The 68,759-nt window shown below is 35.1% G+C and overlaps 2 protein-coding genes across 2 annotated transcripts; both read left to right on the top strand.

Moving 5' to 3' along the window:
- Positions 1-524: 524 nt before the first annotated feature.
- LOC105090957 (sulfotransferase 1 family member D1-like) lies at positions 525-16,547 on the top strand. Its single transcript, XM_010982367.3, is given in 7 exon segments — positions 525-674; positions 3,419-3,544; positions 4,375-4,472; positions 8,797-8,923; positions 11,280-11,377; positions 14,199-14,379; positions 16,397-16,547. Coding segments are annotated over 7 exon segments (891 nt in total). The 5' UTR covers positions 525-526; the 3' UTR covers positions 16,510-16,547.
- Positions 16,548-34,137: 17,590 nt separating this feature from the next.
- Positions 34,138-50,267, top strand: SULT1B1 (sulfotransferase family 1B member 1). Its single transcript, XM_064485151.1, has 7 exons — positions 34,138-34,411; positions 35,317-35,445; positions 38,537-38,634; positions 40,368-40,494; positions 41,133-41,227; positions 44,568-44,748; positions 47,594-50,267. The coding sequence occupies exons 1-7, from the start codon at positions 34,264-34,266 to the stop codon at positions 47,704-47,706; spliced, it is 891 nt and encodes a 296-aa protein (XP_064341221.1). The 5' UTR covers positions 34,138-34,263; the 3' UTR covers positions 47,707-50,267.
- Positions 50,268-68,759: the final 18,492 nt, after the last annotated feature.

The following is a 68,759-nucleotide window of genomic DNA, read 5'->3' as shown; positions in this document are numbered from 1 at the left end:
ACAGTCGAGCGCTGCGTCCCTCCCCTCCCCATATGCCTTCATTCCTGTGGTCTGTTGTAGATAATTTAGATAGAATAATTTACCAATCCACCCTGTGATTTCAGGGGAGGAAAGTACTAATTTAGATCAGCCCTGTTTTTACAGTTAAGATGGTCCAGTGCAGTTACAGGACTTGTTCAAATACACATTACAGTGAGTTGGTGGAGTGCTGTGGTTAAGCCTGTCTCTTGATTCCAAAGAATCCAAATAATAACAAAGATTCCAAATAATAACAAATAACTTTGTTATTATTTAACAGAAGCAGTACAAATGAAATGATTTGTGCAAGGCTTCTTTAGTCTTTGTAATACCTTCTCTCATTCCACTGATTCATAACGTACAATACTGTGATCTATGCTGCTAGTCTAGAGTAATGAAATATTAATTTATTTAATACAATATTGATTTACTTTTCAATTTTATTGATGCTATTAAAACAAAGACTATTTTGCGTGCTCTCCTTTGTTTAAAGTCTAGTTTTTCAAAAATGGACGGCAAGCTGGATATCTTCAGGAGGGAGTTAGTGGATGTTAGGGGCGTCCCCCTCTTCTGGAGCACTGTTGAGGAGTGGTCCCAGGTGGAATCATTTGAGAGCCACCCAGATGACCTTCTGATCTCAACCTACCTGAAATCTGGTAAGATTCTTTTATTTATTTGTACTAGCTGGCTAGTTATTGATCAGTATGTGTAAGCCCAGGGATCTGCAGATCACTTGACAAGGGAACAAGGGAAATGTGTAGGAGTTATGGGACAGTTTTGTATTAAGTTACACAGACTCACTTCTTATTTTGAAAGATCTGCAATTGAATGGAGGCTATATCTGAGGAAAAATTAATACTGTTGCCTTTTGTTTTTTAAATTCAAATAAAAATGATTAAAACTGTATATATAAAGGATGTAGGTACATTAGAATATGTATACATATACATTTTCTGTACACTTTAATGTTTAAATATTTTACTTATTTTAATATTTAAACATGTTTTATAAAATAATATTGTATTATTTCAAACATATTTTATAGATTTGTTTGAAAATATTTTGTTATAAATTTAAAAAACTACTGACCTCAGTATATGATCTCAAGAGAATTTAATATGACTCAATAAGAATCAATAATTTGTATTTTTCATAAAATATATATACAACTGAATCACTTTGCTATATAATTTAAACTAATACAATATTGTAAATCCACCATATTTTAATAAAATAAATTTATATTTTTCCAGGTATTTTAACAATAGAGTCTTCCAGTTATGCAGTAAATATCAGATATCAGAGAAATGAAACTCTCTCTTGCCTTTTATCTAATTCATTTACTTGAGCCCATAATCAATCAACTGTTCTAATTACTACACTCTCTAAAGTCAACTTTCCTTTATATTCCTGCCTCATTTTTTAAAGGAATTGAGAAAAAATAATTTTTAATAAATATACTGACTATTGATCTTTTCTTTTTTAGATTATAAATATCAAAATTACTTCAAAGGAATATATAACAAGTTCTAGGAGAAAAGCCCTGAACTTGGGGGATTCTAATGTGACAAAATTACAAACACTGCATGAGAGCATAGGGTTCCTGCTCAGAAGTAAACAAATGTATGATACAGATCTTTGCAGACATGAAAAACAAGCTTGTTTTGGCAAAAGCTGTTTTTTCCTTCTTTTGTTCTACTTGCCTTGCTCTCTGAAGAGTTCACAAAACCCAAATTGTTTAGGACCATAACCACTTCGCATTTCTTTGTTGAGATATAATTTAGAAAAGAAAGGTTAGTCCCTGAGAATGTATAGGCTCTTTTGTTTTTGCTATTTTTTGATATATTAACAAGCAGGAAACCATTACAACAATCTCTGGAAGCAACCATTATACAAATAGTTCATCTGTGGAAGTGATATTTGAGGCTGATTTTTTTCTGACATAGTAAAACCTAAATGGCTACACATAAATTAACATATGCTCTTTGGTCGTATTCTTTTCTTTTCTTTTCTTTTTTTTTTTTTTTTTTTTTGTCCCCTTTACAAGCTGTTGAAAACATGTCTTAAAATTATTAATACATCAGTGTCCTGTTGATTTTGTTATAAAGGATTCAAGTTAATTAACTCCTTATATGACCTAAACCATTTGCCATTTTTTTCAAGTATTATGGAAAATAAGCAAATGTTTATTTTAAGTTCAAAGCGTAGCTAAATTGACATTCCTTTCAATCAGATTTCATTGACCACAATTTTAATCACCCACTGATAGGAAATAAAATGTGTTTTACTGTACTTTGGAATTTAGATCCCTTTTTCTCCCCATGAATCATTGCTTAAGCCTAAGTCAGATCAGGCAGCAAAATATTTAAGGATAGTATTGATTTGATTCATCTTTTTCTTAGCACTGTAATTGTCTGTGTTAGAAGGATGGGGAAGATAGTCCCATACTCATGATTTAGGGACAAGAAGGAGAAAGAGTTGTCCACAAGAACGGACTAAATAATAAGGAAGTCTAAAGTACTCTAATATCTGGAGCCAATCGAAAGGTGCATCCCTGTGCAGAGCATTCTTCAGAAATGTTGCTGTGTGCACAGATTAATTATTTAATTTAATTTTTAGTCTCCACCCATGATTATTCAATTTAGACACTAGCATTACACATTTATTATAAAGGAAGATGACAGAAACAGTTAAGAAGATATTTTTCTCCTAGGCATTGTAATTGATTTTTTTAGCAGTGCATCAATACTCTGACTGAGTGCCACAGACAACTGAGTCGATCATAGCTTCATACACTATAGACCCATTTCTCAAAAGACTGGTGAGGCACAACTGCAGAAAGATCAGAGTGACTTGATCTGTTCTGCTCAGTCAGGGTCTATGGTCTTTTGTATGTGAATGGCACACTGGTCTCCACAGATGCAATCACAAAGTTCTCTTTGTTCATGCCTCACCCCTTCACCAAATGTTGAACATTTTTACTGGAAGTACTCTTAAGTCCCAAAGCCTAATGGTCTTTTTGATTTAAATAGGAAATGTACAAGTTGCCGGTCAGACTCATTGAAATTAGCTGCTTACCCTATCCATTTCACCCAGGAGGGTGTGCTCTCATTACTTATATACTGGCCCTTTTATACTCCATGTTTGCTTCCTTTTCATGTCTTACTTTTCTGATTATTTTAATCATATTTCACACACACACACACACACACACTATATATATACATACAGGTTCAAGGTAGATAAGGATGTCCCCTAGGAAAAGGGAGAAGAGATGAAAGGCACGGAAATGAAGAGTACATTTTTGTTTTTGATGTTACATGGCTTCTCTACCTCTTTTAACCCTCTCATGGTCTTTTTAACAGAAAAGTTTAGAATTCCTCCCATTCTTTTTCCTCAGGAACAACCTGGATCAGTGAAATATTGGATTTGATCTGTAACAATGGGGATGTGGAGAAATGTAAACAAGACGCAATATTCAAACGAGTGCCATTCATGGAACTTATAATTCCTGGAATCACAAATTGTATTTTCTCTTAATGTTCCTTTTCACCATAGGAATAAATCCTCTGGCTTTTTGTGGTGTCTGGAGGAATCATGGTGGAAAATGATACAGAACAACCTTAGACAGCTGAATCATAAGTGTCTGTAATAGAAGAGGAGAAATTCTGTTATGCCAGTAGCTATGTGGTGCTCATCTTCCAGCCAAAGATAATATCTGTATAAGAGAAGATTTTGATGAGTGTATTTTTTTTTCTGAATAGGATGGATGGAAGTCTTCAACATTTAAATAATGTGTGATGATTATATGTAGAAAATTCAGTGTTTGATCCAATACAGAATCATGTCTACTGCTATGTAGCTAATGTTTACAGACTCAAAGAAAAGGAGGATGAGAATATATGACCTTGTTTAAAACTAGCCCTAAGCTTCATGGCTTAATTTGGCTTTGGGATTTGAATATAAGAAAGCTGGAAAGAAATTTTGAAATCCTCTAGTTCAATTTCCTTATATTTTAAGTAAGAAAAAGAAGAATGAAGGAAATAAATGAAGGAAAAATTAGGACATCTTACACTTGAACTACTGCTGTTTCTGCCTCATCAAGGGATTATATCTGAGGATTTTATAGACACTTATGAAGATAATAAGCCCTACTATTTATAAATAAAGCAGCCTAACTGACCAGATGTTACCAGTTTCTATTCTCATTGTAGATTTTAGAAGTATTTGAGGCCAATAAAGCCATAGCCATTTCAAGTCATACTGTTGGGTTAATGTTTACAAAGTCTTAGGTTATATTGCAATTGACCTTTATGATTCCATATTTATAATGTAGCTCAACTTTTGTGCTTGTAGGTGTTGAGGAATTGAATGACATGCAGTCTCCTTGATTAGTGAAAACACATCTACCGGTTCAACTTCTCCCCTCTTCATTTTGGAAAAATAACTGCAAGGTAGCAAATTAAAAAAAAAAAATGTGTTGTGTTCTTTTACTAATTATTCAGAAATTAAGATGACAGATTGCAACCTCTGAATAAATTATTGCAAAAAATATAATGTTTTTCCTGTATCCCAAACACCAGCGGACATCAGTGATATAAATAAAGGACTGCACTCAATGTGCAGGCACTGAGACTTGCTCGGGTTTTCTGTTCTCAAAAATGCCTTCTTGTCTAAACCCCTTCATTCACTGTCTGCTTTTAAACAATGGATATTTAAATACACTAGAATTCGCCGGATAATAAATTGAAGTTTACCAGCACCCCAAAACTTCTGTTCCTGTGCCCTTCCAGGCAGGAACTCCTATCTAAAGATAACTACTATAGCGAATGTTTTCACCATAAAATAGTTTGATTGTTTTGTCTGTAATCATAAATACACTTAAATATTTAACTTATGTCACTTAGCATAACATTTATGAGATCAATTCTCATCATGCTTGTTATTTTGCTTTGTATTGTTTCTGTAATGTAGCCTGCTGGATCACAAACTATGGTATCCTGGCCCAAAGTAGCTTATTAGAGGTGCAGATTCTCAGGTCCAGTTCTGATCTACTGAATCAGAAACTCTGGGTACGGGTCCAGCAATCTGAGTTTTAATAAGACCTCCAAGTATATTTGATTTATACTACTGATAAATCATTTGAGAACCACTGATGTAAGGTGTTCCGTTATGTGTGTGAATATTCCACAAATTACTTATCCCCGGCACAGTAGGACAGCTAGGTTGTTGTTAGTTGTCAGGAGTTAAACTAGTGCTGCAGGGCACATCCTTAAGCAAGTCTTTCATTGCACATATGCGTACACGTTTCTTTTGGTTATGTATCTTGGATAGAATTGCTTGATCTTAGAGTACGTATTTGTCCACCTCTAGAAGATATATTCAAATATATTTTCAAATCATATGTACCAGCTTACACTTTGACCAGTAGTGTGTGAGTTGAAGTTCCTCTACATCCTCAACAACGCAAAATATAGCTAAAATATTTAATTTTAGCCATACCCGTAAATGTCTGGTGACATCTCATTGTGGTTTTACTTTGTATTTCCCTAATGACTAGTTAGGTGAAATGTCTTTACATAGCTTAGATATTTTCTTTTCTGAGGTATGTGTTCAAGTACTTTGCAATTTTTTTCTATAGCAGCTCCTTTTTATTTATTATTAGGGTAGAAATTCTTCATATATTCTGGATGTAAGTCTTCTGATGGGATAATTTAATTTCTTTATATTATCCCATTTTCTTTTTTCTTTTTTCATTTAATAATGTTTTTAAAGAAGTTCTTAATTTTGAAGTTACTTGATTTATCAGTCTTTTTTTTTTCTTTATGGTTAGAGCTTTTTGTATTTGTTTAAAAAAAAAAAAAGTCATGCCCAAAGTCATGAAGACCTTCTCCCTTCTGTTTACGTCTGTAGGCTTTATTGTTTCAGTTACTCCATTTAGATCTACAGTGCTGTTTAATACCTATAACAGAAATAGCAATGTTCTTTTTAAAAATGTCTGAATCACTCTCTCTCCCCACACACATGAACACACACACAGACACACTAACGTTATTTTCCAAGTGTTGCTAGTATATGAACATAGATCTTTTATCTCGAAACCTTGCTAAATTTACTTAATAGAGCTTGTTGCTTTTTAAAAAATAGATTTCACTCATTGTTCTATATAGATGCTCACTCTGTCAGTAAATAAAAAATATTCTTACTTCTTTTTTTCTCAATCTGGATATCTTTTACTTCTTTTTCTTGCCCTCTTGAAATGGTAAGAATCTCTAACGTAATACTTAATAGGAACGGTGAGAGCAGAAATCTTGCTTTTGACTTTAGAAAAAAATGCATGAATATTTCACTTCTAAGAATGATGATGTTACCTATAGGTTTTTTGTGTATGCTCTTATCCAGCTGAAGAAGTTCCACTCTAAGTCCTACTTTGCTGAATTTTTATCAGGAATGGATATTGGATTTTGTCTGTTTTTTATGTCTATTTAGACCTATTGTATGGTTTTCTATTATTTTAATCTGTTTATCTTGTATTTCTTTATGATATATTGTCTTTTTTATATTGTTGGATTCAACTTGTTAATTTTTTAAAATTTTCATCTTTGAGAAATATTGGCCTATAGTTACTTTTTGCTATCATAATGTCTTTGTCATTAGAGAATAATCTCTTTGTTGTTAGGGTAATGCTGGCCTCATAAGATGATTTGAAAGGTATTTACTCTTTTTCAATTTTTTTCCAAGTATTTAGTTGGAACTGGTACTATTTCGTTCTTAAATATTTTGTACAATTTATCAGCAAAGCCATCTAAGCCTGGAATTTTCTTTATCTGGAAGGATTTTTAAATAAAAATTCAACGTATTTAATAGAAATAGGATTATGTAGACAATGTACTTCACCTTACCTGATCTTCGGTAGTTTGTGTCTTTTAATGAATTGGTCCATTTCATTTAAATTCTCAAATTTTTGTAATAAAGTTGCTCATGAAATTCCTTTAATATCCTTTTAATGGCCAGAATCTGGATTAATGTCACCCTTCTCATTCTTTATATTTTTCTATCAGTTATTGACAGAAGGATATTGAAATTTAACTATAAGTTCTTTATTTCTCTTTGGTATTTTATCTGTTTCAACTTTCAATAAGCAAAATCATTCAATAAGTGTATAGTCAGTAAACATCTGTGGAAATGGTACCATGTATGTACCAGATATGATGATTGTCATTATAAATGCAAACACAAGCTATTCTCTGGGATCTAAGAACATGTTACTACAGAGAGAAAAGTATATGCACATAGCCTAACAGATGTGGAAGAGCAAGGCATGTGTCAGATCCCACAAGTGGCTCAGTGTGTCTGGAAAATGAACCTGGAGAGCTGGGCAATCACCGAATCCCTAGGTATGAGAAAGGTGTTTAGAGTATGCCATTGCCACAGCATTTTTCATAAAATGAGCAAAACAGTTGTTGTTTTCCCTTTGAAAAACTGATTGATTATGCTTCCAATTTTGTTATACAAAGGTTTTATATGTGTGTTTGTGTGTAACTTCCTTTATCACTTAAAGTCTAATTAAAGCAAAAGTGATAAGGATGTAAAGATACAGTTTATCATCTTAAATCTAGAAGTAAAAATCTATGGAAGCCCCCAGAAACACATGCCCTTGCTATTAAGAGAACTGGGGGATATATCCTTAGATAGCCTCCTGTCTACACTGAGGCAAGGGGAAACAGACCTCTTTAAGGAACTTAGATGTGATGATGATAGGAAAAGAAAATGCTGATTCCTTACCATAGTCTCTCAGGACTGAAGTAGGAAGTTATTGAGCCTGCTTATAAGGTTTAGTATTTTCTCAAGAAATTCCGTCAAAAATAGAATCTCAATTCTCAAAACTCTACCCTCAAACTTTTGAAAAACCCCTTTCTAGCCACTGCCTTTCTCCTCCTCTTCTTGCCCCAGAATATCAGAACTACTACCAGTGATTTGGGATTATAAAAATTTTCGTTTCCTTTTCCCATCAGTTGGACAAGAAGGAAGCTCAGATTCTACTTAGATGAAAGGAGATTTCTTCCTGAACTATATTCTTCCTTAGATATATATTTACAAATGGGTGGCTGGGGCCTCAGTATTGTTAGTTGTGCTTTAGTGGAGAAGTGGGCTTAATGGATTTCAGTGGACCTAATTGCCAATGAGGCATAGCAATGTCATTTTTATCGGGAAACATGTTCAAAATTCTGCCTCCAGGCAGGCTTGAGGTCTTCATACATAAATTTTATTCTCATGCCAATCATTATAAGCAGCAGTGATTGTTATGTAGCCATGATCATGGACAGAATGAAGAATGTTTAATTTCCTTGATTAAATTTACCCAAATAATAATTTATTTTCAATGAAAAATAAGGTGTTTTGTTAGCTTTAAAAATTTACTTCTTATTATCATTATTAGTTTTAACAAGTGATACAGAGAAATATTCTACATTTAGCAACAACATTAGTTTATTTTTGTCAATTTAATATTTACTATAATTCTTCTTATAATTGATTTTCCATATGTTAAGAGATGTTCTTCTTTTCAAAGGCTGAAGACAAAGCAGGGGCGTGAGAGATGAGAAGTCTTTGTGTTAACATAATATGTAGTTGTGAATACACTACATAAGGCTATAGATATAAATGCTTGGATTAAGAAATAAAACAGAGAAAATAAGCATTTTGTTAAGGTAAGCAAAAGTTCACAAACAAGTCAAAAATATAAGCAAAATGATGGTTTTCCTTATCTCCCCACAGATGGTCTATCTGGCACGGAATGCCAAAGATGTGGCTGTGTCTTACTATTATTTCTACCAGATGGCAAAAATGCACCCCGAGCCTGGCACCTGGGCGGAGTTCCTGGATAAATTCATGACCAGGAAGGGTGGGTACAACTTGTACTTTGATCATGGAGTTCCATAGTGAAAAGTCTTTTTGCAAAAAGGTGTAAACTTTAAATATAAATCTCATATGTATTATAAACCTAGTATGTACCCAGCACTCTACTAACGTATTAGGAAGACGACAGACAAAGCAGAATATATAGTTGTCTCTTCCCATTAAGGACTTTTAGGGGATATGCGACATAAGAGATTTCTCTCTTTCCTTCATTAGTGTAGGGACCACTACGAAGTGCTTTCTTCTCTTACTGTCCATGCCATTGTATTGTTTTGATTTTATACATAGATCTTGGACACTCTTTTCTCTACCACTCCTTCATTTTTTATTACATAAACTGGAAATTCTTGAGTGAAAATTTTATGGTCAAGGTTCTGTTCTTCTATCTCTCAGGGAAACGTATTCATGCCCATAACAGTAACTCTCTTATAATTCTCATATAAATATTCTTCTACAATGACTCTCTTTTCGAGGAAATGCATTTCAATGGTGTCCTGTAAATTGCTACCACTGCTATTGCTTGGACTGTTCTCTGTCCATAGAATATCTACCCATTCTCACCATTATTAAAACCCAACTCTTCTTCTTAGATCTAAATACAGTCTACCTCCTCCACAGCCCTTTCTTAACCTCTCAATCTCTTTGTTTTTCTCTCCTACTCTCCTTGTCCTAAGAACTTCAGTACCACTTACTGTGGCATTTGTGTTCCTTAGTGTCTGCCATCTTGCTCCTGTATTTTTAGCTTTATTTTTTCATAGTTGTATTTGTTTGCTAGGGTCACCACAACAAAGCAACACAGACTGAGTGGTTTAAACAACATAAATTCACTTTCTCACAGTTCCAGAGGGTAGAAGTCATCCGAGTTGAAGGTGTTCTCGGGTTGATTTCTTCTGAGTCCTTTCTTCTTGGCTTGTTGGTAGCTATCTTCTCCCTCTGTCTTTGCGTGATAGTCTCTGTGTGTGCATGTCTGCTTATCCTAATGACCTCATTTTAATTTAATTACCTAAGATGCTATCTTCAAATACAGTCGCATTCTGAAGTACAGGGGTTGGGACTTCAGCACATGAACTGAGGGGCACAAAGTTCAGCCCATAGCACTCCGCATTCTGGCCTCCTAAAATTCATATTCTTCTCGCATGCCAAATACGTCCCAATATCCCCAAAAGTCTTAACTGATTTCAGCATCAACTCAGCCTAAAATATCATCTAACTATCATGAAAATCAGGTATGGGTAAGACTTAATGGTATGATTTATCCTGAGAAAAAATTCCTCTCTAAGCTGTAAATATGTAAAAACAAACAATAAGTTATCTCCTTTGAAAATACAATGCTGGGACAGGCACGTAGGTTAACATTCTTATATGAAAAGAGAGAAATCAGGAAGAAGAAAGCCTGAAGCCTAGCAGGGCAAATCCCATTAGATGTTAAGGCTTGGGAATAGTCCTCTGACTTGATGCTCTGCCTTCTGGGTCCACTGGGGATGCCCTGACCGACCCCCCAGGCCCATGACCTCTGTGCCTGTGGTGACAGTGACAGCCCTGCTGACCCTGAACCTTCTTCAGAATCATTCTTGAAAAATAAAGTATGTCCACTGCCAGATAGCTCTATTGGCTAATTTCTCGTCTGTAGCATCCCAGGGGTACAAGAATCTTCCTGCACTGCATCCTGCCACTGTCCCCTTTAGTCTCAATTGGCAGTGTTTTTCCTGAGATGAGTTATTGGATCCACAAGTCACACATTTAATCTCTTTGATAAAGATTGTCCAGCCACACCCTTGGTGGTCTCTCCAGAGCATGCTTTCTCATATTTTTGCAATATGGATAAGCTGAGAATTTACAGAACTGTGCTCAATATCTTGTAATAACCTTTAATGAAAAAATATGAAAATGAATACATGTATGCACATGCATGACTGGGACATTGTGCTGTACACCAAAAATTGACATATTATAATTGACTGTACTTTAATAAAAAAATAACTAGATAAGCTGAGAATTTTATAAATCTTCAAGTTCTGGTTCCTTTTTGCTCAATAATTCCTTTTCCAATTTATTTCCAAAATCAATTATAGTCTGAAGTACTGGGGGTTAGGACTTCAAAGAATTTTAGGGGGACACAATTTATCCCATAACAGAATTATTTTATCCTTTCCAAGCAGATTGTAAGTTCAGTGAGAACAGGGGTTATTTGATAAACTTTTCTTGTCCTACCACTCCGCATTCTTGAACTAATAAGTAATCGATGTGTATGTATTGATAATGATGACTGGGAATAATGGTTAACAATTCCTTACTTCGTGTAAATAGGTTTAATTTTGGAAACATTTTATCCTTCAATTTAGTGGCCTTTGGTTCTTGATATGACCATGTTAAGGGCTGGTGGGAGAAGAGGAAAGAGTATCATCATATTCTTTACCTATTCTATGAGGACATGAAAGAGGTAAGAGCAAAGTGCAATTTCTTCTTTATTTTTAAAGAAACCTAAGATTCATCTTCTTTATATCCCACTTTTCTTTCTTTTTGATCTATAACTATGACTAATCTACTATCCTATTAGCTTTACCTTGAAAATTGATCTTTCACTTAATCCACTTCTTTCTACCATCACTGCCTCCTACTCTGGTTCAGGCAACTATCTTGACTTATTTGAACTATCTGATTTGCTTCTATGATCCACTCAGAGAGAACGATCTTCTTAAAACCTAACTCAGGGTACGACCAATCCTTCAAATCTCTCAACGGCCTCTGTCTCTAGGTGAAATATAAAATCATTAAGATGATATATTGAATTCAGCATTAGTCTCTATCTCACCAACCTCTTGAGGTGCCTCTTTTTCCTTCTCACCAAGTGAGCCTACCTGAAATACTTTTTCCCACTATTTTTACATTAACCTTTCCTCATCCTTCATGTCTTAAATGTTACCTCTCCAGAGTTCTTCCACAGCCACAATGTAAAATAATTTACCTTGCTGTTACCTATTAAAGTCTCTTGTGCTGCTATTGTTCTTTTCATTGTATCCACCACCATTACTAATTATTTTATGTATGAGTTTCTTTGCTTATTCTTTTTTTGGTCTCCTGTACTATTTATTATGGAAGCTCCTTGAATATAGAAATTAAGGTTATCTTGTTCACAGTTGTTTCACCATGTCACAAGTGCAGTGGGGAAACAATATAATTTCATTACTTAAACTGTAAAACATCTAGCTTTTATTTTTTTTTCTTCTTCTGTCTGATTATTAGCATGGAGAATAATACTCTCCAATTTGAATAAACACTTATCCTTATCTGACTATTTAAACAGCCCATTTAAGGAATGTTTCACATCTCTTAAATTGAATGCCTCTCAACAAGCTTGTCCACATCTAAATTCCTTTAGATGACTTTAACTACCATTCATCTCTTATTTGGGAAATCTGTTCCGTAGCCCCTAGAGAAACCACCTTACCCAACTAAGGTGACCCCTATGGCAGATTCCTTAGTCAAATTCTCAGCTTCTTCTGCATCCTGTTTAAACCACTTAGCACTGGTCATTCTGGACTATGGGGTGATATGCTTCCCTACTCATGGGTCTTGAAGCAACGAATAGTGGTTGGAGTGTGTCTGGAAGAGGATACCTCTTCCACATTATCTTGAAAGGAAACTTTTCACATTAAGTCATTAAAAAGGCTTCAAGGAGAGAAAGCTTAGTCTTCTTAAATACAGGAGAAGTTACATCTACAGTCAGAAAAAGCTCAAAATTGTTCAAGGGTTCCAGGGTCTCTGTGTCATCAGATCCACCACAGATTTTATCATTCTAAGACTGAGCAGTCCAACCTTTCCTCTTCACCTTTCCATTTAACTTTCACATAATAGATTTGGCATAACTGGGAATTCAACTTTCATAGTGATTCTTTCACTTGAATAATTAAGGTGTATGTCTTATTTACACAAAGATATGCTCTGTAGTTACAATAAATAGCTTCTATTAGAGCCACTGTATCTAACAAGCTGTCCTATGCACAGTCCTGATGCACAGAGAAGGGAAATCATAAGAAGTACATTACATAGATCCCTCTTCTTTATCATTGCCTCTTCCTCCTCCCCAGCACTTCTTAGGTTGGAAAATACACATGATTGTATTCTACTGACCTCCTCCTATACTCAGACTATCAAAAAGTCTATTTAAGTATGAGAGGTAGAAAGAGTATTTTTTCCCACTGTAAGAGAATTCTCTGAGATAGGTAACCTATTCTTTATTTTTATCTAGATATAATTGACATATAATGTAATATTGGTTTCTAGTGTGCAACATAATGATTCAATATCTGTCTATATTGTGAAATCATCTCCACAATAAGTCTAGTTGAAATCTATCACCACAGATAGTTAACACATTTTTATCCTCATGATGATAGCTTTTAAGATCTACTCTCAGCAACTTTCAAATGTACAATGTAGTATTATTAACTATAGCTAACAATTATTCCGAATCTTAGAGGAAAAGCCCTCAGCTTTTCACCATTGAGTATGTTAGCTCTAGACTTTTCATATATGGCTTTTATTGTGTTGAGGTATGTTCCGTCTCATTTTGTTAATATGCTGTATCACATTGATGATTTGCAGATGTTAAACCATCTTTGCATTCCTGGAATAAATCCCACTTGATCACCATATATAATCCTTTTAACATGCTGAATATCTTTTGCCAGTATTTTGCTCAGCATTTTTGGTTTGGTGTTCACTGAAGTTATCGATCTGAATTTTTTTTCTTCTACTGTCCTTGCCTGGCTTTGGTATCAGGGTAACGCAAGCCTCATAAAATGAGTGTGTAAGTGTTCCCTTCTACTTTTTGCAAGAGTTTGAGAAGGATTCATATTAATTCTTCTCTAAATGTTAAGTAGGTAATCTATTCTTGATATTAAATATGCTAAAAAATGAGATCAAGGGATTTTGAATATTCCACCTTATGATAATAGTAGATTGCTTTATCACCATCTGTTTTCTACAGATTCTACTTTAGAATGTGAAAAGTTGAGTACTAATCTTTTTTTTTTTTTTTGCTTTTTTTTAAAAGAAATGTCAATCTTCCTTCTAGCAGATGGTTGCTTGGTATAACCAAGAATAGGATATGCACTCTGGAAAGGAAAATAAAAAGTGCACATAAAAATATAAAATCATTTCTTCCACCATGTTGATATATATAGAACCTTATTAGATGCATTGCCTACTTTGTGACTAAAAGGACCTGAAATAATACTTTTTATTTATAATTTCTTTAGGATCCAAAGAGTGAAATTCAGAAGTTATTGAAGTTTCTAGATAAAGACCTGCCAGAAGAAACTGTGGAGAAAATCCTCTATCATAGCTCCTTTGACATTATGAAGCAGAATCCTAATGTAAATTATACCACTGTACCAAAATTTAGTATGGACCATTCTGTGTCTCCCTTCATGAGAAAGGGTAAGAACATCATATGCTTGTTTCTGTACAGCTGGATAGTCACCTAATGGACAGTATATTTGGGCAGATAAGAGCAATATTGTAGTCAAGAAAAAGATTAAGTATGCTAGGGAGAGAAAAATATGAAAAAAATCCTTAGAGGAAATAATTTGTGGCAAAGATATTTTACCATTGCTAAAACTCTAACATGTAAGATAAACTTTCTAATGAAAAATATTTACTCAAGAGTCTATGTGCCGATAAGCATGAGTCTGGGCACCTAATGCTGTATTAGAAAAATACCTTTCATTTGTATGAATTATCTAGATATTCTTCATATTCCTCAAGGTTTTTGCTATGGTCAGTAGTAAGCTTAAATGATGTTGAGAATACTAAAATAATGAGGGGAAAATCTCAACTCCTTGAGATTGTTACTCTGAGTATGGTAAATCATTGCATCCTAAGCACTGAACTCAGTGTATAGCTAGCATCTTACACAAAACTGTCCTTTAATGAATGCATTGCATGTTGAGTGGAAGTGTGTGTGTGTGTGTTTGGGGCCAGGGTGGCAAGACAAAGAGAGAGGCAGAGATTGGTTGATTGAGTCTATTAGTTGTGTATGTATTAGTCATCTTGCTAAAACAAACAACCCCTAGAATCTCAGTAGCTTAAAATCACAAGATTTATTTTTCTTTTAATTCTGGTGTATGTTGGCCACCTGGAGTTTTGCTCAATTCTTTTTTCACTCTGATTAGTCTTGTTTGGCTCTCATGGTCTCAGCCTCTTGTGTCTCCTCTTTCTGAAACCCGGGCTGAAAGAGCTGCCCACTTGTGAGATATGCCCAACATCATGGAAAAGAGGAAAAGCAAGAAAGGTGTTGGAAACTTGCCATGCCCTTTGAAGTTTCTGTTCAGATGTGTTATATAACGCACATATTTGCATTCTGTTCACCAAAACATATCAAAAATCAAAGCCCAAAGTTAATGAGGCAAGGAGGAATCACACAACACATGACAAAGGGCAGAGATATAAAATCTTACAGTGAAGAAGAGGGTAAATAATTATGAGTGTAATCTAAGATGGTTTGGAGAAAGATGTTTTGAGAAGAGCCCATAAAGGGACTATTAAGGATAATTTTAGTTATAATGTGTCTTAGTACAGTATAGAGATTTTTTTTTTCTAAGAAAGTTAGGAAGTGTGCCATGGATAAGTCTTGCTGGAAATATCTGGATCTCAACCAGGTATGATTGTGCCTCCCAGGGGATGTTTGACAACATCTGGAGGCATTTTTGATGGTCATGACTAGAGGGTTGCTATTGATACCTAATGTACAGAGGCCAAGAATGCTGCTAAATGTCCTATGATGCACAGGGCAACCTCCACATCCTTCCCAGAAAATAGCTGTCTAGGTTGAAATGTCAGCAGTGGAGATATAAATATAAAAAATAAAATGCCAAAGGTGAGAAATCCTGGGTCAGATTGACAGTTATTTTGGCATGTTTTCTTCCCTTTTTTTCCTATAAAATTGTGCTTTCAAATGTGTCTTCTAGGTTGCCTTGTGAGAGATATTTAATATATGTAGAATTTAATTTAATATATCTAAGAAATATATTTAATGACATTTAACCCAGTAATTTCCAAATCTTACTTGATCATAGAACTTTTAAAATAAATTATTATTTGACATTGGAAAATATAATTTTAAAATACCTAAAAAATTCTCTGTATCCTTTGTTAACAAATCTCTTGAAGCCAAAAGGTAAACATTTTGAGACACGTCTCCCAGTGATATTTCTTGAAGCTATTTAGGAAATTATTTTTTTTACATAAGATATTGGAAAAAAATCCATGGGGATTTTTGGAAAACTAAGAGGGCCCAGGAGTCTGGGAGTGGGAGTAGGAGATGACGAATAGGGTTGTGGATAGATACGGCATTCTAAAGCTAGAGGTTATTACAATGTGGCAATTCAAATTAAAACTGGTTTTAGAAGGATATTTTATAGTAGTCTCAAATTTACCATCTCTCTTCCTTTTTCAGGTGTTTTGGGAGATTGGAAAAATCATTTCACTGTAGCCCAGTATGAAAGATTTGAGGAAGATTATAAAAAGAAAATGAAAGGGTCTACATTGCAGTTTCATTCAGAGATCTAAGAAATATCCGCTTTTTCCCCACCTCCTTTAGCTGGCATTTAAATTGAAAGATAAAATAATCCCTTCAAATGTCTAGTGAAAGAAAATTCTATATGTAGTGTTTCCTTTTTAACAAATATTAGTTTGTAATAGAATATTCAAAAAATATCAAAGTTTATGTATGAAAAATCAATACTGTCTCCATGATTTTGACTACCTTCTACAATGTTTTTATTATTCTTAAAGACTAAATAATAAAGTGAAATTTAAAATCTTTTTAATTCAAAGCTGCATCATTGGACTAGTAAGGAAGATATTTAAGGTAGTCTTCAAGATGGATGAATTAGAACCATAATATCATCTTAAAAAGGACTTAAAGTCCCTTTGTTGTATGCTTAGAATGATGCTAGTATAATATAAGATCAAAGACATTTTTGTACAAGGAGTTCATTGAAATGTATTTCCCTAGAATATTCTACTATAGATTAAATTTTGGACAGTTTACTAATCATAGTCTTCTGCTATTATAGTTTATAGTTAATAATCTGAAACAGCACCAAGAAAGTAGCCAATGAATATGTTATCAAAGTATTGTTTGCATAATAATTCATTAGTTACTATCAGAGAGAAAAATCAACAGTGATTTATCATAATGTCAAACTTAACAAAATTTATTAAATACCTCCTATGTATAAATAATGTGTTTTAGACGTAATAAACAATGAAACATGGATCCCAGATTCAAAGAACTTTAAGCCAGGTTAGATATAAAAAGAAAATACAGAGAACTAAGTGTAAGAAGGATTAGCAAACACTTGACCCTATCCAAAGCTCCCATAAAACATTTAGTCCATGCCAAAAGGTCCTTGAAATTTAGTCCTATTCAAAATGTCCATGAGCATATTAGGTCTATGGCAAATGATTTTGGACAGGATAAAATATAGGGAATTTTTGACATGGGCCAAAAGTTCACATGGGCATTATGGACAGGACAAAATATGACCAAATTTCAAGAACCTTTCAGCATGGACCAAATGTCTTAATAGATGTTCTAGACAAGATCAAATGTTTTGCAAGGGTATAAAGAACATAGGAAAGAGCTACAATACTAATAGCTGATATTTATTGAGAACTTACTATGTACTAAGCACTGTGCTATACAATCCGCATAACTTTACTTCAATCAATCTTCATTCAGTTCTTTAAAACAGGTATTCTAATTTTTGCAATTTTGTTAGTCGGTAAGCTGCAGAGAGAGTAATTATGCAGCCAACCACTTACGTCAAATATTCAGTAAAAGCACTTAGAATGAGAAAAATGTAATTGAAATGACTTTATGATCTTTTGAAATTTTGGTTTAACACTCTGATTTGGAAATATGGCTCTAAATTAGGATTATTTCACTACTTTGCCTCAGTGATTATAAAGATTAAAAAATATATGTTACTAAAATCAAGGTCTAAATGGAAAAAAAAATGTAAACTTTCCTGTGCTTATCAAATCATGTACTCAGTTTTCAACTTTGTCCAGCATTTAGGAAAAGAGTTCTGCTGGAATTTTGTAAATAAATTTGTATCTTCATGCACTTATGTATACTATGTATGTGAATAAAATATGTATCTATACACATGTGTATATTTATTTAAAAGTAAGTAAATATTTTCTTCTTGAATCACATTTTATTGACTTCAGTGCTCTGGAGTGCATGCATGTCACTTTGGAGACCAATTGCATAAATCATGGGTAATAATCCTCTTTTTATTCTCTGTCTTCAGAGAAAATTTGTCAACTAGTTTCTTCTCACTTCTTTACCATAAATATAACATTATGTAGTTTTAGAGGCTCCATATTAAATTATCTTTCTGACTTAAGATTTTCCCGTAACTCTTTAGTCTCTCATTCTCTTAGAACCCAGGCTTCTGAAGAATGTAATTTTATTACAGCCTTTAAGTCACCATGTAAACAAAGATTACAATTAACTCATTGAATTAATCTGAAGTTATCTTAAGACATCATGTTTTGACATAGGCAATTTAATCTAGTTCACAATGATAACATTTTAAAATATTCTTTCTATCATTTGCCACTTTTTTACTTTTTATGTATTTTTATTTTTTTAATTTTTTAAATGAGGTACTGGGACTGAACTCAGGACCTCATACACGCTAAACATGCACTTACCACTAAGCTATACACCACCCCCCACCCAAGCTCATGATGTTAAAATACCTCATTTCCCCTTTATGGCTAGTCTAGATATATTAAGTTTCAAAAGATTGGGCTAATCCTACTGATTCTGTAGCACCTAAAGCAAGGAAGGTTAGGAAGGTCCCGTTACTTTTATTCTTCATGTAGCATATTGAAACCACTGTAAAATTCTACTCCTGCTGCTGGTGATAATTGCTCACAATATTCTCAGTAATGACCACCTTTTTGTCCATAATATTGTCCATAATATTAGATCCAGATCTCCATGTATAATTACTGACCTTTCAGTCAGACCTCTTTTATCCTTTACCCTCCATCGGGTCCACATCAGAATACACTTGGTAGAGCATTGCTCCCTCTGCCATTAACCATTCTCTGTTGTGGTACAGACTCTTACCCAAGATTCACTAATGAGCAATAAAAAGAAATATGCTATTGATACATAAAACTAAGAAGAATCTCCAGGGATTTATGCAGAATAAAGAAAAACTAACCTCCAAAGTTTAAATCTTGTATGATTCCATATATATAAAATTTTTTTTTAAAAAAACTGAAATACAAAAATAACTAGTGGTTGTCAGGATTTAAGGAAGGGACTGGAGTGAAGCAGGTAAAGCTATAAAGGCACAACCAGAGAGAACTTGCAGTGACAGAAATACTCTGCATCTTAACTGCATCAATATCCTGTGTTGGTATAATACTACAGTTTTGCAAGATGTTACCACTGGGGAAAATTATGTAAAGGGTTTAGGATCTTTGTATTATTTGTTATAACTTCACGTGAATCTACAATCATCTTAAAATTTTTAAATAATAATTTTAAGAAACAGGTTTAGAAAGTGTTGTGAACTACAGCCTGAAGTAAAACCTAGTCCAAGAAAATCCATTACAGTGCAATTTAAGAGGGTTCTTTGTGAATGAAGCTCCAAAGTGGAAGGCACCTGCTAGTTACCGGGCACGTGGCTACCTGCTCATAGGGCTCACTTAGCTCTGAGTCCTGAGGATACAGAGATGAATAGCTTTGTGGTACCTGCTTTAGTGCTTTTTTGTATCAGCCTTCTGGTTTCCATTGTTGTTTATGAAATCTATTGGCAGCCCAACTGTTACTCCTTTACAAGGCATCTCTTCTTGCTTTTAAAATATTTTCTTCATTTTCGTTCTTTGCAGCTTCACAGCTATGTGCCTCCCGGCGGATTTTTTTTCTTTTAATATGTGTCCTGTTTACAATATATTGTACATCTTGATCCTGAAGAGTCACATACTTTATCCTTCACGGAAAATTTTCATTCACCATGTAAGTAATTTATCAGCTCCATTTTTTCTGTTCTCTCCTTTCAGAACTTCAATTGCACATACATTAGAACTTCTCATTTCATCTAATTTTCTACAGCTCGACTCTTTTCTTTCATATTCTCTTGCTATAGTCCTTTTCAGGACTGTTCAGTTTTACTATTTTGCTGTTTGCCCATCTATTGAATTTTTCACCTCAATGATTTTAATTTTTTAAATTTCATTTTAGTGTTAGTCATCTTGATAGTTTAATTTTTATTAATATTTTATTTCTTAAAACATTTATACATAATTAACTTAAATTCAATATCTGATAAATCCAACACCTGACGTATTGGAAGATTTGAATCCATTATTTCTGTTTCTACAATCTCTATTTTATTATGGATTATTTCATTCTGTGTTATGTAATTTTATTGTGAGATAATAATTATGTGAACTTTACATGTTAGAATCCCGAAAGACCCATATTTAAGATAATTTTCCTTAGAGGATATTTCTACTTTCATCTGTGGCCACTATCAACCTGGAAAAATTTTATTGCAGCTTTAATATCTGGGCTCCAATTTGCAACCCTATGTCGATAGTACATACTTAACCACAGAGTCACCTGCTAATGGTTACAAATTCTAATATGGTATTATTATTAATATTATCAACTCAGAGTCTTGTCATGGAGAGGCAGCTTTCATTCTGGGGTTTCCCTGATCTCATTAGCTCTGCAATATTTGTTGTAATAAATTTCATTTTATCATGGAAAGATTTTTTTGAACATTTGTTTGCTACACTTAAAAGTCCTGTTTTGTGTTTTTATTTTTTTCTTCTGATTTCTAGGAACTACTAGTGACTGGAAATTATTACACAATGGCACAAAATAAAATATTTTATTATGCATATTTTATAAAAAATTGAAAAACAAGGACCCCACAAAAACTTAAAAGTGACATTTGTTACAGAACTGGTTTCAGCATTGTGGAGATTATTGATAAATTGTGGTGGTTTTTATTGCAAGCAATACTCTCCAAAAAGTGCCCATGAAACCAGACTCCATTAATACTCAGCTGGAGCAAAATTGGGAAAAGAAACAGTTTTATATTAAGCAAGCTCTAATAATTCTAAAGTCATATGTTCTGCTTCACTCTCAGACCACAAACACTCTTTATTAAACATTAACATTGTGTCCATGTGTTATGGAAATGGCAGGCCAGCCAAGAAACAAGCACCACTCGGAGGGTTGAAGCACTCAGATGTATTACGCCGGCGGGCTCAGAGGGGCTTCTGCTCCGAAGCTCTGAGAACCTCCAAGACGTGTGCATGAGGTTTTATAGGGTTAATTACAAGCTTGGGGTATTCGGCCAATAGGCATGGAACAGCTTTAGTGGCATCATTATCACAAAAGCAGAGGCAGGGAGGCAGCAAACCAACATTTCAAGGCCAGATATGTCTCTCTGAAAATCCAGCTGGCTAGCAAAACAAAACAAAACAAACAAACAAAAAAAAACATGAGCAGGGAATCAGCAAACCAACACTTATTAACTTATATTTACGAGTTAGCCCAGCAGAACTCAGATCAGTAATCTGACGTTTGTTACGCTTAGATTTATGAGTACCCCAGCCCGGCTTTTCCTTCAGACATACAGTTCTGACAGTCAATTTATACTGATACATTTGTGTCCTATTTACATCTTTTGTTAGAGATCTGCAGAAGAATGCACATATGCATTGAAATTTTATATGCACATATAAATATATAGTAGCAGAAATGGACATCTTGGTGGAACTTTGTCAGACAATGGAATGGAAAGCTCAAATGTTATTTCTAGGGACTGACCTGTAAGGAAAATTAGACTTAGCATAACTGAGGAGGAAGCCAGCTGTTGATGGCAGTTCCATGAGGATAAAGTCACTACTGTTGTGGACAAAATTCCGTGAGCATAACTGCATCTGGCTCATTAAGAATTTGAGTAAGTTGCCCATTTCTGCTTAGTCACTGCTTAGAGCATTCTCTATTGTTCTAGCCTATCTTGCTACTGAATTAGAAAGTGAATGCAGGAATAATAACGAAGTTCACACTTAGTGTGACTACCAGTGGAACATTGCACTAAGTGCTTCACAAATATCTTTTGAAATTTACACATTGTCTTTATGAATTTGGCACAGTATTATCATCATATTATATAGGATAAAACTGAAGTACAATGATAGTATGTAGCTTCCCCAATGTCCGACAGTACTAAGATTCAAATCTAGGCAATTCAGCCTTGCTTTAACACCCTACCTCATCCCGACCAAAGTCAGTGCTTTATAAAGTAGAAGATTGACACTGGAGAAATTAAGAACTATTTCCCAGGCTATCCTGAGAGCAAAGTGGCAGAGGCCAGGGTAGAAAGTATCTTTAGTTTTGACCTTCAACTCTAAATCTCTAACATAATTGGCTGAAAATGATGTAGACTAGAAAGGGATGAGTATTTAAAAATGAAGTCATCAAAACAAAAGAATTAATTACATCCTAGGCAAAGGATCACAAACAGTGTGAATGGGGTAGGGGTGAGAGTTTAATTATCATTCTATGCTTTCTATACTTTTACCCCTTATAAGATTTTCAGTATTTTCAGTCTGTCTCAGAAAGTTACAACTCTTTAGGAAAAATTAAAAATAATATGAAGAATAGCAAATGCATGAGCCACCTATACTTACAGAAGTCTGAATCATCATTCTGTGTTTACTTCCTGGTTAAAGTTTTTTTATTACTATTTTATGAGTATGTTGAGGTATTCATAGGATGTGTGTTCAACCATGTCAATTAAAATACTGTACAGCCAAGTGACATAAAATTAACCCTAGAGTCAGCTTTTTATTTCTTTAAAAATATGTAGTACCTTAAAAGGTCTCATAGATCTCAAATTAATATAAACTTTGGAAAGTTCAAGAACTAAAACATATACTATCACCTTAATTTTACTAAAAGCAAAATGAAAACATCATTACTATACCTTGCAAAAGAAAAATAGATGCATTTTATTTTGTGCAAGTAAAGTCAAAACAATCTTTTTTTTTTATATTTCAGATGGTCATAAAACAACTCTTTTAGACCAATTACTCTTTGATATGTGTTTACCTCATCCAGCTATGAAAGTCAAAATTCTCAACAGCATTAACAATCTAACTTCTAAAGCAGTAAATGATGGAATTTATGCAAAAACAATTTTAGTAAAAATCTAGAAGATAGGTGCTTAAAAGACAACAGAAAATTCTTCTTAGGACTTGCTCAGCTATGAAATCATAATTTCTAAATATGTTTCTAAAATTTGATTATACAATATTTTTACTCAGTTGATATATGTTCAAAGGTATATCTCAATCTAAAATACAAACCATTAAATATTCATTTTTAAAAACATACACCAAGCTATGTGTTTGATAGGGACTCTTGCTCAGGCACACACTTTATCAGGCTGAGTGGGTGAGGTCCAGATATTGGCCAAGTGTCTCCAAAGCTGCAGAGGTCAGAGAGGGAGAAATCACAGCGTAAAATCTGGGATATTAAAGTACAAACTACATGCTAATAGAAAATCTCATTTTTACATTTTGCTGAGGCAGCTTATGGCGTCTCAGGCCAAAGATGTACTTCCTTATGAGAGTTTTTGATTGTTTCTTTTTCAAGAAATGTAAACCACAGGAAAAGAATGGGCAGTAAAGGCAGCTGGTCACCTTTCTCAAGCCTAGCACAGGAAGGAAAGAGCCATCTTGTGTTCTACTCACTTCTCTCCCACCGTGGAATAAGCGGCGGAAAGGGCTTCAACTCAAGCCCTTTAACATTATGGTAAACAAGAGTGAGGTTTACCCTCTTGGCATTTGTGTGTGTGTGTGTGTGTGTGTTGTGTGTGTTGAAGGGGGTGTGTATATATGGAAAGGAGGTGACCAGATATTAGATAGCAGACCTTGTTAATTTCCCTCTCCAGAAGCAAGATAAGGCCAGTATTATTTACAAACTCCAAAGCTGTCAAACAGGGCTTTTTTTCTTTGGCAGCTAAGAAAGTACACACTCCTATAGGACCCAAGATTACAACTCTGGTGCTGAGACATTCACTATCTATTGTTCTGAAAACTCACTTTTATTAACAATGAGAAAGAAAGAAGAAAGAATATATATCCATACTCACATCCCCAAGAACCTTGCTTCATCTGACCAAATTAAGGTCCCTTTCTTGAGGAAGAAGAGAATATATTTGATTGGCAGCAGTTGTATACGAGAATTTACTTTACTGCTCATTTTTGTTTCAATAGTGTTTACCCACAAGTAAGTGGGAGAATCTGTGTTTGAACTCAAGTTTATCTTGCAGACACTGAAGTTCATGATCTTATCACTCTACTAACTTCTCATTGAAGCTGACTACTTGGACTTTGGCTCAAAAGAATTATGAGAAAACAACTGTGAGATTAATTACATGCTGGTATTTACCAAGCACAATTGACTAAATAAAATTAATCTGCTCCCTATATCTGGGACTAAAAATTCCTTTTAATATGCCACTAACTCTATGATTATTAACATAAATCAAACAGCCTTTAATTCAAAATGTCTACCAAGTTGATTCTAAGGGTCAGGATCATTGCTAGTCTATAGCACTAGCAAGTACAGTTGTATGTGTTGTGCATTCTACAATTCTAAGAGATACTATTCATGCTGTAGTATAAAACCTGATGTCCCTAAGTAAGACCTTGAAAGACAATTAGTTTATAAGGAGGAATAAACTCCAGGTTTTGCCATCAAGGGATTTTTAACTATGTTGAACAAGCAGATTCTTTTGCTTTTGAAGACATTTAAGGAAAGAAATCTACATTCTGTCAGCCTCCTTTTGGACATTTTTATTTATTTCCTAATGGCATAATTTATATTTATTGTGAATATTTCTTTATCCAATAATGTCCTTTATTGCTACCATCCCTCTTCAATAAAAATGACTAAGTTATACAAGGATATCAATATTCAGATGAGGGACTTCCCTAGTTCTGAAAAGGAAGTGAGGCAAAAGCATTTTGGTGAGACCTGTCAGTATTACCTGCCTTCAGAGAGGAAGCAGATTGATCTTCAACCTAATCCCTGCCTTCCCAGGTAGATGAGCTATGATGACATAAAGAATTTCAAGGAAGTGACTCTTAGCTTGGGGGAAAAGATATCCCTGTGCTCAGGAATTTACAGGTACATACACAGTTTCAAAAATGATTAGCTTCTCCTTTGGACTCACACATTCATAAGAAAGGTAACTGAGAAAAATATTATATATGCAGAAACCACTGGTATAAGAACATAGAAATTTGGAGAACATAGATATATATTTGGATATTAAATTGCATACTCTTAGATAAGGAAAATAAAAAGAAATGTCCTCAAAACATAAAAGAGAATTAGGAAAAACATCATAATCTGAAAAAAGCTATCATCCCTTTTGCCTTGAGTTAAATATCACAAAAATAACATTTCCTGTTCTAACGTTTCTTCTCACTTCCCATGTTTGAACTTGCTCTTTAAAAAATTTAGAACATTTATTCAGTATTACTAGGATCACAATTTGAAGATACTATCTTTATAAACATGCAATAAAAAATAATGTCCAATGTGGTTATTTATGTATGTGTGGCTAAAATTTAGAAGCCCCTTTCCTTACTAATGCCGGTACAAAAATCAAATGTATATTCAGCATTTCTTTGTATTTGCCTTCTATACGCATTTTTTAAAAAAGCATAAGACACATTCTCTGTCTTCAAGTAACTTATCTTCTTATAAGATAAATCATAAAAAAACTAAAATTAGTTAATAAACATCAGGCTATTATGCAAAAGTAAATTGCATGTCACAATTCCTGTGAAGGAAATAAATAAAATTAAAATGGCAAATGGGGAAACATTTGTTCTATTCATGGAAAAAGTAATTCTTTGTCCTTAATATATAAAAAGGCCTCAAACTGTAAGGACATAAATATTTTAACAGAAAAATAAGAAGAGACTATCAATAACTTACCCATCCCTTTTAAAAAACACATTAAATCAGAATAGCATAAAAAAGTCAAACTCTGATGTAACTAAAGAAGTGCTAACTAAATAATGAGATGATAATTTTTGCCCATAAGTTTATACAACAGGTTTGCCATATCAAATGTTGGTCATTAGGATGGATAAAATGTGCATTGATATTCTGCTAATGAGAATTTAAATTGGGATGAACTTTACAAAGGATATATCTTTGATTTAGCAATTCTGCTTCTAAATTTTTTTCTGAAGTATGAAATATTATTGTAGCACAATTCAGTGTAAAACTGGTATGTATAATATAATACCTTTTTTGCAGGAGAAAGCGGAATGAAAATATTTAGAGTATTCTGCAAATACCCAAATATTAATAGTGGTTGTTTCTGTAGTAAAATTTAGAACAGATTTAAATCTGTATTTTCTATATCTTCTAGAATTATTTTGCAATGTTCATTTATTACTTTTACAAAGAGAAAAACAAATATTTTAAAGTTTTGAGTGCCTCTCAATTTTATATTTCTCACCTGCCATAAAATAATTTCCTAATTTTTATTTAACTCTTCATAGAATTTATTTATTTTATTAGACAGTGAAATTGAAAGGATCTAATCTTCTTAAATACTTCTGTTTAGACTGGTTGATGTGTACACAGGATTAATTTTAGGGGAAAAAGAATACATGCACTGTGAATCTTTTGTTTTTCTTAATCCCTCTTCTATCTCTGTTACTCTGTTTGTTAAGCTTACATGGCTTAAAAGTCACAAGTTATTTTCTGAGCCTGATTCTTTACCTAATGTTTAGGAGTTTAGACAAATCTTTTAGAATCTCTGAATCTCATGGGTAAAATTTGAGCTATCAACAGATACAGAATGCATTCAATCAATAATTTTTTATAAATCAGCAAGGCAAACATTAATGCTTTTCGTTTTATTCTAGTGTAGTATCTGGAACATGATAGGTCTGGTGAATGACTGAATGAATACATAAATGAATGGATAAAGAGATTAATGAATGAGTTAACCATAGGATATTAATATATATTTTAAAACAAGAGATATTTTTACTCATGGTTCTCAAAGTATGGTCCCCAAACCAGTAGCATCAGCATCATCTCAGAATTTGTTGTAATAGCAAATTCTCAGGCTTCACCCTAGGCCAACTGAATCAGAAACACTGGGAATTGGTACTCAGTAATCTATGTTTTGTCATGGCCTCCCAGATGATTCTGAAACATGCTAAAATTCAAGAATCTCTGATTTAGAGTGTTTTTCAATTAGTATATACCAACTGAAGTTTGATGAGTTAATTAATAATGTGGTTATCAGGCAATCTATGCACATCTAAGTAGAGTTTTTCTGAAATTAACACCTTATGCCAAACACCTTTGCAAATTACATTCCTTGGCATGTGCCATACAAAAGTGTTTATATTGTTTGATGCATGTAGTTAGTTGCCAATAGTTACACATTTAGCATTTGGACCCTTCACAAAAAGAATCTAGATCTCTAAAACTGTTGCTCTCTATTTCTGCATGGCAGGGATATGCTGGACCTTAGTCTCATCCAACATTAGCATCTTTACCACATTATTCTCCCACTAAACTCTTTATCTGAGTATATGGGACTTAGAACACAAAAAACAAACAAATAAAACAAAACGAAACAAAAGGTCTGAGAGGTTGTAGAAATGGTTAGAGTGACAGAAAGCAAATGTATTCTTCAACCATCAGTTCTACCCTCCCCGTTTCTGATGTCAAAATTATTTTACCCTTGGTATATGCTTTTTTCATGATATTGGAAACTCATGTTTCTTTCAGATGAAAACTCACACATATGTGTACATGCACAGAAACACACACACAATGGCTTTCCAATGTAACCAAAATTATTACAAGACATTCTTAGAAGTTGTAGAGAAGCAACGGGTATCCGTCCACTGACCCTTCAGGTTCTTTCCCTATGTATTTCTCTCAAACCCTTTGAAGGAGTGTGGAGAACTTTAAATCCAGGTAATCTCTGACTTTATTTACTTTTGGTCTCCACCCTGACCCATTTCCTTCTCAAGGCTTCCTGGCTTTTCCAGCTATTGAAACAACAGGCCCTGCCTCTGTGTGTATAGTTCAAACCTTGTATATCTTAACAGCCTATGAAGTCACTGACTACAGCCTTCAGATCATATCTTTAAGCTTATTTTTCTTCCCTGGAGTGAGTCTCCTGGGGCTTCTCTTGCCTGCCCTTCCAAGGACTACCATCTGTACCCAGAGGTCCCTTCGGCAGCTGCACCACTAACTGAAATTTAAACTGAAAAAGGAAATTCAACCGCAAGGTAAAATTTTCTTTTTCAATCTCTTTTCTCTTCTAAGTTTTGATCTTGCATCCACAGAGCATGGTGCTCCCTGAATGGTTTCCATTTTGAACACATGTTTATAATTGGGATGTTTTTCCCTAATTGCAATTTTCTCACAGGAAACTCAGTGTTGTTGTTGACGCTATGCAGGCTTTCTCAGACTTTCAGTGATCGCTTTTACTTTTCTGGGTTCAGTGAGACTCTTGTGAAGAATGTCAGGGTTGGGGGACTTCTCATAGAACCGTAAGCCTCATAAAGGAAGAAGGAATCCACTTGTAGTCCTCCCTTCTCTTCCCCCACCCCCATGTACACACCTGCATGCGCGCGCACACACATCACTTTAACATACTTTCCAGAATACAGAACATGTTATTTAATTCACTTATTTTAGTGGCTTGATGTGGACCAAGCAGAGCTGTACTTTGTTAGGGTGAAACAAATGGAAGAGATACTATTTTCTCATTAAAATAACCATTCAAAACAAACGAATGAGATGTATTAAAATAAACATGGTATACCCACCTGAAGAAAAAAAAAAAAGAACCATTCAGGTTTAATGTCAGATGACTCCGTGTCTCCTAAGAGGGGCATTATTTTCCACTTTTCTCTTTTTTCCGTTTTTCCTTTTTAAAGCCAGTTTTAGGCATTGAGACTTTCAGCCTGCGGCTCGATCTAACTAGGAAGACGCGCAGTGCCATGTAAACTACAGTAAGTAACCGCGTAACGTGGTCTGTCACTTTCACGTAAGACTTACAAGATTTTTAGGAACGAATTTTTATATTCTAAAGTAAATGTCATTTATAAACCATCTTCCAGGGTATCTGACTCAATCACATTAGTTATCAGTTGTTGTATGTCTTTGGGTCCCCTCCCCTGAATTTACCTTCTCACATAATTCTAAACCTCATCATTCACTGGTCGTGATGCGGCAATGCTAATTCAGGACTGCTCCTCCTAAGTCCCTGAGTTGGTTACACCCACGTCCCAGATGTGACTAGGATGTGTTCACAATCCGCTGCTTTATTTTCATCTTGTTACTCATATCCATAGTTCTCTGACAACATTTTTGCAGCATAAGGAACGTAAGCTTTTTGTCAGAGGGTAGTTGGCTTTGTCAAAAAAAAAAAAAAATTCCTTACAAACTGTGAACACCCTTATTTGAATGAGGTAAATCAGGAACATCTTTTGACTCTGGTCAGGCCCACCGACATAGATTTGCAGTATGACTAAGAGCAGAGCTAGGAAAACAAGTCAATTTCTGAGTCACGCACTCACTTGCTGTGTGTGTGAGGAGACTCCCTGCAACTCCGTTTCCTAATCACTCCCACAAAATGAAAGTAAGGCTTATCGTCACTGTGGGTAATGATCAGAGGTCATATATGTTAAGCAGAATCAATACAATTTAATTTCTAGGAGACACAATTCATTTTGATGAATCATTTATGTTTACCTTGTATTATTAGAGAGTAGATAAAAAGTGGTTTAAAATCATGCTTCCTAAATTTTCTTGTGCTCATAAATCACTTGAGGATTTTATTAAAATACAGATTCTGATTCTAGATTGCGGCCTGAGATTCTGCATTTCTAACAAGCTCTCAAGTGATGACAATAGTACATGGCGTTTGTACATGGACAGTATTTAAATAACGATTTTGAATCAATTATACAAATATAAAATAATAGTATAAGTTACATTAAAATAAAGAAAAAAATGGAAAAGACATGAACTAGGACCAGCACTGATATTTAAATGTATAACATAGTGTTAATCACTTACTATGCGGGAAATAAATGTGTCTATATAATTTGTAACTGATGATATATAAAACTGTATCCTCAATATCCATTTGCTTTCTCATAATAATCTGTATACATAATAAGAGTTGGTAAGTGGAATTATATTTCTGAATTTTACATTCTGGAACCAAAGAAGAAAAAGAGGGCCTCACTTGTTTCCCTCAATTAATTCAGACTATACAAGTATTCAAATGAGATTTTGAATTGATATTTACCTTTGTATTATCTGGGAAGAAATGATTTGCTAGGAAATTAATAGAGGAAAGCTATTTCATATATTATGCAAAATTCAAATCTAATATCTGAATATACTATGTTGACTTCTGCTGTCATTCATCCCTTATATTCAAACTCGGAAGTAACACTATCCCCAAGGTCTTAGAAGAGTCTGGATGAGAAGTGCAGGTCTCACTATTCATTCATTCATTCATTCAGTCCATCCAGTACCTACTTTATTCCAGGCTGAGTGTTTACATACTCAATTTCTCGTCTTTCCATCTCCTCCTTTGCTAAGTTCCTGGCCATTACTTGTTCCTTTCATGAGGCTGCCAACATGTTCTCCAGTAATTCATGCTGGAGAATTTTTTTCTACTAGAACCTGCCCCTGCACTAACAAAGGTACTACAGAAGCAATCAGATACTTTATCAAAAATAGAGGATAAATGAGAAGCATAGAGAAGACAGCAATTTAACATAGAATATTTAATTTAATTTTCCTAAACGCCCTCTCATTGGCACACTTGCCTTAGGCTTTTGCCTGCTCTAAACCTGTCTGTGTCTACTCTGTGCTAGATTCTGCTCTGTCATTAATCTACCCTTTTCTAGGCCTCTGAGTCCCTAATTCTTCTACTCTGTGAGCAGTAAGGAAAATACAAAATTCAAATTATTTTCACCATATTTCTAGCATAAAATGCTGTCTATTTTAAGACAAAGCCATTATTCAATAACTATTTTTACTGGAGAAATTAAAAGATACATTATTTTTGTGTGCATACCCATTAATTATAAGACAGAAAATCTGACATATAATGCATGTCTTACAATGTAAAAAAATTTTTAATGTGTCCAGCTTTCTCTCTTCTAGACTTTTTTAAGGGGTTGAGGAGTGAGGGTGGCAGCAGGATGTGGAGGAGTTACCTCTAAAATACCAGGCTGCTACACCAAAATATTTTTTTCCTAATCAAAAGCAGGTCTTTTTGTCTACAAATCAATGTTAGGCATATGAGTTTAAGCAGCCGCTAGCTTTCATAGTAGTGATTTCACTTGTGGTCTCATTACACAAGTGACTAAGGAAAGCTGAGCAAGTGCAGTCAATGTTTAAAGTGCCCTCAGGGAAATTGGAATCACCAAATCACTGACAAAATATTTGCCTGATAAAAACATATGTATCAATCAATGCCAAACAGAGGTTGGCAACCTCTGATATCTAGTTATAGTTATTTTACTAGAAGCAACAGAAGTTTATTTAAGATATTACATAATTTAGGTTGTTATTAATTCAAACTCTATTCATCTGGTTGTATCCATTATTGTTGACTGACAGATCCTCAGAAATAAACGGAACAATAGATTATGAAGAATTTTATAATGTCTACATTCTACAGTTTCTTCTATTTCTGGGACGTTTACGTTCCATGAGGGCCGGGGGGAGAGGTTGTAAAATGAGAAACACATAAGCAAGAGCAAGGCTAGAGTTTTCCTTACAAAGTTCAGTGACAATGAAGCAGAAAAAAAATGAGTAGCCCCTCTGTGATGGTCAGTTTTGTGTGTCAACTTGATTGGACCATAGAGAGCCCAGATATTTGTTCAAACATTCCAGGTGTGTCTGTTAGTATATTTCTGGATGAGATTAGTGTTCGAATTGGTAGACTGAGTAAGACAAATTGCCCTCCCTAGCGTGAATGGGCCTTATCCACTCAGCTGAAGACTTGAGTAGCATAAAAAGGCAGACCTTCCTGGGAGTAAGGGGAATTTCTCCTGCCTACCTTCATACTTGAACTAAAGTATTAGTTCTCCTTGGGTCTCTAGCCTGCTGGCTTTCAGATAGAAACGACAACATTGGCTGTCCTGTGTCTCCAGCTTGCTAACTGCAGATCTTGGAATTTGTCTACCTCTACAATCATGTAAGTAAATTCTCACCCCTCTCTCTTTACCTCTCTCTCTCCTTTGCCTGCATTATATATGTGTGTGTGTGTGTGTGTGTGTGTGTGTGTGTGTCTCCTATTGATTCTGTTTCTCTGGAGAACCCTGACTAATAGTCTATCAAGACACAATGAGAACCTTAGCAGATCAATGAGATTCTAATTCAAGTTTAGTATTATTAGGATTATTATGATAAGAATAGTTATTAATCAAAGAGTATAAAAAGCAATTTTTATATTATGTGTATACACATAAAGAGATGTATTATAAGTAATTGGCTTAGGTGATTTTAGAGGGAGGCAAGTCCCGCGATCTACAGGATGAATTGGCAAGCCACAGACCTAGAATAGCTGATGAATTAGTTCCAGTCTGAGTCTGAAAGCCCAAGAACAGAAGAGCTAGTGGTATGGTTCCAGGTCAAAAGCTGCCAGGCTGCAAATCCAGGAAAAGCCAGCGTTTTAGTTCCATTCTGGAGGCAGGGAAAAAAAACTGATGTTACAGTTTAAAGGTCATCAGGCAGGAAGCCTGATTCTTTCTTACTCAGACATTTTGTTCTAGTCAGGCCTTCAAATGATTAAATAAGGCCCACCCACATTAGACAGAACAATCTGCTCTATTTAAGACACCGATTTACATGTTAATATCATCCTAATATACCCTCACAGAAACACCCAGAATAATATTTGACCAAGTATTTGAGCATCTCATAGCCCAATCAAGTTGACACATAAAATTAATCATCGTAGCTTCTAACCAGGATAGAGTAACAAAAAATAAATTTGCCCTGGAAACAACCACAATGAACAACAGTGGATAGAAAACAAAAGAAGCCCTACAATTTCCCCAGCTAACTGCCTTGCGAGAATTCCCAGGCAATAGCACAGGAAGGAAAACCCCAGACACAACACCAGGCATCTAATAAAAAATATCAAGAATGACTAGCAGAAGAAGGCAACCATAGTGGAAGGAAATTTAGTCAATTGAAAACAACCTTGAATTTACATGGATGTCAGAATTAGCAAATAAAGACATTAAACTGTCACTATTTGTATATTCAAAATGCTAAAAAGTTGAGACAGGAGAAGTATAATCATTCACAAAATCATCTTCTGGAGATGAAATCTACAATGTCTGAGGGAAAAATGCATTGGATGGGATTAACATCAGAGTACACATTGCAAAGGGAAAAGTTAGTGAATATGAAGAAATAGCCATAGATGTTATCCAAAATGAAACACAAAGAGAGGGAAAAAAAGATTTTTAAAAGTGAATAGAGCTTAAGTGAGCTGTGAACAACTTTATGTGTCCTGGAGTCTCAGAAGGAAGAGAGAAAGACAGAAAAAAATAATTTGAAGAAATAACGACTGTAAATGCTATACATGCCCAATTCTCAGAAGCTCAATAAACTTGAAGCACCGGGACACATATAAACCTGGGACCATAACCACACCAAGGTATGCCATAATTTAATTGCCCGAAACTAATGATAAAGAAAGGATATCTTAGAAGCAGACAGCGAAAGCAAATGCATTATATACAGAAGATCAAAGGTAAAAAAGACAAGTTTCCTGTAAGAAAAAATGAAGTGCAACTGAAGTGTAATGATAAGTGATAGGTTTATTTTTCCAGGTATTTTTCGCATATTTCTATGAAATGTGATTTTTTTAATTCAAAGTAATACATGCAGCTCCATTTCTGTCCAAAGCCTCCACTAAAGACCTTTGTTCTGCTTGTCACAGAGCCAGCTGCTACTCTTGCAATCCACAGCTGTATGCGCATAAAAATGCCCTTTGTATTTAGACCTCTGGTGTTCAGTGGTTAAAGACCAACTTTGCTCTGTGTCAAGTTACAAAGTCTTAAGAATAACGTTACTTATTTAGCTTTTGACTTTTATCCTCTTTATTTCTCCATGATTTGATTGTGCAAATATTCTATTAAGTATTCGTACAATCTGAAACAAAAATGACTTCCCAAAATGACGTCCTGAGAAAAAATCTGAAGATAGTCCGTGGCTGTCCCATCACCTACGCTTTTGCAAGTGGCTTGGAAAAGATTGAACAGTTCCAAAGTAGGCGGGATGACATAGTGATAGCCACTTACCCCAAATCAGGTGAGTTTTTTTCCCAGACAAATGTGGGTCTGACTTTGACTTTTATTTCCTGAAAATTAGCTTCTCTACAAAATCATTAATGTTCTAAATAAAATTAGCATTCTTAGCAGTCAGTATAGCTGATTCAAGAAAACCAGATGTGGGGCGTGAGAAGGGCTGTGTCCCAGGCTTTGGTTGAGCCCCTGGGATGTGCCACGCCAAGTGTGGGTCCTTGGCTTCACACAGGAAAGAATTCAAGAATGAGTCACAGTTGAGTGAAGGAAGATTTATTCAGGCAAGAGAAAGGCAAGAGAAAGGCCACGAGGTGTGGGGGTTGGGTACTCAGATTAAAAGTAGGTACACATTCCACAGAGAGTGTGGGCCATCTCCCGACAAATGGAGAGAAAGAGGCCGGGCCCATGAGGGGCAGTGTTGCCCATTTTTATGGGCTTTGGTAGCTTCATATGCAAATCAGTGGAAGGACCAGTCTAACTAGCCTGGGGAAGGGGCTGGGATTCCCAGGAAGGTGGCCATTTCCCACTCTTGGACCTTTTGTGGCTAGCCTTGGGGCTGCCATGGTGCCTGCTATTCACCATGCTAACATATTACAATAAGCATTTAATGAAGCTCAAGGTCTACTAGAAGTCAAATCTCCCACCATCTTGAGCCTCAGGGCCTGCTGGGGGTTGACTCTTCCACCATTTTGATGTTATTCGCTGTAGCATTCCTTGAATGGCTGTGCCCTGCCCCCTTCCTGTCTCGTAGCCATCTACTTTGAGTATACTAAAAAGGGCATTTAGGCATAGAACGGGAAACTGCAGAATTAAGTTTCTAAGAGAATATATTAAGATAGTAGGCTTCCAACAGGAACCTTTTCCCCCTAGATTCAGGTGAAGGTTGTAAAAGAATGTTATTTATTGCCACAGGTACCACCTGGATTAGTGAAATTCTGGACATGATTTTAAATGATGGAGATGTTGAAAAATGTAAGCGAGATTTTATAACTGCTAAAGTTCCAATGCTGGAAATGGTTCTCCCTGGAGTAAGAACTTCAGGTAATTTTAAATCACCCAGGAATTATAATTTTGTAATTTGTAGAAAATAACTAAAATTTTGGTTGATAGGCAAAAATGTTTCTTGTCTTTTACTGAGTTTTTTTGTGCAGAATTTACCAGATTAGGACAATAATTTCTTAATTTTGGACATTGCTGAAATTAAATAAGTAAAGAAATACCAATGCCTCTCAAAATATAAAACTTATTATTAATTGAATTCATTTTTCATTCTACAAATATTTATTCATCGTTTCTAAGAACTAGGCACTATGTTATGGGCTAGATATAAAGTGATCAGGAAATTAGATGCCCTGCCCACAAGGAGCTTGCAATAATATTATGACATTAAACAAGTAAATAAACTAACAATACATGAATATTATTGGTCAATGTATCCAAAGAATAGGGCTCTAAAGAGAACAAGAGGAGAGTTTTCTTTCAATTGGATATTCAGGGATATCAACTGTGAATGGAGACCTAAAGCCACACATGTAGTTGGAGAAAGCATATTTCAGGACTTGTGGGTATGAGGCCCTAGATGCAGAAAAGACCTTGGTTTAGTCCAGGGACTGAAAAAAACCCACCACCACAACAACAATGAAAGACAGGAAAAGTGAGAACAATTGGAGACTAGACAGAAATCACGTAGGGCTTGTAATTTTCAAGAAATACTCAGTGAGCTAAGAAAGAATCAGCAGGGTGTGGTGTTCTGTAGGCAAGTGATAAGGGTTCAAAAAGCAAGGCCTGCCTTTCCCACGCTGCTAGAAACCTGGGATAAGAAGACTGTAGTATGATGGTGAATATCTATAAATTTAAAGAGCAGAATCCAAATTCCTCCCCTTTGGGAGCCATTTACTTCCATAGGCAGAGAAGGATCAACAGAGGTGTCATTCCTTCTGTGTGGCTGCCTAAAATCAGAAAGCAAATGATAAAGCTTAGAACTAAAGGATTATTCTGGGACAAGCAATCAAAATGAATGCAAGAGTGCGCTGACTCCAGAGCCATAGAAAAGTCTGAAATAACAAGTGACAGAATCTAAGTAACCAGGGACAGGGGAGTCAGGGATTACGGGCAGAGACCAAGGGCTGCAGGTGGGGAGTGAGGCTGTGGGGCATCACCAGAGAGTGAGCAGGGGAGGTTCAGCAGGTAGAGTAGAGGAAACTGTTGCTCAGATTTACCCTGGAGCCTGAATGTGAATACTTGCAATGCCATTATGTACTCCCAGCAATCATGTTTGTGCATGTACAGGGTTCATTGAAAGGACTTCACGTAGCAAAAGAATTACAAGATGGGAGAGGGTGAGAAATCTTTCGGTGAAGTTGAGGAAGGAAAGAGAAAGAATGGATAGGGAAAACTTCATAAAACAAACAGACATAAAATTCCTCGTCATGGCATTGAGGAAGAGTGCGCTGTGGGAGATTGTGATTTCTCACTTCTGCATGCTGGATAAAGTGGTTGTAGCTACCAGTGGAAGCATAATGAAATGCCTGGTAGAATTTTACAGATGTATAATTAACGCTTCCAGATAAAATCCAGGATACCAAATTAAATTTGAAAATCAGATACATAGCTCTTTTATTTAGTGTAAGTATATCCCAAATGGTTCAGAGGAGATACTTATACTAATAGGTGTCTGTTGTCTGCCTGAAATTCAGATTTAACTGGGATTCTTGTATATTTATTTCCTAAGTCTGCCAACCCTATCTGCACTGATTTTACGGGGTTCTTCATACAACCATGTGCTATGACCTGTTCTCCCCAGAATATTTATTGGTGAACAAAACAAGCTACATCCCTGCTCTTATGGAATTTCCATTTCAGTGCATGTGTTTGGGAATGAAGATGGGAAGAGGTATGGGAACTGACAATAAACAAACAAATATAAACTGTCAGACAAAAATAAGTGCTGTATAGAACATTTTTAAAAGGATGCTATATTAGAAATTGAGTGGCTTTTTAGCATATGTAATTAAGTTTTGTAAATAACTGAAGCATAGTATTGCTTTGAATGAGTGAGTCAGGTATAATGTGGGGCAAGTGTGCCACTGTATGCAAAAGATGGGAAGATAATATAGGATTAATAGGTAATCTATAGGTTAGCTTGGATATAAGTAATACTGTGAAAAAAAATGCATAGGACTCTAAGATTTATTGGATGTGAGACTTGGAGGAGGAGACTACTATAATTGAGATTTTAAGATCGATGACTCTGTAGGGGATGGCATCATTAACAGATATATCTGAGCTATGAGAAAGGCCACTGAGTCCATTAAAAAGTCATAAATTAAAAGGATTAGCCCAGCTCTTCCTAGTCTATGTCTGAAATTCTATGAGTATGCCTTTACTCCAAAAGTGCCTTCTGACTGGGCAAGTTATTTACATAGTGATCCAGGCTCCTGGGATCTTCCCAGCTCTTAATATAGAAAATAAATGGATACTTTCTGTCTCAAGAAGTTTGTATATCCCTAACCCAAAGACTTAATTTGAAACTAAATTCTACCATATGTTAGGTGTATGACTTTGGAGAGTTTAGCTAATACCCAAAAACTATACAACAATTTCATTTGGTATTTATGTAGTATATGTATGTATATATAATATATGACACATAAAGGAAATAACGAAAAGGCAGATACAGCAGCTGATGCTATACAAGGATATCATCTATACTAACATAGCTGCCACAAAATAATAGTCTATGTGAGAATTACTAGCTGTCAATATCTCTTTGACATAAAAAAACATTTTTATAATTATTTATAATAATGCACATTATAAAACTCCAAATTGCTAAAGTTGGTATAACTACTCCTTATTTTGGAGGTGAAGAAAGTGAAGCCTAGAGACTGAGATACTTCCAGATGTTTCAATGATAAATAAGAGATGAAAGGATTTGAACGAAAGAGCTAACCACAGAACCCAAGCTCTTAACCATTAGAAAATACTGCCTCTTAGAATGCTTGTGAATGGTTCAAAATTTGACAGCATTATATACTGCTTAGAAATATCCTGAAAGGTTGGTTGAGAAAATCAGGAAATGCAGGCTCTTTGGAAACTCTAGTATCTCTATAATCAAACCAAATTTTCCCAGGGATAGAACAATTAGAGAAGAATCCATCACCCCGGCTTGTGAAGACGCATCTACCAATCGATCTCATTCCCAAGTCTTTCTGGGAAAACAACTGCAAGGTATACTCATTTACAAGTCAATTCTTTAACGTGTGGCCCTTGCCTCTTTCTCATTCACACAGTAATAAAGTTAATGGCTCAAACGTTTTGTTTACTTGTTACCATGAGAACTGAGCTACATATGAAAGTGTTTCAGTTTAAAAAATACATGGTTAGCCTAAACCTACATACTCAAATTTTCCAAAGTGATGTAGCAACAAGATCCTTATCTCAGCACAGTATTGCTAATCTTATTTCCCAGCTGTCTGAGATATTCTGACCTTCTCTGAAAACTCAACATAAGGATGTCGGTACTTATTTAATTGTTCGGTAAAGTTCTCTAGTGAGACACTTCAGCCTAGATACTCGCTTTGGGGAAACTTTTAAATTTGAGATTCAATTTTTTTCAATAACTGTGAAGCTATTCAGGTTATCTATATGACCTTTGCTAGTTTGTGATACGTAAGGAATTCTGAGTTGTTGAATTTTGTAATGAAAAGTTGTTAATAATATTCTCTTCTTATTCTTTCTTTTAAGACTTTATTTTTACAGTAATTTTATTTATTTTTAAAGCACTTTTAGATTAGCAGCGAAGTTGAAAGGATGTTAAAGAGATTTTCCATATAGCCTTTGCTCCCACATCCATAGATTCCTCCTTAACACTCTCTCTCACGTCTCACCGGAGTGGTACACTTGTTACAACTGATGAACCTACATGGATACATTATTATCTCCCAAAGTCCATAATTTACATAAGGGTTCACTCCTGCTGTTGTTCATTCCATGGGTTTTTACAAATGCATGATGACATGTATATATAATATTATAGTATCATACAGTGCAGTTTCACTGCCCTCTTAATTCCTCTGTGCCCCACCTACTCCTGCAACCCTGGCAACCACTGACCTTTCTATTGTCTCTGTGGTTTTACCTTTTCCAGAATGTCATATAGTTAGAATCATACAATATTTAGCCTTTTCAGATTGTATTCTTTCACTTAGTAATATGCATTTAATATTCTTTCATGCCTTTTCATGGCTTGATAACTTATTTTCTTTTTAGTGCCAAATAATATTCCATTGTCTGGAGGTACCACAGTTTATCCATTCACCTACTGAAGGGCACTTTGGTTGCTTCCAAGTTTTGGCAATTATAAATAAAGCTGATATAAACATCCATTTGCAGGTTTTTGTGAGGTCTTTATTTTTCAACTCCTTTGGGTAAATACCAGGTAGTGCGACTTCTGGATCATTGATACGTTAAGTTTTGTAAGAAACTGCTAAAATGTCTTACAAAGTAGCAGTACCACTTGGCATTCCCACTAGAAATGAATGAGAGTTCCTGTTGTTCCACATCCACACCAGGATATGATGATGTCAGTGTTCTGGATTTTGGCCATTCTACTAAGTGTGGAGTGGTGTCTCAGTATCATTTTAATTTGCATTTTCCTGATGACATAGGAGGTGGAAGATCTTTTTATACTATTATAATTCTTTTATTAGTTGCAGGATTTGTTGTGATACCTCCTGTTAGTAATTTGTGTCTTCTGTATTTATTTTGCCATTCTTGATAGATGTTTATCAATTTTATTGATTTTTTTTAAAAGATTCAGCTTTTGGTTTCATTAGTTTTCTTAATGTTTTCCTGTTTTTAATTTCATGGATTTCAAATCTGTTGTTTTATGTGCCTATATGTTACATTTGTTTCTTCAGTAAGATATCATGCACCTAATTTTCTTCCTTCTCCCCCTGCAGATGATTTATTTGGCTCGAAATGCCAAGGATGTAGCAGTCTCGTATTACCATTTTGACTTAATGAATAATTTGCAACCTCTTCCTGGAAGCTGGGAAGAATATCTAGAGAAATTCATAACTGGAAATGGTAGGTAGGCCTTGGCTTAAAATTAATAATTTAAAAAAAATGTAATATAATACTATTAATCATTACTGGCATGTATTTTCCTTTCAAAACACAGTAACAAGTACATTCAAATTGCATTTTAAAAAATTAAATCAAATACATCTAGTATTTTATTATGGTATTCTAGTATTCAGTAGGTAAACCTGGTCTTAAACATTGACTTAATGAATATATTCTCAAATCTCTTTTCAGTTGCTAAAAATCTAATCTCAGTCCTTGCTTACAATAGAAATTATTTAAACTGCCAAAATCATTAGTTAGATCTGTTATACATGCACAGTACTTAGATAAATGGTTGATATGAGTACTTCATAAAAGTATAGTTTTCTTCCATGTGAGGCTAAGTATAACCTACTGGAGGTCAATGTATTTTCATTTGAAGTGCTTCTTTTGTGCTTCTTTATATATTTTTAAAAATCTGACTGTTTATACATCCATCAATGGCTGATTATCTATGTAGTTATTTAAATTGGCTTTATAGTCTCAGCTCCCTTGATTACTAAATTCCACAAAATGTTTGTACAATTTGTCTCATTGCTCACAAACAAATCTTCAATTTGATGAATCCTTGTGGAATTAGACTGTTTCTCTGGTTTTAGTGGCCTTTGGTTCCTGGTTTAATCATGTGAAAAGCTGGTGGAAGAAAAAGGAAGAACACCCAATACTTTTTTTACACTATGAAGATATGAAAGAGGTAAAAGAGTAGAAATGCATTCTGCATAATTCCTCAACCACACCTGGGGGTAAAAGGAGTAACAGATTTTCTTAACTTAATCTGTGGAGTCTAAAATGATAATGATTGCTTTGCCTCTTTCCATGTCTGTTTACCCAAATCTTGCTAAGATCATTAATGACTTTATAAGTGAGAAATCAGTGACATTTTTATTCCTCTTATCCTTTTTTAACTGGTGTGTTCTTTTGAGCATCTTTTCTTTTTGAAACTCTCTCCTGTGCTTTATGCATTATCGCACTGTCATGATCTTCCTGTGCATCTCTACCTACCACGTAGTCTTTTTCTTTTTGAACTCCTTGCCATATTTTGGTGATCATGCCCATACCCACTGTGCTAATGACCCACCAAAAACTCCATTTTAACTTCTACCCTGAATCCAAATCCATGCTTTTACTAAAATGACCATCTGATTTAACTTGTCCAAAACAAAACTCCACTGCTTCTCTCTCTCTGACCAGAAATACTTTTCTTTTATTCTCTCTTTTGGTTAATGATGTTATTTGTTCATCCAGTGTTCAAAGCTTGAATGTTAGTTGTCCTCATTGGCTTTCATACAGTGGATATGGTTCCTCTATATCCTGAACATCCTGCTGGTTCACACTCCCAACCTATTATATCTTTCAAATGTGTCCCTCTCTTTTACGTTCTTACTTCCTCATTCTTAGTCCAGGGACTGCTAAGCATTCATTTGGTTTGGTCTCCTGTATGAACTAGTAGTAGCTCAAATACTGCTGCAAAGTTCCAGGCCTCTTCGTGGGCTATTTTACTTAAATTAGCCAAATACACAAAAACAGACAGATTCACACACATGCACACACACACACCTGCGAAATATGTGGAAACCAAGTTTATCTAATTATAAAAGCCTGAACATGCAAATGAGGATACTCTGTAGACTTTCATGTTCTTGATGGAAGACAAGTTTCTTTCTTATAACTGAATCCACAGTACCTCATATAGCACCTGTCACATAAACAGGGGCTCATGGTCACTTGTTGTATGAATAATTGATTGCTTGAATGAATGAATGAGCAGTAATAACAACATTTTAGTGACATCACTCCTACTTTGCATAACAGAAACCTTGCTCTCTGTAAAATCTCCCTTGCTCCAGGCATTTCTGAGAAACTCTCAGGGTATTTCTCACATCTCATCAATATGTGTGTCCTTTGCATTTTCAGTCCCTGCCCAGGCACCCATCCTCCATCACACTTGTTTGCAGCCCAAAAAGAATCTGTGATCTAAACATTACCATTTCCCCTTCATGCAGGCTTGAGGCAACAAATGTCAATTTGCTGACAATATAATACACAGCTGTAAAACTAAAGTGGTTTTATGAAACCACTTTTAAAAAGTGGTGATATCCCTTGAGTGTTAGATTAATCAGAGTTGTTATAAATTCTTCATAAGAGAGAAAATTGTTCTTCTGTACCCAATGTCTCTCTTTACTTCTTGGACACCAAAGTATCACTTATTAGCTTTAAGAAAAGAGCAATTTTAGCTTCTGAATGTAGACCCTTTTCTCCATAGGATGAAAAAATGCGTTTCCTGGGCTGGGCTGGTATCCAAATGCTGAGGCAGATGTCATGTCACGCTGCTCCCCAGTATAATACTCTCTTGTCCAAACTTTCCCTCCGTATTCAGTGAAAATACCTTATTCTAATCAACTTGTTCACAGTGATTTTTCAGTCTATCCCAATCAGCCAGATATTCTGGATTCCATTCAAACCTGCTACATACATCAAACATAATAGAAGATGTTTTTCTCCCATCACACAGTCATTTTTAGACAATGTTTTTATATGTATGTATATAAATTGTTTTAATAAAAATAACAATAGAACAAAATTATAATTATATATAATTAAATTCAGAGAGAAGTCTAGTAATTTTTATCAGGCTGACAAGTGTCTACATCAATTCTCAAATTCCCGATCAATGATGTGAAAGAGAAACAGAGCAGAGGGAGATTCAGTAGGAGGCAGCACTCTCTGCTTTAATGTCTACTGTTCTATAAACTCACATCATCATTGATATTTTGGCAGTGGGCAGATTATTCTTCAAGCAGTTTAAATCCCTAACAGAAATTGCTATTTGCCTGTCCACCTGTAGGTTCTTCTAGTATCACTACTAACTTCTCTTTTGGCCTTTATTCCACTATCATCGTTTCTGAACTTTCATTTATTTTAAGCTCTGACACCCCTTTAGTAGTCATCTTAATCTTTTCTCATTGAGATCTGATACATAGAATATTGCCAGGACGTCCCTTATAGGGAACTCCCTGCCAAAACATACCCATACGTGCACACGCACACACACACACACACACACACAGACATACATACACACAGTTAATAAGACTATTATTAAATACTATTGCTTCCCTCCTGGATAACAGATACAGTCCAAATCCTTCAGCAAGACATCTGAGGAGTTTCTCAATTTTACCCTAGTGCATCTTTCCAGATTTATAGCCTCTCTAACTCCTATGAACTACTCAATCCTGACTCCAACCACTTTACTTTTTGTCTCCCTTGAACACATTGTGAGACCCTATCCATCCGAGAGTTTTAATCATTTTTTTGTTGGAAATTCACACCTCAGGAGACCGTGCATCTTGGTAAATTGTGACTGTTTCTCAACTCCGCTTATATGTTACCTCCTTAAAAATCTTTCCAAATATATCCATGCAGATTAAGGCCTAGCTTTCTAAAAAGTTACAAATATTAAGTTTATGATATTAAAATCTGAAAATGATTCATTTTTCAGATTTTGTTCTTTTTATCCTCAGTGGTTAATGAATAATTTAGATTCTGATATCTTTGCACCTTCATTGGAGTAGATTTGTAATATTTTTTGTCCAAATAAGGTTTAATCAGTATTTTTACTCTAAGGCAAACATACCTGAAGTTGTCCCTAAATTGATTATTTTTGTTTTTAAATATTATTATTAAAAAGAAGAAAGCAAGTTTGATTAAGAACAGAAAAACAAAGGCAGAGAGAAGGAAAAGATACTGGATCCCTGAAACATTCACAGTTCAAATCGGATTACAAATTGAGCTTAAAATAAATTTTATAATTTTTTTCTCTAAATATTGTTAATATTTAGCTCAAGGCTTATTTTTACTGTACTTTGAATATAAACTAAAAGTATAGGCTCTAGAATAAATAAAATATTTCTATTCTACTTTTACTAAGTATAAATGATTGATTTTTTCATTTTTATGATTAATTTTTTCACATTATGTTAATGATTGATTGTTCACCATTTATTTGATTATGTCTCTTTACTCACTGATAGAATCCAAAGCAAGAAATCAAGAAGATTGCTCGATTTCTAGAGAAGAACCTGAGTGATGAAATGTTGGATAAGATCATCCATCATACCTCGTTTGAAATGATGAAGGACAACCCTCTGGTGAATTATACACATCTACCAAGTATGTTGATGGATCCCAGCAAATCCTCTTTTATGCGCAAAGGTGAATATTTTGCTGAGTTTAATTTTCATTTTTGCTTTCTTATGATTCACTCTAAAATGAGGACTAGCTTTGTAGTCTCTAACAAATTACTTAGCCAATTTGGGCATGAAGTTCTTCACTTGTAAAATAAAGACTCTAATAATACCTCTCACAAAAAGTTACTGAGTTAAATTAGAAATTATTAAAGGAAATAATGCCTGTAAACTTGTTACCAGAGCACCTTGTGTACGTGATACATATTTCTCTTCCTATTTACTACTCTGCTAAAAGGCACTGTTTTGTCAATTCTGATGTGAGTCGTTCTAAATTTTTTATTCCTAAGTCTTAATTGCAGTTCAAATTGGCCTAGGCTTCCTTCTTCTTTCCACTAATAACCTAATGTTACTCAACACAGTATCAACTTCTTTAAAGACCTCATATCATTTAGAAAGCCGTGGTCACTTTGTTAAGGATTCACCAAGACAAAGGACATTTTTTACCCTATGTGAAGTTTTTGCTCCCTAAGAATAACATCTGAATTATAAGAAACATGGAATCTAAATTTAACTTAGAAAGATGACAATAGAGAAATACAGCATCCTCTGTTAAAATAGAGCTTTACTTTCACTGAAGCAAATACTGTATATTGTGATTTATTGTATACAGTTTGTGTCAAAATGTGTTATTAACAATAACAATAATAAATTTAACAAATTATTAACTTAAATTTAAGCTGTTATCCACCTAGTAATGTCACCCGCTGCTTCAATATTCTTTCTTGAATTGGAGAGAAAGAGATACAATTTCTGTTGGTGTGCTGGGAAGTAAACATAACCCTAGGACTACATTGTGCATATGAACGTGTGGAGCAAAACCCTCACTCTTGAAAGAATTATATGATTATAGATTTTTCTAACGCGTTTTTCTCTGTACCTTGAAATAGTCCTATTGTTTTCAAATTATTTTTTTTAATTTTCAGAAACACTACTTTTCAAAACGAACTCTAGTGTAAGAGGGCAAGACGAGTTTTTCATTATAAATGATGCATTAAAAATTCAAACAAAGAAGAGTGATACACACACACACACACACGAACATACATACACATTTTCCTGGTGGAAGAATCTGAGAAAAAAAAACCCTCTTTATTAAAAAGGCAAATTCTGATTATGCCAGATTGTGGAATGTGACTTCAAGGAGAGTTTTATCCCCAGTCCTGTGAAAACAGATATAATCTCATGATGTCTCATTAAAGTATAGAGGTAGATGAGGCAAGCTCAGTGTCTGGATTCCATGGTTTCTCCAACTTCAAGGAAGAGTGAGTAAGAGAAACAGTCTGTACATCGCCTGTACAGTAAAGAACACATCCTTTGTGGTTAGATTGATATGGAATTTATCCAGGCTATGCCATTTCCTGCATCTATGACTTTAATAAATACATCTGCCTAAGTTTTGATAACATCACTGACAAAATGGAGAAAGTAACAACACCTGTAGCATAAGTTATGGGGGAAGATAATGGTAAAAAGAAAATACAAGCATCCAGTACATTTTTTCTGACCCAAAATAATAGACTAATAAAGTCATTTTAGTCTAAATAGTTCAAGATTCATCTATCCATTTACTCATTCATGCATTCACTGAACACTTAAAGAATACCCTTTATTCATTAATTAACATCTAAGAAAAGCTGCTCATGAATACCTACGGGCAGCTCGTATTCCCTAGAACATAAGTGACACATACATTTGCTTCAAGAAGCTCATAATACAAGAGGCATGTATATCATAGATGTTGAAAAAGCTCAAAGATGAAGCATGAACAAAGGGACCGGCACAGCACACTCACTCTTGAAGGATGCCATGCTGGATAAATCAATGTCTTAATTTAGCCACACAATGGTAAAGGTGACAGGGAGAGAATAAATGATGTCCACAGTTTATGCTGATGTTGCAGCAAAATAGAAAACCCTGGGATTTTGCCAAAATTCATTTTTCACTTCCCACACTATTGAGAAGGGAATGTGTTTATGTATCTAATATTCATATTCAAAATAGATCATTAGAATACTTTGTAGATGGCTCTTTATTGTTTAAATCTGCACTTTCTGTTTTCCATCATATATTTACAGGTGTATTATCCCAAATATGCACTACCCTCACGTCCACTCCAAAGAGGACGTGCCATCTGGAGAAAATAGAGCAAAGTATAATAACCAAGCAAACAACCTTCTCTTGGGGATATTTTTCATTAAAAGGATTTAAAATCTTCATCAAGCCAACATGGGTTAATAAGGCTTGTGATTCAATACGATTATATTTAATGTTACATATAATGGCAAAATTAATGTTTTCCTCAAAACATATTTTTATGGTATTAACCATAAAAATTATTTATTTTTCAAATAATTATTTTTAAGCATCCAAGTATAAAAGATTAAATGTGAGTTTATATCCCAATAGTTTCACTTCTGCAAAAATGGTTCAAGGACATTTTATGTCTGACTTTAATGCTATTCTCATCCTCTAAAATTAAAATAAGATATGAGTCCAGTGAATTCAGAGAACACAAGCACCATCCAGATATCACAACACCCTCATTTACTATTTCTGGGAAATAAATTTTTCAGCTTTGTGTTTCATGATTTGATTGTGCTGCTGACCAGTTCTTTGTACCGTGTCCAAAAGGAACTCATGAAATAAAATATTCCCTGACCATTGATTCAGTGACCGGTGGTAACTCCATGACCCAGGACAATTAGAAACACTAAAAGAATTTCTTTCAGGAAACTATTGGTATACATTAACTCTTCCTTCACAATGGAAATATTTTATTCATTCGTATTTTTTTTATTTGTAAATTTTAGGGATTGCAGGTGACTGGAAGAATTACTTCACAGTGGCTCAAAATGAGAAATTTGATGCCATTTATAAGAAGGAAATATCTGAAACTGAACTTCAGTTCCGCATGGAGATTTAAAGAGCCTATACCGAAAATCTGAAGAAAGAACTGACCTGCAGCTTGCTGAAACAGGGGCAGTGATGGCTTGACTTGGGCAATCCAGTGGTTTTATAAAGAAGAAAAAATATGCTTTTAAAACTTTGATATTTCAGCATGGTTAATCAGGTCCCAGTTTTGCTCCTCATTCACTCTGAACTTCCAAATTCCCTAATGTTAGGACTAATCTTTACTTTTTTGTAGGTCATTCCTGCCTTTTCCTAGACTAGTACTGACAAGAGAAAGTTTCCTACTCAATCTCCGTATATTATGGTTTAGAATTAAGTTCTATGCCTTATAAATATGGCTCAAGAAATGCTGCTTTCACACTGACACTGTATTTCCCAGTTCTGCTCCAATTTTCCTTTCCTAAAAACTTGACCCAGGACACTCTATTCCACTTCTGTCTTCTGGATTTCAAGTTGTTCCTTGAGTCACTCATCTTGCAGAGGCTCTATTTGAATAATATGGTTCATGTTCCAGATAATGTGGTTCAGATTTCGGAAATATTGTTTCTATACCTAATTTCTGTGTGTCCAAATTTCTAACTTCTGATTATGTAATTTTTGAGCAAAGAACTGAAATCCACTTGATGTTCAAAAGGATTTTCTACCCAGTAAATAGAATTGTGCTTTGTCTTAATTCTAAGAAGAATGCTGAAATGATTTAATGAGACTTATCATACAATTTTTAATTATTGCTGCTACATTTTCACTTAAAGGTAAATTATTTAACCTGATAAAAGAAAAATTGGGAAAATAAATTGATGTATATTGTTTACAGTTCAAGGGACTGGGGATGTAACAATAGAGTGATGGGCATTATGCCTCCCCTCTCTGGTTTCAAATACAACAGTTGTGCTTTTTTTTTTTTTTTAATCTTTTTGTTTAGAACAGTTTTAGATTTACAAAATTATTGCAAAGATACTACAGAGAACCTCATACCTGGAAATCTCACACCCAGTTTCCTCTATAATTAATAAACATTAATATGGCATACTTGTCACAATAAATAAAGAAATATTGCTGGATTACTACTAACTAAAGTCTAAACATTATTTCGATTGACTTGGTTATTCTCTAATGTTATTTCTTCTGTCAAGACCCTATCCAGGGCACCACATTACACTTAATTATCATATCTTCTTAGATTCCTTTTAGATGTGAAAAGTTTCTTACACTTTCCCTGTTTTTGATGACCTTGACTCTTTCGAAGAGTACTGGCTAGCTGTCTTGTAGAATGCCTCTCAGTTGGCATTTATGTGGTGTTTTTCTCATGATTATACTGAACAAATATGTTCTGGTGGAAAAGATCACACACAGAGTTAAAGTATCATTCTCACCACATCACATCAAGAATATATACTAACTATATGACTTGCCAGTGTTGATGTTCATCTGGTTCAAACAGTGTTTATCAGGTTTCCATTGCAAAGTTCTGCTCTGTGTTTTATTCTCCCTTTCCATATTGTATACTTGGGAAGAAAATCACATCCTGCAGCTCACATTTAAGAAGCGTGAAGTAATGCTTCATCTCCTGACATAAGAAGTATCTATAGAATTTAGAAATATTCTGCTTGAGAGACTTTTAAATTCTCTACCACTTATTTATGTATTTAATCATTTATTTAAATCAGTGAGGACTCATAGGTATTTATTTTATACTTTTGGTTATAAATCAGTTATACTTTATTTTCTTCCTCAAATTTTTCCAATTTGTCTGTTGGGAGCTCTTTAAGTTGGCTTCTGAATTCCTTTGGCATACCAGCTTTATTGTAGATTTGTTTGCGTGTTTGTTTTGAGCATTTTTATTATTTTCTGGCAGTGCAGAATACTCCAGACCCATCTTACATAGTCTGTGTCCCAGTTGTAGACTCAGCCATTTCTCCAAGGGGCTCTGGTTCCCTTTTTGGAGAATGGTATTAGAAAAATCAAGATCTGAGTGCCAGGCGTGTTCATTGCTACTGTGTTGGCATTGCTTCTAAGCCCTCTTGACTGACAGAACAAGGAGTTACATGTGTGTATACTAACCTGTGTATAGACATATATGTATAAATATTTCTATAGGTAGCTATCTATATCTGTATTAAGTAAAACATGAGTTCACACCGATGTCTCCAACATTGATCCATGTGACAGGGATCATAATTATTATTATAATTTATATTTCACTACTATTTTTATTGATCATTTATTAAATATCATACAATCTTGTAGAAGTATTATTACATCAATTTTAAGGTGAAGAAACTGAAACTTGGAACTAAAATTTAAAGCTAAGCCTGCCTTGACTCCAAAATATCATTCTTAATCACTCTATGACATATTCGATTACTTCTCAAAATATTATCATGAATATAATCAGATAATGATGCCCAAGCTGACACTGTGAAGGTTCCAAGCTCTGTCCGGTCTCAGAGCCCTAGTGTTGCTGGGACACTGCCTGCAAACCTGTGACAATTGCATTTGTGAATGTTTTTGTTCTATAAGCTATGTTGTAACTGGTACTTATTTATTGTTTAAATAAAGATGGAAATAACTTAACTGAAGCTCATCTAGGTTAATGTACATTTCAAGTGATATGATTAGAAAGGAATGTCTTGGGTAAAATGCATAGAGGCCAAATAAATGACTAATAGTTTTTGTAATGCAGCCTGTTCATAAGGTGGGGCTTGGCTGTGCTCTGTTCTGTTCTGTTCTCTTCTATTCAGGGAGGAGAGAACAAGCTGTCATAAATCTTATGGAGACCCTTTCTGTGCAACTTTGAATATGAGAGAAAAAAGGGCAGAAAGAACAAAATATTTCCCCTCAACTTGGACCTTCTATATCTCCTCCCTTCTTTCAGTCTTAATAGCAGGAGTACCAAAATTCCTGAGCTTATTGGAAGCATTTGTAAAGAAAATAAGGTTCTTTGGGTTCTCTCTGGAGATTTTGATAAGATAGCTTGGACAAGGCCCTAGACTACGCATTTTTTAAAAACACCGAAGGTGATTTAATGGCTGTATTATTTATGACTATTTCCAAGTGATAAAGATGAACTATCCTTGTTTTTCAGGTAAGTGCCAGGTCGATAATTTCAATAGATAGATAGGTAGACAGATAGACAGATTGATAGATAAGACAGAAAACACTCTTTTTGTACTGATTGGAATTGGATTCATATTTGAAAATGCAAAAATTAAGCAAAAAAACTTAAACTCAGTCATTTAATATAATTTGAAAGGAAGAAGGAAGTTCATTGAATTATACATTTCAACACTGGGACTTTAGCCAAATATGCACTGTGTTTCAAAATAAAAGAAATGAGTAACTTTTCTGAGTACAGTTTGCTCGGTGTGTGAACTGTTCTTTAGCTTAAACAATTGGTGTAGATTCAGTTTCATTGAGAACACTTTTGCTTATTTCCTGGGCAATTATTCCTTCTATTGTGTAAGAGCTAAATTTCTAAATAGATTAAAATGTGTGAAAACTACACTCTCCCACTGTTTTGCCTGAATTTTTCTTATTGACATATTTTGGGGCCTTAGCTTGAAGCACACTGGGCCTCTGCAAAGAGGCCAAAACACACAAAGAAGCCAACGAAAGTAAACCAGAAAAAGGCAGAAATACATAAGAAATGGATATAAAGTAAAATCTTTCAATAGCAGCCTACTGGTCAAGGCACAGTATTTGAGTGGTGCGAAAATTCCACCCCAGTATCTGAGTGCTCCATCATCAGCACAGGTTTCCTTTTTTGGAAGCACAACACACACAGAGAAGTATACAAATCTTAGGTATCCAGATAAATCTTCCCACGCAAACATATCTGGATAACCAGATTCATATCTCAAGAAACAGAATAATACTGACATATGAAAGCGTCCCATCCCCTGTACCCGCTTCCAGTCAAAATTTTCCACAATGAAAACCACAATTCTGATTTTCAAAACCATAGATTCAATTTGCCTTTTTTGACATTTATATTAATGGAATTGTACAGTTAGACTCCATAGCTTTCTGACTTTTTTCACTCAACATTATAGTTGGAAGATTTACCCATGTTGCATGTTGTTGCATTTTTTCTTTCCATGTTCATCTCTATATAGTATTCCATTGTGAACATATATCAATACTTATTTGCTCTTGATGGACATTTGAAGAGTTTCCAGTTTGGTTTTTACAAATACTTCTGCTATGAACATTCTTGTTCTCATTTTTTTATATACATATTTTCAGTACATTTTCCTTGGGTTCAGCATAAGGATTAAATTGCTAGATAATACGATATGCACATGTTTAAGATACCACCAAAGAATCTTCTAACTTTTGAAAGATATGTGTGTCTTTGTTTGTATGTGGGGGTGTGTGTTTACACTATGTATAGATATGCATATAGGTGTACATATATTCTGTTTGTAAATCCTGTTTTATTATATGTCTTTCAAATATCTTCCCTGATTCTATGACTTGAGCTTTGGTGTCTTTTCATGTTCTTAGTCTTATTACAGGCCGGTTTATCATTTTTTCCTTTATACTAAATATTTATATCTTATATAAGAATTATTTGCTTAATATCAGCTGGATTCAGAGGGATGACTATGGGACTTGAGCATCCACAGATTCTCCTACCCACTATGGGTCTTGGAACAAATCCCCTCCCTGAATACAAAGGGATGACTGTACTGAAAATACCATTCCTTTCTTGCTGGAAGCCAGGTTTGTTATAAATCAGTGGCTCATATATATGTGGGTCAGTTTCTGGACTCTATTTTATTTTGTAGGCTTATTTTTTATTCTTCATTTAATTAATATATAGCTCAATAATCTAAAAGAATATCTGGTAATATAATGCCTTCATTTTCATTTTCTTCAAGATTGCCTTGTCAATTATTGGCCCCTGGCATTTCCATATACATTTTAGCTTGTCAATTTCTATTTTAAAAAACTGCTATGATCAATATTGGAATTACATCCAATGTATTGATCAATTTGTGGAGAAGTGACAAGTGTAAAACACACATCCTTTTATCTAGGATTTCTTTGTTATATTAGTAAGATTTTAAAAAATTTTTCAGTGTAAAAATCTTACACAACATTTTTTTTTCACGTGCCTGTTGGCCATCTGTATGTTTTCTTTAGAAAAATGCCTATTCAGGTCCTCTTCCAATTTTTTAATTGAGGTTTTTTTTTTATATTGAGTTGCATGAATTCTTTATTTTAGATAGTCGTAGAGAAAAGCAAACCATCATGCACTGCTGGTAGGAATGTAAATTCGTACAGCCACTGTGGAAAACAGTATGAAGTTTCCTCAAAACACTAAAAATATAACTACTGTACTGTCCAGCATTTTTCACTCCTGGGTATTTATCTGAAGAAAATAAAAATACTAAATTGAAAAGGTATGTGCACCTCAGTGTTCATAGTTGTGTTATGTACAGTAGCCAGGATATGGAAGCAACCTAAGTGTTCATCAACAGATGAATGGATAAAGAAAGTATAGTATGTACACAATTGAATATTATTCAGCCATAAAAAAGAATGAAATTTTGCTACTTGTGCCCACATAGATAGACCTGGAGGGTATTATGCTTAGTGAAATAAGTCAGACAAAGGCAAATTCCATATGTTTTCACTTACATGTGAAGTCTAAGAAACAAAACAAATAAACAAATATAACGAAACAGATTCAGAGATATAGAGAACAAACTAGTGGTTACCAGAGAGGAAAGGGAAGGGGAGGCAAAATAGGAGGAGGGAATTAAGAGGTACAAACTACTAGGTACAAAATAAGTGTTACAAGGATGTAATATACAGAATAGGGAATATAGTAAAATTTTATAATAACTTCATATGAGGTATAATCTATAAAATATTGAATTACTATGTTGTACATCTGAAACTAACATAATATCACTCAACTATACTTCAATTAAAAAATAAAGATAAAAATATGTAAGAAGATTATATTAAGAAAATCTTACACTACTTCTGTTAGATTTATTCCTCTATCTTTTATCTATCATAATGTCTTTTAAAATATATATTTTTAAAATTATATGTTATTTTTGTTGCTGGTGTATAGAAATGCAATTGAATTTTGGTTTTAACTTTATATGCAGAGAACTTACTGAATTCATTAATTAATTTTAATAATTTCTCTGTAGATTCAGTCAAGTTTTTACATATTCTATCATGTCATCTATGTATGATAAAAGATTTTAATTCTTTCTTTATAAACTTTATATATTTTTCTTATGGTGCAGTTTTGGACATCTAATACATACTGAATAAAAGTAGTCAATTGAGTACTCACATCTGTTTCTCAGTCTTTCATCCTTTCTTATTTAGGCTTCATTTTCCGTCCTTTTCAAGGAACTCAAAGCCATTTTCAGAGCCATTGTTTGGAGGACTCCAAACTGCTCTCCTCCCCAGATCAAGTGATTCTTAAGTTGGAAGCTCTCATCATTAATTTTCAGTTTTCAATTTTCCAATATATGTTTTCAAATGTAATTCACTTGAAAACTTCTTTATCTGTACCCTACAACTTCTGAAGTGCCATGCTTTATTAACATTTAGTTCAAATACATATGTTAATGTCCATTGAAAAGTTTTACTAGATTTATAACTTAATTCCCCAGTAATCAGAGGATATATTCTATCAAGTTTCATTCTTTTGATATTTACTGACATTTTCTTTATAATCAATCAATCAGTCTTTGAAAGAAGTAAACCTCACTCTGGCAAGACTCCAAGAAACCCAATGGGAAACAAAAAATAGAATGTCGAAAATAAATTTCCTTAGTCATAAGGAAAAGTTCCCAAGACTGGGGGCTATGGCATAAATTTTTTTTAAAAAACCTGAAATAGACCTATTAAAAAACCCATATCAAACATCCATAGAATCAAGAGGGAACTATAGGCAACTATTTCAAAACTCAAACCTTTGTAGAAGAAATGACAGAATGCAGAGTCTCAAAATTGTATTATCTTCAATTTCCAGAATCAGTTAAAAAGTATTAGTCATTGAAGATATATGATAAGGTGATCGATGATCTAGAGGAAAATCCATCCATATACAGTCTCACAGATGATTCAGCTCTTAGAATCAACAGCAAGGCCATGATTAGGGCACAGCAAATGATGTGCTTAAAGAACTAACTTTCAGGAGGCAATCATTCTCAGGGTTGTGCAAGTGCAGGATCAGAATTTTCACAAACTTAAGAATGAGTACCTCCTTAAATATTATGCACTAGGCACTTCACTTGCACCAGTGTAGTCCTAGCCCTAATTATCTGACAAGGGGCTTACAAATAATGATTTTTTTAAAAAACTAAAGAATTTATAGAGAATGAAGAGTATAGTGGGTGAAAAGATGTGAAATTTTAGGAAAGGTTTCAAACCAAAGAAGAACCAAGTAAAAATCCTAGATCTGAAAAATTCATAAAATTTTTAAAATATATGCTAAATAGAAATAAGGGTTGATTAGACACTACAGAAGAAAGAAACAGTAAAGTTGCATTCAAGTCTAAAGATATTGAAGTTGATACACAGGCTGATAGAAAGGAATACAGTGAGTCTCAATAATCTGTAGAAAAATATCAGGTAGTATAATTTCAGATGCAGAAGTCTTGCTCTGAGTGGTTAGGTAAGGAAGAAATGAGCTCCTTTCTTGCTCAAGCTATTATATTTACCAGTTCCTTTGTGTAAGGTTAATTTTATGTGTTAACGTGACTGAGCTAAAGGAGGCCCAACTAGCTGGTAAAACATTGTTTCTGGGTATGTCTGTGAGGATGTTTTTGGAAGAGATTAGCATTTAGACTGAGAGAATGAGTAAAGATCACCTTCACCAGTGCAGTTGGGTGAGGCATCCACCAAAACACTGAGGGCCTGAACAGAGCAAAAAGGCAGAGGAAGGACAAATTTGCTCTTTGCTTCAGCTTCTCCTGCCTTCAGACATCAGCGCTCCTGTTTCTCAGGCCTTTGGCCTCAGACTGGGACTTGCGCCATTGTCTCTCCTGGTTTTCAAGCCTTTGGACTGGGACTGAATTGGGCCACCAGCTTGCAGATGGCAGATTGTAGGATTTCTCAGCATCCAAAATCTCAGGTCAGTTCCTATAATCTCTCTCTCTCTCTCTCTCTCTCTCTCTCTCCCTCTCTTTCCCTTTCTCTCTCTCCATCTAAATCTCCCATCTACCTCTCTCTCTCTCCTTGTCTACCATCCATCATCTCTCCTTCTCCTTCTCCATCTTTCTCTCTCCCTGTCTACCATCCATCATCTCTCATTCTCCTTCTCCATCTTTCTCTCTCCCTGTCTCTTTCTCCATCTACCACACATTGATTCTGTTTCTTTAGAGAACCCTGATGTGTATACTTTGTTGTTACCTTTACCAATAGACACATCCAGTACTTAATGTTGGCAGGAGTAGCTCTGTGGAGTGTTTGAGAGCATTTATCTCTGACTGTCCATCACACCACACATTATCAAATGATTCTGAGAAAACTAAGCTTTTCTAAAACATCTTTTCAGCTTTAAAGAACCATAGCTGGCTTATAGACTGGCAAGTAATGATAAAGTTTAACAATATAATGGGAGTATACCTTGCTCTAAGTATATCCACCAACTCACAGGTTTATCTATTTTGTTAGTTATAAAATATTTTATTCAGATAGAATGTAAGCAGCCAAGGTTGAAAATGAAAGTCTACAGAAGTTCAGATGAATCAATCTCCAGCTCTAAATTATTATGGAAATAAATACACAATGCTGTGTTATAATCCTCAAACTTGCTAAGAGATGCGATCTTAACTATTCCCACCACCACCAAGAAATATCAGCTATGTGATGGAGGTGCTAGAAACCACTACAATGGCAAATAGCTCACAACATGTAAATATATCACCAGGCTCCCCACAAACGTGCGGTGCGTGACAGGTGAGGGGGCGGCCGCCTTTCCGGCCTCGCCACGCAACATGTAAATATATCAAATTGACATGTACATCTTAAATGTGCAAATGTTATACGTCAAATATATTTCAGCTAAAATATATAAAGTCAGATTTACATGTTCACCTGTCTGACAATTTATCTTTGCTTTAATCTGCCAAAGACGTATGGAAATAATTATTTTTTAACTAATAAGTCAGAGATTATATTGAGAGCGTTTGAGGTCTTAAGTTGCTTTCTTAACTAACACTTCCACAGTGAAAACATGACTTCTAAAGAAAATTTAGACTGCGTATTGAAAGGAGGAGAAAACATGATTTTATTTAATAAACAAACCTCTACCTACCTCACCTATAGTAAATCCATGACTCTGTTTCCTTTCTATTTCTTTCTCTTATAACAATAGCTCATAATCAGAGTTATAGGAACATTTTAAGACATATAGAAATATCAACTTCAAAGAAAATAATTATTCTTCAAAAAGCTAATAAATTTTTAAAGTTGTCACCATCTGTCATATATTTGTCATTTGTCTCCAATAACTGGCTACAGACTGTATCCAAAGTTTTCTTACTTAATTGTTTTTATTACTTGCAACTTCTCAAATTGATATTTTAGACTAAATTTGTGTGCTTCTTATTGATAATGAATATAATGGGCATACAAGAATATCAATGAAAACTAACAATTTGAGGAACGTCATATAGTTCTTATAGTTTATAATGTAGCCTATCTGAGCCTTTTTGCTAGATGGGTTCAGAAGACCTGTTTGATCCTTTATTTTTACCTTAAAAATAGAGCTCAGCAACCACCCACTTTTCTTCAGCTACTTTTCTTCATAAATCCACTTTCCTTTAACTGTGAAGTTAGGAATAAATTATAGTTTACAAAGAGCATCCTTTCAAGGATTTAGCAGTTCTAGGAACCAAGACCTGTCTTAACATAGAACTGCTTCCAATTGCATGATTCCCAGTAGAATAGCGCTTCTGATGTTTTTTAGCGAAGCACTGAAAACATTTTCTCAGGTTGGGCTTTGCCCTCTTTAGGTCGGACCAAAATTTCACAATAATAAAAATTGACTGCCAGGGGAGCAGAGGATGTGAACAGATGAACAGTGCCCAGCAGTAGTGGCATGCTTCTGAGATTCCTTCATAGTGAAGGAAGCTTGGTTGTTTGAATTTCAAATTATAATTATGCCTTTACTCACTCTGCTCATGAAAAATTTGAGAGAATGACTGGCATATTCTGCTTGTTGCCACTCTCTTCTGGGAGTAAGACTTTACTCCTTCTTAAGGGATTAATTCTAACTCTGGGGGTTAGTAACTCTCTTTGGCTGAGACCTGAAGTCATGTTTTCCAGCTTGGCCCCTAACAATAATAATGGTAATATTTTGGCTCTACCTTTACCCATTTGTTTTATTTCTTAATATTGTACAGAAACTGGGCCAGGAAAATTTGTGTTAGTGGGTCCCTAAAAGACCTGCTTGAGCTTGGTCTGAGAATGTTGAAAAATAAGTAAAAATTTTTATATAAAACATAGATGAAGAGAATCTGTTGGTGTGGGGAGGGCATTTGGTTCTTCTGTTCCTTAAACTTTAATATAAAGGGAGAGATTTTTGCCCTTGGTGCTCTATTAAAGATTTCATGGAGCCAGTCTTGACAGCTGCAGCCTTGGTGAGAGGCTTTCTATCAACTATATGGTATAGTGGTCTTGGAGATAACTTTAGCTTATGTATGATTTAAACTTAGGTGAGTGCTCCTTTTTTAAAGGGGCCTTGGACAGAGGTGGTATAGTCAATCAGAATGGCCTTGGAAAGAGCCAAGAGAGGATGCAAGGCAAAAGGCAGCCAAATTAGTGGTGTCAGGGAATTCATGGAGGTCTGCAAGATAGAGTCTGCAGATGCTAACAGGACTTCCTGCTTTGTCTTGATAGAGTCAAAGATTTAATTACAGGCATGGATACGTGACCGCACCCTAAAGACAGGATCTCTAATGCCCTGCAGTAGGACTTGCTTTTCTACACCTAGGGCTGCTGAAGCAAATGCTCCCTGTAAGCGAAAGAATCCTTAAGACTCTAGTGATTGGTTGGCAGGACAATTTTGGCTGCATCTAAGCTGCAAAGCAGTTGAGTTCCCTGTGTGTTACAGAAAAGAGATTTTAGCTGAATCTAGACAGCAGTATAACCATAAACCCAAATTTTACTCTGTGCTCAGGGCCACGGAGGGAGTGGTATAAAGTCTAACTTTGGACCTGTCTGATGCTGAACACACACTCAAGGGATACCCATCTCCCATGACATAACCTCAAATCGGCTATTGATTTATTTAACCACAGCTTGCTTAGATGGATTCCCTCGTGTACTGATCTCTCCAATATAGAATCAAAATGAACATCTTCCTGGGAATTTGTCCACAGCTGATTTTAAGTTCACAGGTCATAGTCTGATGGTTAATTTTATGTGTCAGCTTGGCTAAGCTATAGTGCCCAGTTGTTTGGTCAAATAATAGCTTAGATGGTGCTGTGAAAATATTTTGTAAGTGTGATTAGCATTTCTAATCAGTTAGCTTTAAGTAAAGGAGATTATCTTTCTAAGAACAAAAAACTAGGTTTTTCTGAGAAGGAATTCTGCCTCAAGGCTGTAACATAAAAACCTTGCCCAGTATAGCCTGCCAGCAGACAAACTCAGGACTGCAACAACTCTTGCCTGATTTCCAGTCTGCCAGCCTGCCTTTGGATTTTGGACTTGTCAGCCCCCAAAATCATAGGAGTAAATTTCTCAAAATAAATCTCTTTACACCCACTCACAGTCACTTATACCCCTCCATATATATGTATGTTTGTATATATGTGTGCATGCATATATATATATATACACATATACATATATAGTATTTATATTATTAGTTTTGTTTCTCTAGGGAACCCTGAAGATTCACATAGTATCTGGACATATGAATCCTTATAAACTAAATGGCACCCTGGAAAAGTTAAAACTAGGAATAATTATTCCTTTCCTCAAATACCATTGAGTTGCTGCTATAATCTTGTCAAATATCAAATATTGAGTTTTATAAGCTCAAGTTTGCCTGGAATAATTGCTTTAGGGAGTAGTTTCTTTTCTAAATGTACTGGAAGTGGTGATAGGGTTGTAGTATTTTTTGTATCTTCCTAACTCTTTGCACCTTTTAATGTAGTGCACATTAGAAAGTTGCCTAAGATTTTCTGAGACCCTGAAGAACCAAGCCTGTTCTAATGAGGAAAAATTTAGGCTGCAACTGCTGAGAGAACTCTTGTCTCCACAAATTGCTAGGAACCCATCTGGCTATGACTGAGTAGAATTTGAAAAGGAGAGAAGTAGTTTGCATTATGGACATTTGTTTCACAAAAGCAGAAAAGTATTATTTTGGTATTTGGTTTCTTTGGACTTAAAGTTGAAATGGGATTTACTGTTTAACTTTTGACTTACCTTAGGAATTTGATAAAGGAAGTAGGAACATAGTCAAATTTACAACATCTTTATGATATTGGCATTTACTTATTATAATTTTTGCATTTTATCCTAATTATATTATCTAAATTCACTGCAGAATCTCTGATAATCTATTTTAATCCTCATGACAGGACATAATTTGGCTGAGAAATAGAATAGGGAGTACATTGTAGAATGACCTTTGAGTTGTCTTCATTAATGTGTTGTTTTGAATTATTTCACCAGTTTTTATGGGCAAAACCTAACTACCCACCTGCAGTCCCAGAAGGATAGACTGATATTGGAGGAATGGCCTTGCCAAGTTGGTACCAAGACAGTCCTGATTAAACTATTGATCCCATTCCTTAAGGGCAATGACCTTATCCCGTATTGATCACAGTTGAATAGTCAAATCCAATGAATAAAGAGAACAAATATTGAAAGAATATTCATGGGAAAGGTTTCTTCCTGACTGTGTTCCCTTTCTGTGAAAGGAACTCTGCTAATTAACTCAAGTCTCTTCCTTCTACTTTACAAACTCTAACCCTGGTGAGTTAAGTCTTATAACTTAAGTCCTATATCAAATTGGTAAATGTAGGGGAAATAACTGTGCAGTCTCTGTCTACCTGCACTTTTCTACCTCCTGACTGTAATTCTGGCCACAAAAAATATTTCGTTCTGTTCCTCCAGGTGTAAACCCCCCTTGTATGGGCATATAGACAGATCCTAGTTGGGAATTACCTGGAACTAATTTTGTTTTTTCTCAGTTTCTAGCACAGTAAAGTCACCAACTCAGTATTAACTAAAGGGTTTTGAATACACTCATGTAAACTGTAAGGCACTACACAATATAAATTGGAGAAATGGATATTATTAACATATTTTGTTCATTCTAGAATGTGAGACAATATTTTTTTTTGGTTTTGTCTTGTTTTGTTAACCTTAGGATAAATATGTTTTCAAATTTTACATTGATAAGGGTGACAAATGAGTGAACAGATTACTTCTTTATTGAAAAGGATTTTTTTTTAAAAAGATGACATTCCCAAATACTCACAAAGAAATTTTTTACAGTAAGTGACCTCCAAGAGATGGTTTATAGGCAGACAGATCTGTAGGTTGTCTAGATATATCTGTAGTGGCAGGAAGGATTTAAATACAACTCTCCAAGTGTGGATCCACACAGCTTACTCAGGAGGGGAAGATAGTCAAAGCACCAAGTGTGGTTCACACACAAAGGGCAGCTTCTCATGGGGTGAGGTCATTCCCAGTGCTGCCCTGGGAACTGTCATTCAGATTTCCCTCTGTCCCTGTCATTGAGTTTCACAATACAAGGGCAGGTAAAGCTGAGAAAACTCTTCGTGCTTTCACCCCTCAGCATAATGAACATGGAAACTGGCAAGATTTGATAACTTCAGGAATCATGGCTTTGAGAAGAATCTAAAAGTTACCACATGGACACTGGCAGCAGAGGAGATATGCCTCCCTGAGCTGGGACTGGAGAGAGGAAATCAGGGACCACCACAGGAGCTGGGACATCACCTGAGACAACCCCTGACCATTTCCAGAAACAATTCTGGAGAAATTTTAGGGCAACTGAAGCTTGTGCAGAGTACGTGAAGTGAAAACAGAAAAATATGGTTTCATACTGTGTGTATGACTCTGCTTTTACCTCTATGTGATTGTGACCTAAAATGGGCATAATCTATACCTAGGTTTCATTGTGCTATTTTTTTACTTAAATAAAAATGACTGTCAGATTTCAGTGACATGCAAAAGTGGCAAGCCTTTCTTAGTTCATAGAAAATAGAAAGTTATTTTAAACAAATTGGTTTTCCTTTTCCTACGTTGAGGATTTTATGTACAAAATGTATGAAGTTGAGTGTCTACTTGTGTTTGAATCCCTGATGCAATCATTTACTTTTGAAAATGAGATATTGATTATTGTCTGCAATTAGTGGTAAACCAGAATTGACTTTTGAAGTATCTTGTTAGGCCAGCAGAATTTTCACTGCTGTTACTGGTGCTGGGCGGTTTCTTTGTTTGATCTTTACTTTTTAAAGAATTTGAATATCTTTAGCCAGGATACATAGTCTCCAGTTCAACATAAGACTGCCTACTGCCTCTTGCTGACTTATGCATTTATTTGACTTACCTAATCTCCAAAAAGCGTTTTAGTTTTTTGCTTGTCCAAAAAAGCTTCATCTAGATTCATTTCTAAGATACATGACTTCCCTCAAAGCAATATTTTCTGTTTGCACAATTTGGTGCCAGGTTTGATCTTTTATTTGAAGCTGAAATCAATTATTTTGTTAAACCATCCAAAGTCTTCCCTGTTACCATCTAACACACACCCCTTCCCCCCACCAACACACAGATATAAACAAATAATATTGCAAAACAGCAAGGCACAAAAGTAAAATGAGTTTAGTCTTTAGATACAAAAAAAAAAACCCAAACCCTCAGAGCATCTGGATGCTCCCAGTTACTAGTTAACATGATATGGCAAATTAGTTAGCATGTCTAATTTTGTTTCACCATTGCTAAAAAAGATTTCATAATGTTCTTTGGTGAATGAAATAAAATGGTAATGATATAACATATGCAAAATCTCACACACTGGACATGGAACATCATGCGCAGTACATCAAAAGCATGTAGAAATAGTCATTGCTATGCTAGTAGTATTATCATTGAGACCATCCATTAGAATTGTTAAGATAGCAAGTTTTGGAGCTAGAGTGCCTGTGCTCAAATCATGGCCATGCCATTTACTGGTAGGGTGATATTTGTCAGGTCACTGCATCTCTCTGCCTCAGTTTCCTCTTCTGTAAAAATGAGCATAACTATACTTCTTACTCATGGAATTATACTGAGGGTGAAATTAGTAAACTGGCGTCAAGCTCTTAGAACTACGATTCATACATAGTAGGGCTCAATAAATGTTAGATATTCTTCACATTAGTGAACTCATTTTCAGAGGAAATTTTATTTCAGAGAACAAATCTGTACTGATCTCTAAACACTAGACTGGCAAAAACACATTTAACTCTGAAAGTAACATAATGCCATCTAAAAGCAAACATGAGACAGTATGTCTGAAAACAAGCAAGGCAGGATGGGAGACATACACTCACAACACACACACACACACACACACACACATACATACACACACACACGAGCCAGTATATTCCCAAGCTATTAGTCTGTACCATGAAGGAAGGATCACATTTGAAAACAATATATTATTGAAGTTTTGGTATTGTGTCCTGCATCAATAAATTCTTACTGGATTTTTATGGACAGAATTATATTTTCAGTTTTTAAATGTAATATATAAGAAGAATTCCAAAATCCTTAACAGATCAAAACACAGGCATGCCTAGAACTGGGAAGCAGTTATGAACTGCCTTAGACAACACTTTGTTTTGTAATTGTGTTGATCTGCCCTGTTTAGCTATTACAGGTGTCTTTAGTTCAAGGCATTTGGCCAGTGAAATTTCCAGATAGTGAGAACATTCTGACATGAGTGATAATGAGATGCTATGTGATATGGTTGCCAAAAAACAACACTATCCAAGCCAACTTTCACACTCTCATGTGGCTCCTGCAAAGAGTACGTGAAACTCAAAGAAATAAACATGAGCCTAATTTTATGTTTCATGGCTTATTGTAGACAAAACAACTCTTGGATCCTGAAAACCAATAAGACATATTAGATTTTTGTTTGAAGAGAAAATAATCTTGCTAAGTACAATGTCACTAAAGAGGTATGAATGCTTTTCAAACTGAGTTCATGCATATTTTCTCGCTTTGTCCTGATTTTCAAACACCATGCAAAATGATTTACAAAATCATAATACAGTTCAATAAGGGTTCTTTGTAAAAATTCTAAAATGAAAAAAGAGTTTATTCTCTCCTCTTTCCCTCTCAAATTTCCTTTTCCCCACAATGTTAGTGTACTCTTGACCCTTCCATCTCACTACACATGTTAAAAATAATCCCAATAACTTTACCATATCTCCTGATAATTTTGAATTTAGAAAAAATGCATGTAACTCTTACAGGCAATAAGTTGGACAATCAGTTTGTTTCTTTGCTTTAAAAAGGCTTATTCAATTTTTTAAAAATACCTTTTTAAAGAGCTAAGCTTTGGAATTTTAACTAGAGTGTAACAGCTTGAGATAAAATACTATTAGGACCTTCTATCTTGTGAAATTAAAAAGAACTCTTGAGTACACAGTCAAGTTAGAAAGTCTAAGTGACAAAAATGGGCAGCATGAATTGAGCAGAGGCATTCAGAGCTGGAAACTGATTTCTAATTCTGCCTAAGTAGCTATGTAATCACAGAAAACTCACTTCATTGTTCTTCTTCCTTACAATGGAAATAAACACATCTTGTCTAAGTATAATTCTCCTCAATCACCAACTCACTTCTGTTGAGAGGAGTGTTAAAAATTGCCAAATACTATTCTTCTGTAAATACAGATGCCTGCTGGGAAAAAAGCAAAAATGTCTCCAGAGGAAGGAGATAATGCAGATGTTTAAGGAGATGATTTGCAGGGAGTTGAAAGACTTATTCTAGGAAACTCAGGGCTCCAAGAGAAAGTGTACCAACAAACAAGGTGGTTGTTACATATTATGTTATGATCTAGCATCAGAAAGTCGGTGTCATTTCTGACGTATTCTTTTAATTAAAGCCATCACAAGCCTACCCATACTCAAGGGGAGGTGGCAAAGACCTCCTTATATTAAGAAGAATGTTAAAAAATTTATAGCCATGTTGTTTTTAAACCACCAAAATAATGTTAATAATAATTAAACACAATTTCATATTGCAGTTGAAATCTTCATTGACTTTTATTTTATTCACTGGAATAAAATATATCATTATGTGTTAATTGTTGCTATTTTTTCTCTATTGATTCTAAATAAAAGCACAGTGGGAAGGGATAGTAATTACTCCCCTATGTTTTCTTTCTAGTATTGAAATCACACAAAACTACACTGTGAACTGTCATAAGAGAAGAACGTTTGCAGGTGAGAGATGGCTAGCACGCATACTAGCCTTCATAGTAAGAATACCTTTATACGGCCCTCACCTTTGACTCTCAAAAGCACAAGCAGAGGCTCTGTAAGACAGCTGATTCCTGCTGTCAGTAAAAGACGAACGAAGTCCTGATTAAAAGCATTAGGTGCCTGTGTAGAAATAGGAGCAAGAAGGTCAACCTCTTGTGACCTAATTAAGAAAAAACAGCAAACAGCTAGAGCATGTCACAAAGTGAAAAGCATCCGTCACTGCTCAGCCTCACTGTCCCCATTCTCTGCCAGACTGGGCTTTCATGGTGCTACTGTTCCTTACCTTTCACCTGCTCTTCAGCTTAGTCCTCCAGAATTTTTAATCTGATGGTTAGTCTTACTTTAGTTGGAAGAAATGTATTCCTGGCTATTACTTGCTCATAAGCTTTAGAGAGTCAAAATCTGGCCCTTCTCCGGCTGCACCTGTCTGCATGGGGCAAAGAGTCTGTGGATCCAGGGAGTCTGTCCCTCCTTCTTGATCATGTTTCGGGGTCCCAAATCCTCGAATCCCCTGCTCCCAGAGCCCTTGCTCACTCCCAGATCTATGAAGATTTCTTTCCAGGTCCTTCCTCCTCAGGGCAAATCTCCGCTGGAGGCATGTTTACCCCAAGGCATGAAGGATGGTCAAGAGGTGGTTTTTTGTTTGGAACAAGGGCTGTGAACAGAGCTTGAACTTGTGGCTTAGTTTGTCCAGATACATTTATATGAAGCCCTTTGGGGAGGCAAATGGAGCTAGGTTGGGCTGTGAGCCAAGGCTTCCATTTGTACCTCGTGTCCTGACCAAGTAGATGTTAGAAGTGGGCCAGTCTAAGCTTGTTTTTTATTTGGTAAAAATAAAAAATAGTAACTTATAAAATGACTCTCCTTCCTCTTCTCTCTTTACATTGACATGTTAACTTATTTTACTGCCACATGAGTCAGTAGAGATGAAAATGTTAATATACTTCCGCCTATGTGTATCATTATTTGTCTGAATAAAAGTTACAGGATGTCCAGTCATCAGCAGGGCACTCACTACTCTTGTTACTCCAAGTGGGAACACTGAGTACACATTCCATACAGTTATTGTTCACAGCAATTAAGACATATAAGATATTTTGTTTTGTACAATATTTTGTGAAGTTAATTATTTCTAGGAAAAGTGCTTTGTTTAGGCTGGTTGAGAACTATGGAACAGGTAAAATTAGACAATGTGTTCTGGAGATCTTCATTCTAAGTGAAGTAGGCCAGAAAGAGAAAAAAAAATACCATATGATATCACTCATATGTGGAGTCTAAAAAAAAAAAAAGACAAACTTGTTTACAAGACAGAAACAGACTCACAGACATAGAAAACAATCTTATGGTTACCAGTGGGGGAAGGGGGTGGGAAGGGATAAACTGGGTGTTCGATTTGTAAATACTAACTAATATATATATATAAGCTAGATAAACAACAAGTTCATACTGTATAGCACAGGGAACTATATTCAATATCTTGTAGTAACTTATAGTAGAAAAGAATATGAAAATGAATATATGCATGCTCATATATGACTGAAGCATTATGCTGTACACCAGAAATTGACACAACATTGTAAACTGACTATACTTCAATAAAAGTATCTATATACAAAAAAAAATCAATCACTCACATTAGCAGAGAGAGGGATATTTAATTATTTTTGCAGTTCCACTGTGTTCTTGTTTTTTGTCTGGGCTTAGACATAATTACAGAGTGATCTTGTTTTGGCTCACTTATCCAGTCACAGAGTGATTTCAGCTGATATCAGTGTTCTGTGAAATCTTTTATACTAAATAGAAAACATGGCCAAGGTGATAATGCTAGGCCAGTCGCCAGCTGACAACTGTCAAAGCTAGTATTTTCCTTCTCAAGATTAACATGCATAATGTGATATCATTTTACCAAAAACATATCATAGACAACAGTATCAATAAATAATAGATATGCTATATGTATCCATGTAATATACATATACACGCACGTATACATGCCCATACACATATTCATATTAGAGTGTATGTTGGTATATATGTGTAGGAGCATAGAAATAGGAAAAATGCACAACAAATGATTAACATTAGGCAGGGGATGGGAGAGTATTAAAAGTCTGAGAAGAAGGGAAGGAAAAGTTTTCAAATTTATCACTAAATAACTCTGAAATAACTGAATTATTTTCATTAAACAACTGGTTGTCATGACCATGTTTGTGCAATAGTTGTAAATCTGAATGCAAAAGCTAATAAAAATTAAAAGACAAAAGAAAAAGACCAATTTTTAGGAACTGGAATTCCTAAAATTATTAAAACTAAATATAAATTTCTTAATCATACATTCTTAAGGAATAATTTAATTATAACCTGGGACCAGGAATACCCAGTTTTCCAATAAAACCCCAGCGTTGAGAGTGGGGGGAAAGTGGGAAGTAAAAATTCTCAGGAGCCGAAGTGACTCATGGGCCACTTACCTTTTTATCATCTCACTGGGACATGGAATAGTTTATTAAGGGGGATAAAGCATGGAAAAGTGTAAGCCACAGACTCCTCCGTTTAGCTGAGATGGTAGCTACCAGGTAAAGCAGAAATTAAAGTGGAAGGAGTGGAAGGCCAGCGTGCTGCAGAGCAGGGACCGTTGCACTTACAGTCAGGAAGCCCCGAGTCTCCTGCCAGTTTTGCTGCTTTCCTCTGTCGTCTGCAGCACGATTTTAGGTGTATCACTTACCATGTCTTAGTTTTAAACTTTCCATCAGTATTGAGGAAACTAGAAAAAGGGTGTTTGATGTTCCAACAACAAATAATTCTATAATATCAGCTGAAGGCTCTACAATTCAATTCACTCCTAACACTAATTAAGCTCACAGGGGAAGCACAGAGTTGGCTCAGACCTCATAGGTTAAGGGCTCAGTCCCATAAGACGGCCCCCACTCAGTTGCTAGCCACAGATGGGGCCCCCAGGCTACTTGTACTTCAGCCCAGGCAACTATAAATTCAGGGGGGTTCCCACAATGCACACCTTGGATTCAAAAATTTGCTGGAATGACTTACAAAACTCAGGAAAACCCTATATTTAGAACTGCAGTTTTATTCTAAAGTCTACAACTCAGGAACAACCAAATGGAAGAGGCTCATAGGACAAGGAATTGAGGGGGTAGGAGTGTGCAGAACTTCTGTGCCCTCTCTGGGCATCCTCTTCCCATTAAGTCAATGTGTTCACCAATCCGGGAAGTTTCCTTAACCCTGTTGCTTCAGAGTTCTTAATCAAAGTTCTATTACACAGACATGGTTAGTTTAATCATTAGTCATTGGTGACTGAACCCAATCTCTAGTTTCTCTCCCCTCCCGGGAGGTTGGGGGTGAGACTGAAAAATTCTAACTCTCTAATCTAGTGGCTGGTTTTTCTTCTGCCAACCAGTCCCACAATGAAGCTATCCAGGTGCCCCCCAAGAGTCACTTCATAAGCATAAACTCAGGTATGGTCAAAAGGATCTCATTAAGAATGACAAGACATTCTTGCCACTCCGGGAATTCCAAGGGTTTTAGGAGCTCTGTGCCAGGAACCAAAAA

This window comes from Camelus dromedarius, chromosome 1 (genome assembly GCF_036321535.1).
Source record: "Camelus dromedarius isolate mCamDro1 chromosome 1, mCamDro1.pat, whole genome shotgun sequence".
Classification (NCBI taxonomy): Eukaryota; Metazoa; Chordata; class Mammalia; order Artiodactyla; family Camelidae; genus Camelus; species Camelus dromedarius.
This window is presented reverse-complemented; position numbering and strand designations above follow the sequence as displayed.

Excerpts from the sequence above, each read along its gene's own strand:
- SULT1B1 (XM_064485151.1), top strand. The coding sequence starts at position 34,264 with ATGACTTCCCAAAATGACGTCCTGAGAAAAAATCTGAAGATAGTCCGT. Across the intron at positions 35,446-38,536 it reads CCCTGGAGTAAGAACTTCAG|GGATAGAACAATTAGAGAAG; the intron begins GTAATTTTAAAT and ends AAATTTTCCCAG. Across the intron at positions 40,495-41,132 it reads GAAATTCATAACTGGAAATG|TGGCCTTTGGTTCCTGGTTT; the intron begins GTAGGTAGGCCT and ends CTCTGGTTTTAG.